This window comes from Lactuca serriola, chromosome 7 (genome assembly GCF_051521515.1).
Source record: "Lactuca serriola cultivar US96UC23 chromosome 7, Lser_US96UC23_V15, whole genome shotgun sequence".
In the NCBI taxonomy this organism is placed as follows: Eukaryota; Viridiplantae; Streptophyta; class Magnoliopsida; order Asterales; family Asteraceae; genus Lactuca; species Lactuca serriola.
This window is the reverse complement of record NC_136414.1, coordinates 147,677,334-147,749,422: the sequence shown is the minus strand read 5'-3', so window position 1 is coordinate 147,749,422 and position 72,089 is coordinate 147,677,334. Positions and strand designations below refer to the sequence as shown.

Sequence of the window (72,089 nt, the reverse complement as noted above, 5' to 3'; positions counted from 1 at the left end):
AGAGAAGTTACCATTGTTACCCCCGACAAGCTCAAAGGCGGGACGATTGACGAACATAAAACGATCTTTTAGTGAGGGGTTTAATGAAGATGTCTGCTAATTGGTCGATTGATGTCACACCCCGAAACCAGAACGGCAGAATCGTTCTGGGGTGGAGGACGTCATACGTAGTATCACAATAGTTGTATCATAGCAAGCATAGTAAACACAGCCAAACATTAAATACATATATGAATAAGGTTTACATTGTCTTAGTACATAGTTTTGTTCATGAAGAAAGTATGATCGAAAGACGTGACTCTAACGCGCCGACTTCTCCAAAATCCTGGAAGTACCTGTCTACTAAATCCCTAAGAGTACAAGCAGCTTTGAAAGAATATCAACATAAAGCTAGTGAGTTCATAAGCATTTAGTTTTGATGGAAAATGTTTCCTTGAATCTTTTTGAAAAGTGTTCCTCAAGAAAATCCTATATTTTCTTATGAAAGGCGTGTTTGAAAAACCATTCCTTCCAGATTCATACAAGGTATGTACAATCCAAGGAGCCGTGGAATGAATATGAATATCCGTTAGTTACATGTAAAAACAATCCGTTTATGAATAACCGAGTTATCCTGGGAAAATCCTATATTTTCCTTAAAAGTTGATGGTTGGTTATCCGTTCTAAACTGAGGTGTACAAGTATCTACCATACTTATATCGGTAAACGTAGTTTTCTTTTAAAAACCCTAGTTACTCCCAGTGAGGTATATTAGCCCTATTTTATAAATAAAACTAATAAAAGAAAAACGTGTTGAACTAAATCCTGAAGGTACTATTAATACCCTCCAATAATCAAATCGGTTATTACCTTGAGGTTAGTTTACTTGATTCAATATTACAAAAATAAATCTCTGCTATCTAGGTTGTGAGTGTCATGACCATAACTGACTGGATATGGCCCGCAACGGCTGGTATCCTTTATGACTTTGTCACCCGTAGACCTGTCGGTCCGACTGTAGCTAGCAGCAAGGTGCGGGATTGTCAGTCCCGTATAGATCTATACACAACAGTCACGCTCTCCCTACAAGAGACGTGTCTCCAACTTAGACTAACAAATTTACAAGTAATAATATAGAAAATCCTTTTTTTGATTAACATGAATCCTTTATAAAACGATACATTTTGCTACATGATTCATAAGTTCGTTGCTCTAGTTTTGAAAACTGTTTCTACAAGTTGATTTGTTAATCGTTTGGTAAAATTGTTTTCCATGTTAAAAGCATTCTGAAAATATAGTTATCTTTAAACAAAATAATATATTTTGAGCACAAGTTTCCTTGTATTTTTGCTTGTATTCCCCCCTGAAAACATGAAAAACTCGGAAAAGCGTAGGGGTATGAACTCACCTCGGGCGATTTGAATGAAAGATCGATATGGAATGCAGGATGTTCAAGTAAAGCCTTGAACACGATTTGATCCTAAATAACATATAATGACACATAAAGGAGTCAAATGAAGGTATTTATCTACTAACTGTGATGGAGAACCACTCTAAGAACTTGGGACTACTTGCACTAAGTGCTAGAACCTTAAAGGATTGCATGAAGGAGGTGTATAGCCACCTTAAAGGTGTGTACGACCCTATGGGTGTGCGGCCGTACACTCATGACATAAGGTGCTTTTGAGGTGTTTTCAAGGTCCATACTTGCATCCATGAAGTGTTCTAGGTCTATACGCGATTATAGTGCAAGTTAAGGGTCCTAGAAGTGGGTTGTGGTCCTAGGGTGTGTGTGTGGTCGCACATGGGAGTGTGCTGCCGCACAAGGGTGTGTGCGGTCGTACACCCTACATGATGATGTCCAAAAAGCAAATTCTAAGGTGTTGCAAGGCTATGGTCATGTCTAACTCGAAGAGGGAAGTCCAACTCTCACTTTGGAGGGTCTTTTAGGAGTGTGAGGCCACCTTGTGTGGGTGTGCGACTGCACTCCTTCAAAGAGATGAAGAACATGACGAGACTCAATGATTCTAGGCTTATTTTAAGTGGTTCTTCAAGCACAACAAGCTAAGGGATGGATTACTCACATTTTTGAAGTCTTGGGATGGTTTGTGGTTGAAGAAGCCTAAGAGAGAGAGAGAGAGAGGTGTGCGGTTGAGGAGAGGGGAAATGAAGTGAAAATGAGCCTCATCTATATATAGATAATGGGTGTGCGGCCACATAATCATGCGTGCGGCCATACACTCGGGTGTGCGGCCACACACCCATGTGTGCGGTCATACACTCGGGTGTGCGGCCTCACACTCATGTGTGTGGCCACACACTCCTTTTTATGGAGTGTTTGGCCTTTTTGCAACCCTAAATCTTAAACCAACCCATCCCTAATTCGAACTTTGGTTGTACAAGGCTTTAGATCATCCAAACAGGCTCAAAACGATGCTAAAAGATAGCTGAAACAAGTTTAACATTGATAGAATTGGCTAAGTGTACAAGATAAAAGTTTCGGGTTGTCACATCATCCCTCCGTTAGAGGGAATTTCGTCCTGAAATTCAAGAATAAAGTTGTAACTTGTGGACTTGGAAATGATGGGGTACTTTTATTTCCTTGGATTCTCGTGCTCCCAAGTGAATTCAAGTTCTCGTTTGGTATCCCAGTGAACCTTCACTATCTGGATACGACGTTCGTCTCGTGCACTGGACTTCCTGGTCCATGAGTTCAAATGATTCCTACATGAAGTGTAGACTCTTGTTTAACTCGATATTGTCGAGGGGAATCGCAAGTGTCTCATCGGACAGACACTTATTTAGGTTTGACACTTGAAAGACGGGATGTATGTTGCTAAGTTCTCGAGGTAAACTTGCTAACCCGGTCGGAGGCAATAAGTACAGGTATCCCATGAAAAGGGATTACTTCTCGAAGGTATACATAGGTAAGTCTCTCCTTTTTGTACTCAGGATCTTGCTAGATGTTTCAGCTGATCTTCACTGTCGTATCCGCTGGTTCTGATTCATACTCTTCACATGAATACCTTCGGGTTTTGAAGAGAGATGAATTTTCGAAGTTCGCATCTAATTGTCGTTATGAGTGACGGGAGTTTTTCGATCGAACGATTTTAGACAAAAGGGTTTGGTATAACATAGACCCAGTCGGACTAAAATGGATGACGTCGTAGAATCGCGCGTTTAAGTTCGTCCGGGAAGATCATTTTGTTAGCACATTGGTGCCTCTGGATGAATGTCTTTGGTGTTTGCTGTGTCTGATTCGAAATTGTAGGGTACCGCAAGTACGAGGCTTCTGATACTTCGAAATCATGAACGTTTATGAAATGATTCTTACTAGATCTTCCTATAATCGCTTGGTGTATACAAGTCATGTATAACTACACCTGACCTTAGAGTTTCCACTAAACTATCATAATTTGCTCATTAAGGCTTTAAACCTTATAAGGATTTCGTGATTTAATCCGCACGAGAAAGTAATCATAATTATAAACAATTATCGGGGTTTTCAAAAACGTACCAAAATATGGCAGGGTCCTTCGACGCTCCCTCATTTTCTTTGGTCAGACTCCTCCTGTTTCCTCATTGTTCTTCTCTGTTGGGCAGTCTATTTTGAAATGTCCTACACTTCCACAGAAGTAACAGGATGGACTTCTCCCAACATTGGTAGTCGGAGTGATGAACTTGACTAGGGTTCTACAACTACGGGCGGTGTGTCCCTTCCTGTTGCATCTAGTGCAATGCAGCACTCTGCAGACTCCATGATAATGGTAGTTGCATTTGCTGTAGTGTGGGAGATTTCCACAGTAAGGTATGGTTGGTGTTGGGACAACAAGGACAACTGGGGCACTGACTGTCCCAATTTGTTTCCTCTCAGTAGGTCTTTAGGTCAAACAACTTCCTTTGAAATTTTGTTTTAGGATGATAGGTTGGAGATCAGGTGTGTCCTTTCTAGTAGGAACTTGTTGTTGAAATTGGTTAACACCATGATTTGGATTGCCATTAACACTTCCGCCCACATTTGTGTTGTTAGCGTTAAGAACAGCTAGGGTGGCTGCTACGGCTGTTGTGACAGTCACTTGGAACGTAGTTGAGTCCATCTGGAGGATCGGCGTCTTACCGTTGGGTTGGTTATGTTTCTTCGGAGACATGATTTGCCACACCACATGTCAAGAAAAGAAGCTTGTGAGTAATGATGGTTGCCTCTGGATGTATCCTAAATGTTTATCTATGCATTAAGATTTCCCGTTTTTCTATCTGACTCTGATAGATTCGACCCACATCCCCATGATGTGGTCCTAGTAAGAATAGAAAAGATTTGAACACAATAAAGTTCACATGCAATAAACTTACGAACTTGTTGTTCAGCTTATTGCGTTGGTTGGATAACTCTCACATTTTCGTCAGCTCTAGACGCTATGGAGATTTAGCTATAAGGGTAGTTATGGGGATAAAGTTGATGCAGGATTCGACTTGACACTCGGAAGAAATTTCTAGAATGTCCTTGGGGAATACATCAGGAAAGTGACAGACTTTGGAGATGCTCTCGAGGCCTTTAACTTTTTGCATCTCAACGACGACATGAGCCAAGAATGCATGGCATCCCTTTCGCAGATACGTCTGGGCTTTGGCGCAGAAAATGACACTAAGGTTCGAACAAATTTTATCACTATAACTAGTGAGGACTTCGTTAAAGGGAAAGATTGAGACGAGTCACCCCTTTCGAGTGCAAAGGACATTAGCACAATTTGGGGCTCAATCATCTCATGATGATTATGACATCGAAGCTTTTCATGGAGATTGGTATGAAATCGATAGGAATGATGGTCTAAGTACATCCTAGGATACATGTTTCGAGGACAAAACAGTGATAGGACTTTGATAAAGTTGTTTAATTTGCATGCTACCGATCTAAGGTATACTTTTGACAATGATAGTCTTCAACTGATAACTGCTTGTTGCCACTAATACTGAAACTGAGATTACATATATTTCAGAAACCTCGACCTAAAAGAGGTCTAAATCATACTAATACAGAGGACATCTTGGCAACAAGAAAGACAGAGATGTTTACGGAAAAGAACTACTAAGAATATAGATATGAAAGTTATTCCTTAGACCAAAAAGGAAGGATGAGTGGAGTATTTCCTAATGGCGACGGGCACTTCTCGAACGGATCCTTATGTTAGCCAGTTGGCACTCCATGTCAAACAGGCGGCTCTCGTATACTAACTGGCATGCTCGGAGCTCTATGAACTCAGCTCTAGTGGTAGCTAGCTCTCATTGCAGAGCTTCATTGTCTCTCATAGTTCTCCCATGAGCAACTTCGAGATTGCGAATGCGGTTTGTGTTGGCATCCAAGTCTGCCTCAAGCTCCATAGTTCATTGAATGGCCGCCACGTTTTGTTCAACATTGCGGGCCACTCGGCGGACTATGATTGGAAGGGCTCTGTCTGCGGAACCTCCCTCGTTCACCTTGTAGAAGCGGCGATCCCCATCGTACAGGTGGGGTTGGCCTTGCTCGTGACTCCACCTATCCAAGCTTCCGACCCACATAGGCGTTGGACCTTCAAACTCAGGTTTGGGGTTAGGATTTGGTATCGAGGCTACTTGAGGTAGGTTCTTGACTTCGGGTTCTGAGTCAGACTCTTTAGGAAATGGTTCGGAGAAGTCATCATCCAAAGGAATCTCATGGTTCTCTTTTAGCGCTGGTTCGAGCCATCCATCATCTCCTTGGTTGGGAAAATACGGGTCGCCAGGGAGATGGAATCCGGCTATGCTATCTACACGAGATAAGGGGTAAATGGATAGTTAACAGGCATCGACTCTAATAATACTTCCAATGTATTATAGCTACATGATTGATTCTTGAAGAATGGATTCTTGGGTAAGTTTCCGGTTCGATCGTTATAGCATCCTAAAATACTCTTATAGTATTTTAACCCTTATCTTTGATTCTAGAATTCTTCTGGTATCTAGGTAAGTTTTAGGCTTGCTGCAACACCATAGTCACTCACAAGCACATGTTGTTCATGTCTAGAATGAATATAGTTGATCAGGCTATATTGATCCTAGACATGATTACATAACTACCCAGGTTTAACCGCGATGTCCAACATCCAAATACTTTTGTTTTGTTCTACTTATGACACTGATTCAGGTACTTAGGTATACTTGTATACTTTTTATAAAAATACTTATGTTTTGAAGGTATACTTTTAGTTTAGAGCACTTAGGCCCTTTAGTTTTTATAGTTGTATACCATGTAAGGTTCGGTATACTTAGTTCACTATAAACAAGAAGCCTGAGAGAGAGAGAGAGGTGTGTGCGGTTGAGGAGAGGGGAAAGGAAGTGAAAATGAGCCTCATCTATATATAGATAATGGGTGTGCGGCCATACACTCGGGTGTGCGGCCACACACTCGGGTGTGCAGCCACACACTCATGTGTGCGGCCATACACTCAGGTGTGCGGCCTCACACTCATGTGTGTGGCCACACACTCCTTTTGATAGAGTGTTTGGCCTTTTTGCAACCCTAAATCCTAAACCAACCCATCTCTAATTCAAAGTTTGGTTGTATAAGGCTTTAGATCATCCAAATAGGCTCAAAACAATGCTAAAAGATAGTTGAAACGAGTTTAACATTTATAGAATTGGCTAAGTGTACAAGATAAAAGTTTCGGGTTGTCACAATTGAAGACACAACACTTACATGAAGATCTTTTGAATCAACTTGTTCTCTTATAAAATGGAAATCTAATGCAATGTGTTTTGTAACATCCCAAAAATCGAGTCCAAAAATTTCCGTTTTAATTATATTGCTTATAAAATTTGTTTGAGGAAAACATTACTGATATCATATGAATTCATAAACCATAGTTACATGTCCCAAAACTATATCATCAAATAGTAATAATGTCAGAGTACAATGCCATAAATCTCAAATGTGGAATCATATGTGTGCGATGCGCTGCTACCCTGCCGACTCCTTCCCCTTCGACGAAGAGGTACCTGAAACCAAAACTGAAAACCGTAAGCACAAAGCTTAGTGAGTTCCCCTATCATACTACATACCATACAATCATACATACTATCGGGCAATTTTGGGGTGCCCGACCTACCCATGTCAAGCCATTCTGGGGTGCTGACCTACCCGTGTCAGACCATTCTAGGGTGCTTGCCTACTCACCGGTCTATCTCAACCGGCCACGGGGATTGTTTCACCTCCTACCACTATCACATAATAACATATTATAATCAAGCTATTAGACATATATGGGGTGTCCGACCTACCCTTCGGTTCTAATAACTGAATCGGGGGACTATTCCCCTTCCTACTACCAGTATCGCATATAACATATCATACTGGTACATAAGACACATCAGGTAGTAGCAAACCTAGACAATTATCACAAATACAATCATCTAAAGACAACTCCTGCTGGTGGGCCGGCATTATGGCCGTAGACCCACCTCTACTAGAAGGTAACTCACCTCGATCTCGTGTAGTGTCTGCACTGTCCTCGGTGTGAAAATCGACTATTCTCGACTCCTCAATCCCTACACAACATCTTTTCTCCATTACCATTTCATATTCATAACCCTTACAAGGGTCACTAAATTCCAAGTCTAAGTCAAGGTCAAAACCCTGGTCAAATTCAACATCTGGTTGACTAGACTTGCCGAGTTGGTTTAACAACTCGTCGAGTCCCCTCGTCCACGAAAAGTTACAACTCCATCCCTACTCGTCGAGTTTAGCAAGAGCTCGACGAATTCGCCTTCAACAACACATCAGACCTTCTTTAACCGACTCGCTGAGTTCATCCTTGAACTCGTCGAGTTCATCTTCATCCATATGAAGGAGTTCAGTCTATGACTTGCCGAGTTCCCCTTGAACTCGTCGAGTCCATCTTCATGTGGTTGGGACATTGCCTTGAACTCGTCGAGTCCGCTCATACACTTAATGAGTTCCATGATTTCCAAGTCCCCAGTGAGCCTAGAAAACTGAGTGTTCTTCTATCTTAGCATCTAGTCCATTAACATAAGAATTTGATGGGAAAATACGACCCGACTCACCGAGTCCTATGAACAACTCGTCGGGTCCCTCTTTGTCCAAAACTATGCAGTCGATTTCAGTGGGTCTCAAAGCACTTAAACCATAGATCTGACCTCCTAGGGTCCATAATACACGTAAATTTACAAACTTTACGTTCATACATGGGCCATTTAGCTCAAAAGACCCTAAAATGGAGTCTTCAAGATGCATGGGGCTCTCATGGCAGTAATGTTGGCACCTTTATGCCATGAGAACACTCCTAGGTTCCAGATCTGAAGTTATTTCTCTACACAATGACCCAAACCCGAAGGTAACTTGGAAATGCCCCAAAAATGCCAAGATTTAAGCCCTAAAGAGGATCTAACAAATGGAAAGTCAAGGTTGAAGCTTTTACCTCAAATGAGTTGGAAATGGAACACAACCTCTAGATCTACAAGCTTCAACATGAACTCCCAAACTCCTTCTTCCTTCTCAACCTTCACAACCACCAAAAAAAATGCACAAAATGGCTCAAGAATCACTCAAACAAGGTTAAGGTTTCAATTTAGGGTTTCTCTGAGTTGGGAGGGACGATGGGGGCTAGGTTGAGGCGGAATAAGTCGTTTAAATAGGGTGTAAGCCCTTGATATTAGGGTTTCATCCAGACAACTCCTACTCGTTGAGTCGGTCCCCTGACTCGTCGAGTAGGTTACTAAACTTCCCGGTCAAAATCGAGTCTACTCGACGAGTTGGGCCTCCAACTCGCCGAGTCCTAGAGCAAAACATTAAATTACTTGAATTTAAATACATACCAGGAACCGGGTGTTACATGTTTGGACCTGGTGCAGATAACAGGATTATTTGTCATGAAGACTGCACCAACATTGTCATATAGTAGAAGGGTATGATCATTTATAGGGACAACAAGATCATATAATAGTTGTTTAATCCAAATTAATTCAGTTGTTATGTATGCAAGAGATCTGAACTCAGCCTCCGTACTCGAATGAGCAACAACGTTCTGTTTTCTTGATGTCCAACTTATAAGATTGCAGCCATGAAAAATTGCAAACGCATATTGAGATTTGTTGTCATCCTTGTCTGAGATCCAACCGACATCAGAATAAGCAAGTAGAGAAGTGACATTAGTTGGTGAAAAATACAGACAATGATTGAGGGTGCCATTGAGATATCGTAGGATCCATTTAAACACTTGCCAATGATGAACATTTGGATAATGCATATATTGACATACTCGATTGGCAACGAATGTGATGTCAGCATGTGTGATCATAGCATACTGAAGTGAGCCCACCACTTTCTGTAGAGTTTTGGATCAGAGAATGGATCACTCTCAATTGTTAACTTCATTTAGGTATCATTGGGGTGGAAATAGACGCAACCTCTGACATGTGTGTTTTAGTTAAAATATCTCTAATGTAACCTTCTTGACTAAGAGTCACAACATAGGATTTTCGAGTAATTTGAATACCCAGAAGAAATGTAAATCCCCCAAATCTTTTAGTGAAAAAACCTTGTGTAGTTGATGAATGAAGTTTTGAATTATATTCACATTTGTACCTGTGATAATCAAATCATCAACATAGACAAGAATATAAATAATGGCTTTGTTGGATGTGTGAACAAACAATGATGTATCTGATTGACAAGCACGAAACCCTTGTTGGATCAGATAATTTTTGAGCTTATTGAACCAGGCTCGTGGTGCTTGTTTAAGGCCATAAATCGCCTTATTCAAGCAACAAACATGAGACGGATAGGTGGAGTCTTCAAATCCTCTTGGTTGCCTCATGTAGACATCTTCTAGTAAATCACCATTAAGAAATGCGTTATTGATGTCTAGTTGGCGAATACACCAGTGATTTGAAATTGCAATAGATAACACCAATCGAATCATTGTGGGTTTAATGACGGGACTGAATGTCTCAAAGTAATTGATACCCTCCTCTTGAATATATCCCTTCATAACTAAACGAGCCTTGTATCGTTCAATAGAGTCGTCTGACTTTCTTTTGACCCGATAAATCCATTTGCAACCTACAACATTCACATTAGTAGGACATGGAACCAGTGACCAGGTTCTATTCCTCATAAGAGCATCAAATTCATTATTCATTGCCTCTTTCCAACAAGGAGATTTAACAACTTGTTTAAAGGTCGAGGGTTCAATGGTGAGAGTGGAAGATAAAGAAGATGAAAAGACTTTTGGCTTGAGAGAATTTGTGCGGGCTTGAGTTACAATGTGGGGGTGATTGTTCGCAACAGGTCTGTAATGAGAAGAAATAGATGGTTGTTGGTGAGCACGAGAGTTAATGGTAGAGTTTTGATAACAAGGACTAGGACCGAGAGAATAGGAGGAGGATTAAGATGGGGTGTTGCTTATATTTTGTGTAGGTGTGGGTGTGTGAGATGGGGAATGTGGTGTTGTGATAGGTAAAGTAGCAGCTTGTTGTAGAAGGAGGGAAGTTACTGGAGAGGACAAGGAGTAGGAGTATGATTAGGCGTTGGTGATGTACATATGGAGTAAGGGAAGACATCTTCGTTAAAGACCACATGTCGAGTTATATAGATACGAGATGATGGCTGGTGGAAGCACAAGTATCCTTTGTGAGAAGCATTGTACCCAATAAACACACATGGTTTAGAAGTAAGTCAATTTTATGTAAGTTATAAGGACGAAGAAACGGAAAACATAGACACCCAAATGTTTTGAGAAACCCATAATCAGAAATTTTAGAGTACAACTTTTGATAAAGAGATTGAAAAGCAAGAAGAGGATTGATTGTACGGTTGTGTAAGTATGTTGCAGTCTTGAATGCATGTTCCCGTAAGGGATTAGGTAGAGAAGAATAAACAAGAAGTGTGAGGCCTTTCTCAACCATGTCACGATTGCATCTCTCAACAGCCCCATTATGTTCTTGGGTGTATTGGCATGAAACAATATGAGTGATTCCATGTGTGGTTAGATAGGAGGAGAAAGGGTGATATTCACCTCCCCAGTCGGATTGAATGCTTTTGATTTCAGTCAAAAATTATGTTTTAATCATTTGGTGAAATTGAACAAAGGTAGAAAAGGCTTGTGATTTATGGGACAAAAAGTAAATCCAAATAAATTTTGTACAATCATCAACAAATAATAAGAAACATATCTTTCCATTCATAGAAAAAAGGGAAGGGCCCCAAACACCTAAATAAATTAAATCAAAAGGTTTACTAGAAGCTACATGGGAAGTAGGTAAATAAAGTCGATGACTCTTCCCCAATTGACATGAGTTACAAACACTGGGAAAGTTATTGGACGATATTGGTTGCTTGAAGGAGGAAAGCAATCTTCTAAGGAGATGAGCATGTGGATGAGCTAAACGTTTGTACCAGCCATGGAGAGAAGTTCGAATACCCGTGAAAGCCATGGTATGGGCTGATTTATTTGGTGCTTTATTGAGTGAAGAAGGAAGACAATAAAGGCCATCATTAACGTCCTCGTTGAGGAGTGTTTGGCCTTGTAATGAATTAACAACACAACGTTTATGCCATAATTCCATGTAGATATTATTGTAACAGCCGGAGTTTGGGTATCTAATTTTATTATTTTGAATTATTATTATTTTTGGGGGAACTTGACGAGTTGGTGCCTCAACTCGTCGAGTAGAGTCTTATCTGTTGGCGCGGTTTTGCGACCGGACTTGACGAGTCAGGTAGCTGATTCGCCGAGTCGGTGCTGATTAGGAAAGCCCTAATCCCCGGGTTTGGGAGCCTATTTAAAGACCTTTATGGCCTTCATTTGCGGCCACCTTGTTCCAGAGAAACCATAGAGAGCAGAGATAGTAAGTTTGAGGGCAAGAGGAGACTATTTCTTCATCTTTTTGTGTAGTTTTTCTTGAAGGAAGAAAGGAGCACAAATCTAGAGTGTGAAGGGGACTAGATCTGAGCTAATCATCTAGTGATATCATCTTTGGAGATATAATCCTTTCCATTTCGTGTTATATTGATGGATTTCTTGATTTTAGGGTTTTTACCCTCATTTTATGAAAGATCTAGTGAGTATGAGGTCCTCTTTGGAATTATGACATCAGATCTGGACCACGTGAGGTCCCTAGAGTCATTATCTTCTAGCTTTTTGCAAGCAAATAAGCAATTGGAGACTAGGTTGCCATTTCTAGTGTTATTTCTCCATTTGATCCTTGAAATGGGTTGCATGCACGTAAAGGTTGCACCTTTACGTGACTTTTGAGTGTTTAAGGGTTAGATCTATGATTCGGTTAAGCAGATCTGATCTCAGGAGGTTGTTTGAGCAAGTCCATGGAGGAAACTCGCAAAGTCTATATGTAGACTCGATGAGTCGGACGGGGTTGCCCCGGGGTCTGACTCCAGTGGTGACCCGGTGAGTTGAGGGGTGACTCAGTGAGTCGAGTGAGGCTTAGAAAGGGAAGAGTCTGTGGGGACGAGGGGACTCGCCGAGTTGTCGTATGCACTCGGCGAGTCTGGTCAAAATGGACAGTTGACTTTTGGTTGACTTTTAGGGTTTGTCAACAAATGGGCCTTTGGGCCTGTAGAGGGGTAGAATGGTCTTTTACCCTTCTAGGAATTTGCATGAGAGAATATCCAAATTATGAAGAGACATTTATTTAGTGTAATTTATTATTGTGACTATGCGGAGGCTAGGGCAGTATTCTGATATCGAGATTTTACCAAGATTCCCGAGGTGAGTCTTCTCACTATACTTTATCTAGAGTGGTAATTAGAGCTATGTGACAGTGTATCTTGTATGCTATTTATGTGTTGTGATTTCTATGTGATATATGATATGCATGATTCAGAGTTTACAGAGTTAGGACCAGTGGGTCCACAGAGTTATGGGACCAAGAGGGTCCCACAGAGATATCCGACCAGAGGGTCATTAGAGTTACAGCCTAGAGTGGATGATAGGTGTTATGTGGTATTTTGGGGAGCTCACTAAGCATTTATGCTTACAGAGTTTTGTGTATGTGTTTCAGGTACCAATGATGATCGCGGGAAGGCGCCGACATGATTTGTACACACTCATGGAGCTTTTATTTATAGGATTATGGGTTATGTTTTACTATGATGACAGTGGATACATTATGTTTAATATTATTTTATGAATGAAAGTATGTTTTAAAATTGTGAAAAATTATTTGAAAATTTTGGGTGTTACAATTATTGTCATTGGTGAGTTTAGAAACACTAAGAAGACGTTTGGTATTGTGAGGAACAATTAAAACAATTGGCAATTTGATATTATGAATAGAAGTAGATGCAATATGAGAGATAGGTAGGTTTGTACCGTTCCCAACTTGAAGTTTGTTCGTGCCATGGTGTTCCTCAGCAACATTCATTTTCTGAAGACCAGAGCTACATGATATGTTGCACCGAAGTTGAAATAACATGACGGATCAGCAACTGTGGATGGAATGTGATATCGAGCCATATGAGCTTGAGGAGCCTGTGAAGTTCTTAGATTCGACTGACGAGATGGATAGTCGATTTGATTGGACCTTTGCCAACAATTTATCGCTTTATGACTCGGTTTGTTGCATAATTGGCATTGAGGACGTCGACGTTGTGAGTCAGAAGAGCAATTGCATGAAGATAAAGTAGATGAGACACCAGAACTGTTGGAGTTGTACATGTGTTGATTCCGATTCACATTGAGAGCTAAGGGGCGAAGGTATTGAATGAAGAAGGAATTGCAATTATTTAGCGAAGATGCTCCTGTTCGAGTCTTGCTTCTTCTTGAAGTAGTAATCCTATTAGGTTATCAACTGAAGGATTATATTCTCTCATCATGAACGTCGTAGTAAATAGGCCATAAGAGGAATCGAGTCCATTGAGGATGTATCCAATAAGGTCTTTTGCAGAAATCGGATTAAGGTTCTCAGCCAAGGAGTCGACAATAACACGTTTCTTTTCAAGATATTCAATCATGGGTAGCGAGCTTTTTGCCAATTTCTGAAGTTGGATCTTCATATCCATACGTGTAGCATTGGTTTGGGATTGGAAAGTTTATTTGAGAGTAGTCCAAGAAAGATTGGAATAGGTTGAACGAATGACAATCGCCAGGGCGCGTTCAGAGAGGGTGGATTTCAGCTATAGAAATACATAACGATCACATTTCTTCCATAATTGGTACTCTGGGTTAGCTTCAATGGTGGGTGCTGCATCTGCATGCTCAATCGTAAGAGTTTCAGCCGGTGGTTTGGGATCGAGAACAAATGATACAAGATCAAAGGTTTCTAAGGCTGATACAATGGTGGTACGCCATAAACAATAGTTGGAGGTTTCAAGCTTTATGCTGATTGTGGGGATTTGAAAAGACGAATTGGTAGTAGGGATGGCAAAAGAAACTGAACCTGATGGTGAAAACCGAAAACCGACATATTAAGGTCGGGTTTGGGGTCGGTTAATCGGGGCTGGGATCGGGGTTGGTATGCTTTTAGAAAATTTTCGCGTGTTTGGTTACGAGGATGGTAAACAAAATACCCGTCCCGATTACCTGAAACCGAAACCAAAACAGAAACCGAAACCCGTTAACTGAAACCGTTCATATGATTATATATCTTCTTTGTTGTGAAAGATTTAAAGATAATTTCTTAAGATAGCTTCCTGTTTATTTGTAGTGCTAGTGTTTTGATATTTTTTTTATTCATAGTAGTTAAAGTAATAGTGATATTATGATTTATGAATACTAGTGTCTTTATTGTTTTTTTTACACTAGTAACCACTTATGTATCAGAACAAATAAGTCTGTTCTTAATGGTTTTGTAAATTATCAAAATTATTTTAGATATGAATTTATGCTTGCATCACTAAGTCTAATGGTTTTGTATTCTCATTGCATCAAAAATATTCTAAATTTGAATGTTAAACGGGCCGGTTGCCCCGTTGGGATACCCGCAGACCCGATAGTGTTTGGTAAACGGGTACCAGTTGGAAATCGGGTCGGTGATGAGAAAGATTTTCATATTCGGGGATGGGGACGGGATTACCAAAACTCGCCCCGTTGGCATCCCTAGTAGCAAGCCCTAAAATATGTTGATTTGTCGCCATGGTGAAAGAGCACCGAGGAGGAGAAGAAAACAAATTATCTGGCATTGATGATATTTATCCAAAATGTAACAATGAATTAATTTAACAACACGATGGAAATAGAAAACTTTACAAATAATTTGTATAAATTAATAGGTACAAATTCAATCGATATTGTACAAAACACTGTAAAGCATATTAGCTCTGAAAATAGTCATTATTATTCTGGCAATAACATAATCTTGCATATCAGATCGAAATAATTCAACTTAAACGACCACGAGTGTGAACTAATCAGAGTTGAAACACTAGATTACATCTTTAGATCCTTAAAAGACATTAATACCCTTGCATATCCACTCCTTGTTGCTGCACTTCCCTTATAAAAGCCGAGTCCTTTTCCGTCAAAAAGAAAAATCTGCAACCCTTTTTTAACCCTCCACCACTCCCGACCACTCTCCACGGCCGCCATGGCTACTTTCCGATTGTGGTTTGATTTGTAGAGAGAAAGAGAAACGGTTATGGACCCCCATAGCTTCATAGCACGGGCGGAAGCGCAACGATGGCTCGGCATCGCCGAGAAGCTGCTCATGGGCCATGACCTCGTCGGCTCCAAGACATTTGCGATCCGAGCACGAGATTCCGATCCCAGACTCGAAGCTGCTGAACAGATCCTAGCAATTGCCGACACGCTCCTCGCCGCCGAAAAACGAGTCGTCGGAAACAACGGCGCTCAGCAGCCGGATTACTACGCGATTCTGCAGCTCGTCAGGTTCGTTCAGGATACAGACCACATCGCCTCGCAGTTCCGGCGGCTTGCCGTTACACTAAATCCTCACCAAAACAGGTTTCCTTACTCCGATCAAGCGTTTCAGCTTGTGAATGATGCTTGGGCTGTGTTATCGAACCCTATGCGGAAATCTATGTATGATTCGGAGCTTGATTTTCCGCCGCAACAACAGATGAACACTATAGGGTTTAACCTCGAACAACAGCACCACCACCAGCAACAACATCACCACCAGCAACAGCAGCAGAGTCATCAGCAGCATAATTTTTTTTCGATTAATCACATGGGGTCGAGTCATGAGCAGGATTTGCCTGAGCCACAACAGACATTTCAAACTAGGGTTCAACAGAGTCATCAACAGCAGCAATTGCAGCAGCATAATTTTCTGTCACAACCGAGTCCGGTAAGGCAAGAGCAACTATTTCAGCATCGTGAACAGGAACATCTGTTTCAGCCTCAAGCACAACCTTTTCAAGTTTCATCTCCACCGCATCAGCAAGCTAGACAACAACCACAACCTCCTCCGCCACAGGTACAGCCTTTTCAAGTTACATCTCCACCACATCAGCAAAGTAGACAGCAACTACAACCTCCTAAGCGTGAGCAGGAGCAACTGTTTCACCACCGGGAGCAAGAACAACTGTTTCAGTCTCAAGCACAACCTTTTCAAGTTGCATCTCCACCCCGGCAGCAAACTCGACAGCCATCACAACCTCCTCCGCCACAGGTACAACCTTTTCAAGTTGCATCTCCGCCCCGGCAGCAAACTCGACAACCATCACAACCTCCTCCGTCACAGGTACAACCTTTTCAAGTTGCATCTCCACCCCGGCAGCAAACTCGACAACCATCACAACCTCCTCCACCACAGGTACAACCTTTTCAAGTCACATCTCCGCCACACCAGCAAACTCGACAACCACAACAACCTCCTCAGCCGCAGGTACAACCTTTTCAAATTACATCTCCACCACATCACCAAACTAGACAACCACAACAGCCTCAGCCTCCTCAGCCACAGGTACAACCCTTTCAAGTTACATCACCGCATCAGCATCAGCAAATCCGACAACCAGCACAACCTCCTCAGCCACAGCCACAGCCACAGCCACGTATGCAATCACCAAGTCCCCCTCCGCCTGCAGCAGCACCACAACCCCCTTTTTCTTGGACGCAAGCACCACCACAGCAGCAGCAGCAGCAGCCTCCGCCTTCTCAGCCACAGCCTCAGCCACCCCCTCCTCAATCACGGCCTCAACCTCAACCTCAATCTATACATCAGCCTAAGCCTCAGCCACAGCCACCACCTCCCCAATCCCTTCCCCAGGCCCAATCACCACCTCCACCAGTCCAATCCCGTATCCAATCACAACCACCACCTCCCCAACCCCGGCCTCAGCCACCTCCAGAGCCACAAATGCAACAACAGCAACAGCATTTGCAGCCTCAACCACAGCAACAACCCCAGCAGAAGCAAGAACAGCTCCAACCCCCACCCCAACCCCCACCCCCACCCCCACCCCAACAACAAGAGCAAGAGTCTCAAGTACATAATTCTGCTCCTATGGAGCTTCCTTCTCAAGTCAACAGTGACAATGGTGTAATGGAAGAAGAAATAGAAACAGAAGCTGAAGAAGAACCTGATGAAACTGTAGACAATTCCCCCACCTTTTGGACTTCATGTCCTTTCTGTTACTACATGTATGAATACCCAAAAGTTTATGCCGAATGTACCCTCCGTTGTGACCACTGTCAAAGGGCATTTCAAGCTGTACGTATCCCCCACCCACCACCCATAACAGAAGGCCAAGAAGCATATTTCTGTTGTTGGGGTTACTTCCCATTAGGTGTTTCCATGTCACATCTAGATAAAAACAACACCCAAAGTAACAAAAAATCTTGGACACCCTTTTCACCTATGTATAATCCCTCAACTAATATCCAAAACCAAAAACAGAACCATTTAAATGGTAAAGCGGCCCCGAAGGAGAATACTTTTGTTAACAAAAGTTCGGGGCCGCGTATCCAACTTGATGCTATTGATGATATTACAGATGATGTGTTCATGGAAGTCTCTAAACAAAGTTCTGATTCCGATTCCGATTCCGGTTCTCGTTCTGGTTCTGATTCTGATTCCAATGCCAGGAAAAAGATGAAGAAAGATCCGGAATTGGAATTCGAAAACAGGGTGCAAGATGTTGGTATTAGTGCACGGGAAGCTAAAAATGAAATCTTGAAGAATCTTGGAAATGGGATGGGAGTTGAAGAGAGTGGGAATCCAAGAAGGGAATCAGGTAGGGTTGGAAAGGAATTGGGGAAGTTGGATTTGAATGTGGAATTCAACAATAATGAAGGGCATGGACATGGGCAAGGAGAGGATAATAATGTTGAAGGGAATGGATTCTTTGAAGGACTTGATGAGTTTTTAAGCAGTTTGCCAATACTTTCTGTTGTGAATGAAGAAAAGGTTAAAGCTGCTTAGTGATCAAATCAAGTAAGTTTTATCCTTTTCTTGTTGTAGTTTGTAGTTTGTAGTTTGTAGTTTGTAGTTGTTTTTTTTTAAATAATGGACTATGTAGTGTAGTGGTGTAGTTGCTTTGTCTTTGTTTATTGTTAGTCTCATTTTGTGTTGTATATCTGATTGCAAAATGTGTTTTTCAGCCTTTTTGCTATTTTGATAGTCGGAAATCGTCCACCTTTCTTTTTAGTTTTGAATTTCTACTTGTGATCTTTTATTTTTATGCAAGTCATGGAAATATTGGTGACATTGTTATATAATTGGATATATTGTTCAAAGTATAGAATAAGAAGAAATGAAAGTAGGATGCTATAATTAATCAATAAATGAAAGTATGTTGCTATTTCTTGCATTTAGGCTTTGTCTTAAGTCTTATCACCCAATTACGATCAACGTATAAATTAATCAAGCAACCAAACTTGGGTATTATTGATCAGAAACTATGTCGAGACATTCCAAAATGGAAAAACATGTTAAAAGTTTTCGGCAAAAATTAACTTAAAACCTTGGCCAACAAATTTACTCTCTTATCTTTCTTAAGCTCTCATCTAATTTGTTATTTTTTTAAGTATATTTAGTATTTATAAAATTAAATATATTTAATAACATCATTAATTAAAATCAGTATATTACAATACACCAAAACTGGAATTAACGGCTAGTTTAAGACTTTAAGAGTATAAAATCTTGCAACTATTTTTTAAGAACACATCTAATCTTCTATATAAATAGAAGCTACCGTTTCCAAGTTTCCAACTACGCAACACCCATCTGTCAGTTATGGTCTAGTTGTCTATATGTCAAACAACTCTATAGGACATATGACATTGGTATAAATTTGACCAATTTCATAAAGGAATGGGCATTGGGCAAGGAAGGGACAAGTACCACCATTCATCTCTCGTGTATGTGTCAAAACGTACGTTTAACCGTTATTTTTAAAAGTTAATTTGGATCGTTCCTGGGTTTGTTTTTTCTCGTATACTTAGTCCCTCCAGACATAAAAAAAAACTATTTTGCACTTAATTATTTATTTATTTATTTATCAGTTTTTAGATTTAAAAAAGAAAAAATTAATATCCCACCCCTCCCCCTTCCCCAACTTCCTTCTTTGTCTCCCTCGTTCACTTTCATTGTTGGGAAATACCTAACAACACTTCTCATACTTTCTCCGATGCTCCACCTTTTTTCGGTGAGACCAAAGTCAAACCCTCTTCAAGTTGTTGAAATCAGATCCACCGACTCCAAAGTCTAAACCCTCTTCAAGACGTTAAACAAAGAAATCAATACATCTCCCTCGAAATCTCCGGCTACAATTGCTTCTCACGATCGATTCTTCCATCTCAAACCAACAAACATTTTCGATCTACTCTCCGATTGATGTCCATGGTCTTTGAAACTCGTTGACCACTCGACGTTCTCCAAACCTGAGTCCATATCCGACAAAGAGGTTGAATAACGACGACCACCACCACCACAATCAATATAATTCTGATTTCAACTTCAACTCCTTGAACCATTTTTTATTTTGATTTTTGGAACCAATTTTGGTTTCTTTTTTATATTGGTTTGGTTTGGTGCGTAACACACTTTTTCGAGGAACCTCATGTCGAGGAGGAACCTCAGATCAATTTCCTATGTTGATCTTTTTTTGGTGCAAGAGAGATGGAGAAACCATCGTTGCTGGAACTGCAATAGAAGGTTGTAGATCAACACTCCTTCAAGAAACCCTAGCCATAAATCATCTTCCATCAAGGAACCTCAAATCGGTGGTGGTCGCTGATAGAGAAAGGAGAAACATAGTAGATAGTCGGGGGTGAAGTAGTGACATTTGCTTAAGAGTTGAGTCGGTGGTCACTAACGGTGGTGGTGGTGATGATGTTTTATCCTTTCAACTGATTTGAAAGGAAAAAAGGGAAAGAGGGAAGATAGTATACGACTGTAATTTTTTTAATATAAAATGAATTTTAAATAAATAAAAAACAAAATAGTAAGGGTAGTATAGTCATTTTAAATCTGATAAAAGATTAAGTGTGTAAATTTAAAACAAATATGGATAACATGTGCAAGTTTTAAACAAACAAGAAATGACCCAAGTTAATTTTTAAAAATAAGGACTAAACATACTTTTTGGCATATACACGAGAAACAATTGATGTAATTTACCCTAATGCTTTTATGTCATTATGTGTACATGTGTTTCCCACATATATTCGTATGCTATATGAGCGTGGATGTGAGTTCATTCAAGATAACCCTTTCTTAACCATCGAAGCTGGTAATGTATTTGTGACAACTCGATTGGGTTTTGGTTTAGTCGGGTTTTTACTAATTTTAAGAAATCATCCGAAACCAGATCCTATTAAGTTGCGGGTTAGTCGGGTTAATTTGGAAATCCATCACGTAATCTCATTTTCCTATTTTTATAATCTATTAGAGATAAATAAACATTACTTTTTTATCCAACTTGGTCGAAATTCTCATTCACGTTTCGAAGTAAGTTTATTTTTTGCAGCGGTTTGTTTCTTATTCACATTTTCTATATTTTACTGAATAATTCGTTGACGATAAATCATATGTGGTCCACAGAGTTGTGGGAGACAATGAGAGCAATCAATCATTATGGCAAGAACATCTTGTGTACATAGAATAATAAATCCATGCCAGGAAGAAACTAAGTGCACGTGTTTTTTAATTAAATATTTTGGTTGTTTCATTGAGGGAATAAGACTAATTAAGGTAATTAATTTTTCAGTTTGTTCACATGTAGGTAACTATCTTTATTTTATACATCTACGTAACAAAGTTTTTAGGACTGTTCACATATGACCATTACGACCTGTTGTAACAGGTTACATCCGACTATAGTAGGTCATAATGGTTACATGTGAACATTTTCAACAAGTTCGTTACCTAGATTTGTACAAAAAAAAAATAGTTACCCAAATATGAACAAAACCAAAAGTAAGAGTAAATTACACAAATGGTCCCTGTGGTTTGGGGGAATTTGTACTTTTGGTCCTTAACTTATTTTTTTTTAATTCGGATGGTCCCTACTATTATTTTTGTTGCGTTTGGTCCCTGTCTTACCTAAAAAGACTATTGTGTCCTTATTAATTTAATTTTTTTAATTAATTTTCTTATTTATGTATTTTTTTTATATGCTTAAAAAAACTAATAGACCTCACATATCTGTATCTCCTCACCATCCCGTCTCTCATCATCCTTAACTTTTATTTCTTTTCCATCTTTAATGACATCGACGTCTTCACCATTTATTTTTTTTCGGTCCTTCAACTCCAACGAACCAACACCATAACCCACTAAAGTGAAGAGACAGTGTGTTATGGTGTTTGTTCGCCAAAGTTGAAGGACCAAAAAAAAGGATGGTGAAGACTTCCATACCACTAAAGATGGAAATAAAATAGAAGTTGCAGATGATGAGATATGGGATGGTGACCGGTGCAACCCAGATTAAATTTCTCAAATGTGGTTTCATGTTTACGGTGAGGAGATACAGATATGCGGGGTCTATTAATTTTTTTAAACATATAAAAGCAAATACATAAATAAGAAAATTAACTAAAAAAATAAAGTAATAAGGCCACAATAGTCTTTTTAGGTAAGATAAAGACTAAGCGCGCAACAAAAATAAACAGTAGAGACCATCCGACTTAAAAAAATAAGTTAGGGACCAAACACACAAATTCTCCCAAACCATAGGGACCATTCGTGTAATTTACTCTTACTTTTGGTTTTGTTCATATTTGGGTAACTATTTTTTTTTGTACGCATCTAGGTAACGAACTTGTTGAAAGTGTTCACATATAACCATTATGACCTGCTGTAGCTGGATGTAACCTGCTACAACAGGTCATAATGGTCATATGTGAACAGTTCCAAAAAGTTTGTTACCTAGATGTGTACAAAAAAAATATAGTTACCTATATGTGAACAATTCGAAAAGTTAATTACCTTCATAAGTCATATTCCCTTTCAATTATCATATATCAATTTAAATAACAATCGAACTGAAAATATAATAAAATATTGATGCGTCGAAAGCCAACACTCTTATAAGATAAATGAGTATTATAATATGGATTGATTAGATAATTTAGATAAATCAATTAATAGTTTTTTTTAACGGTAAATATACTATAAACTACTTCTAAATTATTTCATATATGTCTACAGCGAGACTTGAACCCTCAATCTAATAAATTAATAATTAATGTAACGTCTCAAAAATAGTAGTAAAACTTTTATTTTTCAAACACCCGACAGATACAATTAATTGTTCCAACCCAATTATAGTATACACATATTCTCAACATCAGAGTGAATCCAAATAACATTGCAGAATAAAATCAAGGGGATGTTGTGTGATCATGTCGTGCTCTTCCCTTTGGAACTGGAAGTATATGAAAATGTTTAAACCACAAATCGTAGGCACAAAGCTTAGTGAGTTCCTCAAAATACCAGATAACATACAAAAGGGCACAACCCAATGTTCTAAAAGGCGCGTCATGACGCGCACCAAGGCGTTTCATGACGTGAGGCGTGGCTTCGCCGTTACAAAAAGTCTCATAACGTTGCTGTTAGGCGTGACGTGTGAAAATTTCTATATAGTAAATCCATTCAATTCAATCAAAAGTCAGACTAGTTTCTGCTATCTTTTAGCATTGTTAAGGGCCCGTTTGAGTGTTCTAAGCCTAGTACATTCAAGGATTGGGTGTTAGGAGTATCTACTAGAGTTCGTTGTGTAGCATTCAAGCCGGAAAACCCCATCACTTGGAGTTTACGGCCGTAAACTAGAGCTTACGGTCGTAAGCTCTTGTTTGGCCGTGAACCCCACATCATAAGTATAGAATTCCTTCATTTGTTCTTCATTCCTCACATCTTCAAGTCAAAAACACTCATTTCTCTCTCAAGTATCATCAAAAACACCAAGAACACCAATAACACACACTTGTTCTTGGTGGCCGTGAACTCCCAAAAGCTTCCAAATCGTAAGAATTCTTCCATATTCTTGTTATACACTAGAAACTCTTGAAGCCTCATGAAGCAAACACCCTTTTAGCATGAATCAAGGACCCAAAAATACAAGAACATCAAGAGTTTACGGCCGTAAACCCTAGCATGGCCGTAAACCCTTGAATGGTCGTGAACACATCTTCCTTTGGCCGTAAACTCCCTTTCATACAATCACATGTGATTCTAACACTTCATTTCAAGTGTTTCCTAGTTCCTAAGGTAATTTCCTTGCATATTAGTTGTCTTAAACACTAATTACATGCCTATCTATGCCATTATATGTCATTTAGGACTCGTTTGTGTCTCGAGAATTCATTCGTGGAACTTCTCATCCTTACACGAATCTTCAATTGAATCACCCACATAAGGTGAGTTCATACCCCTATAATCAATCTTTTAAATGTTTTAAATGCTTTTAAGAGGAGGAATACAAGTTGAACATAATGTTAATTGTGTAAATATTTATCTGTGATAACCATCACATTAAAGGATTTTCTTATGCTCTTAATAAGTGATCAAATCATTTCAAAAACTCTTTTAAAGTTATGATACTTTGTTGTTTATAAAACTCTATTTTTAAAGTACAATCATAACTCAGTAGATAATCGAGTCTTTTCTACAAATCAGAGACAATACAAAACAAACATACTAGTAAACTATAATAGGTATAGTTTAGGGGTTCAGAACATACAATAACAAGAACAGAAAGGAACATATAATAACAAGAACAAGATAACATTTATGTGAGACTACTTCACGGCTTAGCAATATACTTGTTAGGTCGCGTTTTGTAACCAGAGTCTCTTGGAGGGAGAACGGACATTGTGTGTATAGATCTATACGGGACTGACAAGCCCGCATCCTGACTGTTCACTACAGTTTGGCCGGCAGGACAAGGGGTGACAAATGTCACATCAGTTTCAACGCCAACAGATTGTCGTGTTAAACACTTGTCGATCAGTATGGTTATAACCACATCACATCTTGACCTTAATTAACAAAGTGGTTTTAAGGTAGTTAGTGCTTCAGTAGTTACTTTATACAATATTACTGAATACTTTCATTTTCCCATTACATTCATATAGTGATCTTCTCACATAAAAGGTAATGCAAACTATTTTCTAGTAAAAATAGTCTTAAACTTGGGAAAACTTACATCATCACAAAAGACAAAAAAAATAGTCGAGTCTTAGTATATTCAGTTAAAAGGGGGGCTATAATGCTAACTTTATGATTCCTCGGTAGATACATCAGGGATATATATTAATCGGGTCCGGTAGACAGTAGAATGTGTGCTTCCGCTTCATTTCTTGTTCCTTGTTTGGTTGTGGGCTTAGAGCAGATTCACCCAGTCTACTAGCTATTCAATCTTAGCTATATATATATATATATATATATATATATATATATATATATATATATTCCGTATACACCAATTAATCATAAGGAGTACCAGGTATGGGTCAGGTCATAGTATCCAAATTCAATATACTGTTTTCTAGTACAAAAACATACTTTTCAGATAGAACATTTAGTAGGTTAAACTAGTAACTTATCAGTAAAAGGGTTTAATTCATTTTATTAAACCAGTATAACTTTAAGGACCTTTAGTGGTTAATTATATAATACCTTAGTTTATACATCAGGGTTATATGTAATTAATATCTGATAGGCAGTTGGATGTGCGCTTTCTGCCCTACTTCCTGTCCATACACCTACTAGTAGTGAGATACGGGCCCTCGCCCACACCCACATCCTTCCTATCCCGGGCCTCGCCCCTACTCAACTAATATCGAGATATGGAAGCCCATCCATACTCAGCTAGTGATGAGATACGGGACCTCGCCCACCCCCACCTCCCTACCAGGCACATACAAGTATCATGTAGACACAAGTATAATCTAACATACAACATAAGAATCTTCCTCGGGATTTACCCGGCATCGGACTCCCGGTCCGGAAACACACTATCATCTAACATACTTCGGGCTTGCCCCGACATCAGACCCTCGGTCCGTAACCTAACATACTGACATATGTAAGAATCACAAAGACCTCTAGCATCCTAACATTCCTCGGGCCTCGCCCGACATCAAGTCGTAACCCGGAACATATAACAATAAGTGCCTAGGGCTAACCCCTGGGTCTTCCATCTATACATAAACGTAAACATAACATAATGGCTCGACATTGTGGTTGTAGACCCATGCACACAGTGAGGAGACTCACCTTGAACTGATAAAGACTAGCTGAACACTTCTGACTGCTAACTGGCAACTCCTGAACTGCTGACCCTTCGGCTTCCCGAACTAGCAATACCCAAAATAACATTTAGACCACAATAATCCAAAAGTCCACCCAGGTCAAACTTGGTCAAAGTCAACCTCCAGTTGGCTTGACTCGCCGAGTTGGTCTACCAACTCGTCGAGTCCATACTCCTCCAACCCAATACAACCCCGACTCTACTCGTCGAGTCTAGCAAGAACTCGACGGGTTCTACTTCAATCATACAATCGGGACCATCTTCAACCGAATCGCCGAGTTCATCCTTGAACTCGTCAAGTTCATCTCCTACACATGAATGTGTCCACTTTATGACTCGCCAAGTTGTATGAACAACTCGTCAAGTCCATCTTCATAAACTAAGGAGATTGCCTTGGACTCGCTGAGTTCCTCCTTCAAATCGTCGATTACGATGATCTTCATGTCTACTATGGACCCAAGTTGGTTGAGTCCCTAACCAACTCAACTCATACCCTTTACAGAAGGGTTTTGGGGCTAGAAACTGGCCTGACTCGCCGAGTCCCACAAGTGACTCGTCGAGTCCCTCAATGTCCAATTCTATTCAGACGATTTTAGTCAAGCACAAGGCATCTAGGACCCAGATCTAACTCCTAGGGTCGGAATAACACGCAAAGCTACTACCTTTGCATCCGTGCATGGCCCTTTTTTGCTAAAAAGGACATAACAACCTCTTAAACTTTGCATGGGGAGTTCTAATGGCATAAAGCTTCCACCCTTATGCCTTCACCACTCTAAATGCTCTCAGATCTGAAAGGATCTATGCTTGGGACGTCCAAATCCCACAAGTAATAACTATTGGTCCAAAAACTTCATAAAAAGGGCTATAAAGAGACCAAACAAACTAGAAGTCAAGATGAAGACTTGATTACAATAAGTGCAACAAATGGGGGTATCTTCTGGATCTACTCCTTCCTTCTTGAACCCCAACCTTCTTCTTGTTCTTCCAAGCTTCAAGAATGCTCAAAATCTCACAAAATGGCTGAAAAACTCAAGGGAGGCTCTAAGGTTTCGTTCTGGTCTTGAGAGAGCATTCAAGAAGCTGAGGAAATAGGAATGAGATGCTTAAATAGGGCACCATGTATCGAAATTAGGTTTTCCCAACCCATACTAGAATCGCCGAGTCAGACCGCCGACTCGCAGAGTCGGCCACTTAATTTGCGACATGGAACTCGCTTCCACTCGTCGACTTCTTCCTTGGACTCGACGAGTTGACTCCTTGACTTAGGGTTTCCCTTCCTTTATTGGTCTTCTGAATTCGGGGTGTTACAACTCTCCCCCACTTAAACTGGACTTCGTCCTTGAAGTCCGCCAAAGTCAACTACCTTACAACCCGCTTACAACCTTACCACTAGTTACGCACTTCGCCTATTCGGTCTAAACCTTGAAAATATCATCTTCAGAATAACCCGATCATTACTATCCTCAAGTACAACACTCTTACTCAACCGGTAACCCTACCGGTACCTCCCGAGCACTTCCACTTGACATACGAGGGGTTCACCCTTTTTCCCTGTGCTGACACTAGCCTTCCCAAGGTGACTAGCCATAAGCAACAAACCTTTCCAAACTTCATCAAGGACAAATCCTCTATGGAAGCTGCAATCCCGGCCACTTCTAATGCTGGTCACTTCAATGATATCCACTGAATGCTTCCTCCTACTATATCTTAGTGCTGAGCACCCAACCCAATAACTGGACCAGATAATCCTTCGAGTAAAAGATTCATCTCTGCAACGGTTAGACTCATACGAGAGCTGCGCAACAGGGTTAAACCCTTCCCTCTGAGATTATTTAACCCTGCTGTACGAGGCGTAGCACTTCTCGGTCAACTAGCTGCCCCACACCAAACTTCCCTTATCATTACTACCCCCGACTGATGATTCTGCTTTCTCTTATCCACCTTCCGGAAATACCGAGACCACCTTGGTCCCAACTAATCTGCCATTAACTTGGTGATCGGACTCCCACCGGCTACTGAACCCAATCTCAATCGCTCAGTCGCTCCCAACGACTCCCAAGGAAACTTCAGCTATCTAAAACTATTCTATCTACCTTGCCACTCTAACTCTATATGCTCTGGGATCCTCGATCCCCTTACCTGACCCTAAGGTCTCTACCTGGTCCCACCTGCACTGCTATAATCACACGGGCCTCGCCCACGGGTCTCACCCAAACTATATCTTGGAGTGACCTCTCCTACAGGTCTCACCTCTCTTGGGCAATACAGGCCTAGCTCCATCTTGAAACTCAACAAGTTACTCTCTCGATCTCTATCATGCTAATTAGGAGGTACGGGCCTTGCCCACACTCCGCTAACTAGGAGATACGGGCCTTCGCCCACACTTCTCTAACTGGCTACTAACAAATGCCGCAGCTATCCCGCAGTCTTACCACACTCTCCATGTTGTCTCTAGCACTGACTACTACTCCGAAAGCATCCCATGCCGGACGTTCACATAATCTTCATCCTGACTCACTCGAGTCCTGCTGACGATCCTCCAACCTGGTTTCCCAAACCAGACATGTCACAACTAGGAATTCTAATGCTTTTGTAAACGTTAACAATGATAACATTTGTGACTAAAACTTGAAAGTATGCATGATGTTTATTCAATAACACCAAAGTTCCATCAAACACCCTATGCAAACACTTCAAATAGTCAACAAAAGATTGGAAACCCTAAAAAGCCCGGTTTAAGTCCATTATAGACTAGGATTTCCTTATTGGGCCCAATGGACCAATAAGTTTCCAATTTGACTAGTTTGGACTTAGAACCCTTAATTGGGCTCTAATTCAACCCACCTTCATGAGATTTGACATTTCGGACCATATTGGGCCTAAAATTGAATAAACTACTCCAATAAGCCTTATTGGGCCATAACTAGCCTAATTAACCTTGTTGGGCCATAACTAATCTAATTAGACCTAATGGGCCACAAACCTAATCTTTTATGCTAATTGGGCCGTGAACCACCCTAAGGGCCCAATGGGCCGAAATTTTTTGCCTATAAAACGCATAATCTCGAACCAAGGATTGAAGTGGGCCAAATTAATTCATTCCTTCTTCCTTTGGCCCATTTCGGCCCAAGTTAAAAAAGGGGTTTATGGAGGATTAAGGGAAGTGACACCTCATTGTTGTTTAAGGGATAATGAGGCTTTTATACAACATGTATCCATACACTCTCATACTTCCATGCAAGGTCACTTCTCTCTTCCCCTCCCTATTTTTCTTCCTCTCGGCCGAGGATCACACACACACACACACCTCACTTGAATTTTCTCTCAAACACTCACCACAACAACCCATCATTTCCTCTAAAAAATTTCGAGATCTAGGGCATTTTAAGAAGGTTTTTCCATAAAAATCATCATCCTTGGTAAATTGTTACTTAGATCCATGGCTTAGTTTCTTTATTACATCAAAAATATCCTCCTAACTCATGCAAAATTCGTGATCTACTCCTTAGAATCCATCTAAACCAAAGTCCTCTCAAGAAGCTTACTAGGGCCGAAAATCACATCAACCTCTTCCATTTCTTCTTCAAAAACTGTGAGCAACTAAGCAAGGTGAGTCCATACCCCCATGTTTTCGGTTTTTACTTGTTTTTGGGGGGAGAATACAAGAGTTATGTGTTGATCTATGTGTGTTTGCATGTTATATGTGATTTCTTTGGTTTTGTTGTGATAATGTGTTAATACTTAAGATATTTCGAGATTTATAGCTAAAATGTGAAAGATTTATGAACAAATAACATAATAAACAACTTACTTCAAATATCTAAGGGTCTTTAGGCTCAAGAAGTGAAAACAAAGTCAAAATCCTTATAAGTGTCATTTTTGCAAAAATAACAAAGATTTGGGTAAAATATGACATTTTCGGTTCTATAAGGATAAAATGGTATTATTCACATAAAAATCTGACTTTTATGAAAATAACATTTTTCTAGGGGTCAAAAACATAAATTTTAGCTTATTGGGCTTTAATTTGGGCCTCACGAGTTTTTGGGCCCAAAGTTGCGAAAAAATGAAGTTTTGAGGGACTGAAATGGAAAACTTAACAAACGTTGAGTCTAATACGTGAATAAACTATTTTAGGGGCTGAAAATGACTTTGATGCAAAAATTGGACTAGAAATGCAAAGTTTTTGATTTTGGGGTCAAAATTGTAAAATTTACGGAATTTGAGCCAAAAGTGTAAACTTTTTACAACTAAGGGCTGGAAATGAGAAATACAATAGTTTTGGGCTGAAATTATTATTTAAATAAATTTGGGTCGAAAATGTCAAGAAAAATGGTTTAAGGACTAAAAATGTCAATTTTCATAAAAATGGACTAAAAGTGTCATTTTTATAGATAAATGGTTGAAATGGTCAAACTAAATGTTTTTGGGCGAATAGACAAATATAAATTTTTGGGTTAAAAATATAAAGTTATAACACATGGTTTTTTTAATATATATATATATATATATATATATATATATATGTATAACCAAATTTTCGTTATAAATCAAACGTCAAAGCATTTTAACACTTCGAATAAACATATAGCTGACAACAAATACCAACATTATGAACTTAGGATCGATAATTTATAATTGATTCAATGGTTGGGCTTAAATATCTTCTATTCGTGCTATTGGGCCTTTGTGGCCCAATATCATGATTATTGGGCCCAATATATTCACACATGTTTATTGGGCTTCTGGTGACCCAATTACGTAACCAATGGGCCTTTATCAGTTATAACATGCTATTGGGCCTTAATGGTCAATTCGCATTGCTAATAAGTGTTGGATTAATGTCTATGTCTATAACTATAATTGGTAAGACTTGACCCGACCCGGCATGGTCCATTTGGGTTGCATGGCATCATGCACTTGGATAAACTATAATGAGAGAAATAAGACACTAATGGTTATTAATATATTATAAGTTCTAGTATATTAATAATAAGAATAATAAGATTATTTAATTAGTATTGATCAAGAATTAATCTAGGATTAATTAAGTGATCAAAAGAAGACTAATTAAATATATGGGTTGATTGTGTAAATCATCCACACTTGTATAGTGGGCTAATGCTCCATGGATAATCAAGTTGGGCTAAAACCCATAGGATGGTCCATGGATGCCCCATGGTGTATTTGAACCCATGGATCCAAGGAAATGGAAAGTCATGACAATTAGGGTTTACCCTAATTGTAACACTATATAAAGATCTTATTCTTGACAAAATCGGCCACTAGAGAGAGTAAGAAAGGGCTAGCCGATTGTCATGAAGTGTAGAATTCTCTCAAGTTATTCCAAGTGTATTTGGTGTTGTGTGAACCATTTGAGGTGTCACACTTGGGGCACTAGGCACTCAAGCTTCATGAAGACTTTCTACATCAAAGAGGTATGTATTCTATCTTGTTACACTCATTGTGTTGTACGCTAGATTAGGATAATACCTTGGAAGTTCTTATTTGCATGTATAATAGAGAAAACATAAATCCAAGGTATTTAGGGTTGCATGTACACTTAGGAGTGTTAGAATGCTCAAAACCCAACAATGGTATCAGAGTCTAGGCTTGTTTTCTTGTTATACCTGCAAAAGAAGCTGGAAAATCGAGTTTTGATGCTGTCTGCCCAGCAGACTCGCCAAGTCCATGAATGGACTCGACGAGTTGGACCCCCAGACAGCATAAATTCGACTTTTTTGGCTGGAATTGGACTAGGAACATTACCCTAAGATGTTTTTGAACTTATAAACTTGTTTTTGATGTGGTAATGTTCATGCTAATCCGATTTCAAAGATAATTGTCAATAGATTCATGTTTTGTATTAGTTTAAGGTTTAGACTAATTACATGAAAAAGTTTGATTTGAATTATCTTGTTCTTATGAGTTGCTTAGATTAATAGAAAAGTTGAGTGAAATAGTTGTTTTCAATCCAAATTAATCTAAGAGTTGATTCTAAAAGGTGTTTTTGTAACTTGTCCTCAAGTTATATGAAAAGTCACATTTAAGTTTCATAAAACTCATAATAGTTGGCAAAGGTTACAAAAATGAAGAGTCTAGTTCTAATTAAATGGGTTTATGACTTCATAACTTGTCCTCAAGTTATGGAGGACCAAGAGTCTCTTCATTAAATAATAAATTAAAAAAAAGTGTAACCTTAATTAATTCCATAAGTTATAAAATAAAGAAAAGTTAATTCTTTTATTAGTTTAAAGTCTTCCATAACTTGTCCTCAAGTTATGGAACTTGAAGAGTTTTTGGATTAAAACTACTTTAAACACATAAGTTATGGAATTAATTAGTTTTGAATAGTTTCAAAACTTGCCCTCAAGTTTTGGAATTTGTAAAGTTTTCTCTTATGAATACTTTAATTCCAAGTTAGCCCTTAGAATTTTAAAAGTTAAAATTCAACCCTTATACTTTAAAATATTATAAGTTAATAATATATATGTATAAGAGTAAAGTCAGTCTTACCGCTAGTACACCTCATTCACGAAAGCCGGTCTATAAGGTGGGTATAAGGTTGTTGCCTATAAAATGGCAACTTAATGGGTGTCCACTCTCACCCACCGCTTGCTTGACTGGTGGAGGGTCGTTAGCCGAACGGGTTTGACAGGACTAGAATTCTCCCTTCATTAAAAGTATTAATGATAAATACTAAGTAACTAAACTCTTAATAATACCCAATCTTAGTTACTTAGGAAAATGTGAATAAGGTGCTAATCCATGAAATTACACTTTGCACTTTGTTTAAGTCGGTTAGTGGAGCGTGTGTGGTTAACCGGCACACTAACTCGTATTTAACAAGGTAGGAAAAGGGTAACTTAATGTTTATCTTAGTATCGATGGAGCGTGTGTGGTTAACCGGCACATTGATTGAGGGGTAAACACTTAAGGGTACCAAGTAATTTGCATGGTTACTTCACACCTTGTTTTGTGATCCTCGGCATCCCAGTCACAAAACCTGAAGGGCACACTCGAGATTGAAACATGCCATTGAACAGTTCAATGAATCTCAAAGATCTAGGAGTTTCAAAACCAATTAAAACCTAATAATACATTTCGTTTATCTTGGTGGAAATTGGTGAATCGTCATTCACCTACCTTCAAATATTTTATAGCTTGGATTACGGCATCCCTCTTCTAAGTTATAAAATAGTTTGTTGGGTCCTAGCCTTAATATTTCAGATTGGGTGTCATATTAAGGACTTTAGATCAACTATCTTGAATATCTCCCAAAAGATGTCTGGTTTAGACATTTATGATCTTCCCAAATCTCTTGAAACAAGCTTTCCTAAATGAAGATGATGTCCCATGGAAATCATACTTCATTCACCTCCTCCAATTATTCTCCCTAACCCACAAGTTCTTGAAAAGTTTAAGGTTACTCAAGCCCTATTGGCAAGGCAAGGTCTAGGTGTGGTCACATCTTGGAGATGTAGTCACATATTGACAAGCCGGGAGAGTTGGGTGTCAAAGTCTTGAGAAAGTTGGTGGTTCAATCACTTTCTAAGTCACATAGTGAGTTCCTTTGGGACACCTATGAAACAGACTATGACAAGACCCTTAATGATCTTATCTATTTGTTAAGATCAACTTCCTTAAAACTTGATGGACATTGACAATAGTGACACAGGAAATCCAGAAAAGCATTCTCTTCCCAATGGAAAGGGATCAGCCATAGTCAACTCGGTTGACCAAATGGTAAAGAGAAAAGCTAAGTCTGTGATAGTCCCGTGTACCATTATCAAAGGGTCCATATGTTTATATTGCCAAAGAAAGGGGCACTGGTTGCGAAGTTGCCAAATTTACCTAAGGATGTTAATGTCAATAAGTTTGACACTACTTTAGGTAAAGTCCACTATCTAACTCTGCTAAGTTTCTATTATGAGATTCTTGATGCATGATGTGACTGGGTCACATGGTGATGTTTTTAAGAATCAAAGAAAAGTGAAGAAACTTAAAGAAAGAATATGTTGAATCTGATCGCGTAAATGGATTTCTATCGCATAGTTTGAAGATTGGATTCTTGAGCCACTTCTTAGGAGTTATGATATATTGCTTAGGAATGGATAGCAACAAAGTTTTCATGTGCTTTTGCACTGTAAGGATAGTTTTTCCGCAAAGTTTTAAAATAAAAGGAAAATTTTGATTTTATTTATTTTAAAAATATCCTTACAATGGCATTTGTGGAAATTTTTGTTGCTTATAAGATTCCATTAATAGCAAGTGGAAATATGAAATTGATTCTTTCATTTGTGGTAATGTCTAAATTTACCAAATAAGGAAAGATTCTCATCACCCAAGTTTCAATTGGACCGGAACTTGGAATCATGCAAGTTGTAGAGCATGATGAATGAGAACTTTCAAGTATTGGAAAATTAAGACTAACTACTTGTTCACATGGATGTGTGAGTCAAGTAACGGACTAAGGGATCGAGTACACATTCTTGTGCACTGATTAAGTCCACCACAAAAGATCGATAAGATTATTTGTCATAATTTACTAAAGCTTAGTAAATATGGTTATACTTACAAGCTTAAATGTAATTCTTAGACATTGGAAAAGGTTCCAATGTATGACAGAGCGAATAAGAAGAATCAAATTAGGCAGAAGGATAAAAGTTTCTCAAATCTGAAAAGATGGGAGAGTACTTTAGTATCAGTTTTGTGATCATCTTAATGATTAAGAAACCATATCAAAATGAGTCCTCTAAGGAAAATCAAGAAGATGAGTCATACTTCGTTCCAATACAAGTCTTAGAGTCATACTCCAAGATTGTAACTTGAGTGACATGTCTCAAAGAAGGTTTAAAACACATGTCAAATGTAAGAGTAAAAGTTTTCTACTCTTGTACATTTGAAATTGGTAAGTTGTGATGTTTCAATTGAGAAAGAGTTGTTTTGCTATAATTAAGGGAGAGGAAAAAATGTATAAGCTTAGATCGTGAGGTTTTAATCATTTAGTCAAGGATATATATGAATTTCATGTTGGAATGGCTCAACATAAGGAAATTTTGTATATGAGTCCATTATTTGCGTTCTAAAATTCGATTATGATTATGACATCCCTTTTCATAATCTGAATTATGAGAACTTGGCAAATTGAAATGGAAATGTTATAGCAAAATACTGGTTTAGTCTTTATGTGAGACATCATGAATCGATTCCCATATGCTTCGGAAATAGGATCGATTACATGTGTTATATTCATCCTTTCTAAAATTTTCCAAATGCCTGGGGCATTAGGAAGGGAAAAGGTTTAGAAATGGATATGACTAAAAGGATTAATCAATTGTCGAGGACAATCTAAGGTATACCAAAGATTGGGTGCTCAAGGACAGTTGGAAGTATAGTGATAATTCTGGAAGGACCATATTGACATAATTTGTAAGGAGGCAACTCTTGTTTAGAAGTGATAGTCAAAATGGAATCTAGAAATGTTTCAAAGTTAGAAATTATTCAATCTGTGTAAGATTAGGAAACTTAATGCAAGAAGGATGTTTCCAAGGAGCTGATCTCCTTTGGAATACTTTGTAATGTTTGTTGTCAAGTCCTTGTGACTTTGTGCATAATCATTACAAGAGGATCAATGCATATAAGTTTAGAATCTAACAGATTTCAGTAAATGGCATGAATTTGGAATTCTTGCATTTGTAGTAAGGATTTGGGAGTGTGAAAAAGAGAATCATTGGAGTTATGTTCAATTGATTTATTTCACAAAGTAAAGATCATAGACAAACATAGTATTCATACTTGGTGTGTGGCATGACTGGTGTTTAGAAAACATAGTGTACATGCTTGGAGCATGAGACTACTATTGTTTTAAATTCAAGAATAAAGTTGATAGCTGAAACAGTATACATGAATAATGTGTAATCATATGGTGATAAATAAAAGGTGTTTTATTTATGTTCATAGGTTTTGATACCATATTGGATTCAATTATTCTTGTGTTTCATTTTGCATGTTTTGACTTCCCGAATAAACTAGGTTATTCTTCGAGAATGACTAAGTTATTCAAACCATCCACAGTCGGTCATATGTTGGAAGTAGATATGAATTAAGACTGTCATGGGTTGGCTTGTAGAGGTCTAAGGTGTTGGACAAAGGGCTACAACACTCATGAGTGCTCATAAGTTCTGAGTATTGGATTCAACCCGCGCTCATTGGAATCACTTCATGGATTTTATCACGAGTGATCATGAGACGATAATATCTTATATTCTTCAAACCTAGAGATATGAGTTGTTACTATGAGTTGATAGTACATTGATTGCACGAAAACGCATTTGGTAACTCGGTGCTATAAAACGTGTCTTTGTGTATGATTCAACAAGTAGTAGAACAAGCCATATGAGTCGAAGTTTATCCATTCCGCTTACCTTCGGGATAAAAGCGATATCTGTGGGCCCCTCGATGATTTGATGATGAAAAATGGAAGTGCTCGGCCGGGCCAGGACTGATTTGATTTGTTCAATTAGTCAGTCGTCATAAATCGGAAATCGGGAAACAACAAATGGACAGAGAGAATGATTATAATCCATGTCTCAGTCCATATGATATCTAGAATGGAGGAATATATGATCCCTTATCTAATGGACAAGTCACTGACAAAGGTCAGAGTTCATCTACAAGGTTAGAGTTCGACAGAAGCTTTTGAGAGCTACGATTGCCAGTTGGTTCCTGAAGTCATACGCAATAATAGTTTTAGACTTATCCAAGTGGGAGACTGTTGGATTAATGTCTAAGTCCATAACTATAATTGGTAAGACTTGACCCGACCCGGCATGGTCCATTTGGGTTGCATGGCATCATGCACTTGGATAGACTATAATGAGAGAAATAAGACACTTATGGTTATTAATATATTATAAGTTCTAGTATATTAATAATAAGAATAATAAGATTATTTAATTAGTATTGATCAAGAATTAATCTAGGATTAATTAAGTGATCAAAAGAAGACTAATTAAATATATGGGTTGATTGTGTAAATCATCCATACTTGTATAGTGGGCTAATGCTCCATGGATAATCAAGTTGGGCTAAAACCTATAGGATGGTCCATGGATGCCCCATGGTGTATTTGAACCCATGGATCCAAGGAAATGGAAAGTCATGACAATTAGGGTTTACCCTAATTGTAACACTATATAAAGATCTTATTCTTGACAAAATTGGCCACTAGAGAGAGTAAGAAAGGGCTAGCCGATTTTCATGAAGTGTAGAATTATCTCAAGTTATTCCAAGTGTATTTGGTGTTGTGTGAACCATTTGAGGTGTCACACTTGGGGCACTAGGCACTCAAGCTTCATGAAGACTTTCTACATCAAAGAGGTATGTATTCTATCGTGTTACACTCATTGTGTTGTATGCTAGATTAGGATAATACCTTGGAAGTTCTTATTTGCATGTATAATAGAGAAAACATAGATCCAAGGTATTTAGGGTTGCATGTACACTTAGGAGTGTTAGAATGCTCAAAACCCAACAATAAGACCCTAAACATCCATAATATGCTTAATGGGCTATAACGTGCTTGTAGCATACTCGAAAGCCTGTAATAACATACAAAGTTAGTGGGCCTCTGTTGCCCTCTTCTCTTCGCCTGTTAGGCTTACCTTTTATTCAAGTAAACATAAATCAGGTTGTTAAACAGGGTTATTTCAATTTTAGTGGGATTTAGTGAGAAATAACAGGTGACACAATAAGTGTCGGTTGTAGACTGTAGTTATAAAAAGAGTCTCCTGGAGGGAGAGCGAGAGTTTGTGTATAGATCTATACGGGGGTGAATCCCCCACACCTGAGCTGTTCGCTACAGTTAGACTCGGCCAGTCTAGGGTAACAAAATCTTGATCAAAACCGACATCCGATAAAATGCCAAGACAGACGAATTAGTCATTATTATGCATGGTTATAACGACTCACATAGAGATCCATTACCAGCTAAGTAATCATGGGAAATCATATTCATTCGTTGAGATGATACAATAATACAAAACTATCATATTATTTATATCGGAAAACATCGGGTTTTCTGGGGGAACAACATTATTCACTCCTACATACAATAACTATAATACAAGAATCAATTTTGTAACACCCGAAATCAGAAAGGTCAAGAAAGTTAAGGAAAAACCCTAAGTTAAAGAGGGTTGACTCATCGAGTCCAGGGAGGAACTCGGCGAGTCGGAGCAGGATCCGGGTGTAAAGTAAGTGACCGACTCGGCGAGTCGGCAAGTGGACTCGGCGAGTCTGGTCTGGGTTGGGAAACCCTAATTCCGACACTTGGTACCCTATTTAAGCATCTTATTCTCTTCCCTAGGGCTTATTTGCGGCCCTTATAGTCCAGAACCCGAAACCCTAAGCCTCCATTGTTGCTCATTCAAGATTTCTTGCCATTTTGGGTGATTTGAAGGAAGAAGGAAGAAGGCAACCATTAGGGATTCAAGGATTGGCAGTAGATCCAGGGTTTGTGGGATTTTCCAGAGCATTTGAAGGTAATGAGTCGCTACCTTCACTCTTTTGCATATAGATCAACCTTTATCATGAGATTTGGGGCTTTTAGGGCAAGTTTAAGAACCATTTCGAGTTAGAAGCCCAGATCTGAAGTTGCTACTTCAGATCTAAGTGTATCTTGGCCTAGAGAATCATAAAGCATCAGTCTATGGGTTGATTGTTAAGCCCCTTTGTCTTAAACCCTAGTTTATAGTGTTTTGATCCTAGATCTCCTTAGCTACACGTAAAGTTTGCCACTTTACGTAAGGAATAGGCTTTAGAAGAGTGGATCTACAATTTGGAGTCCATGCATGACTGAAAAGCCTCTGAATATATGAAGGATTGAATAGACTCGACGAGTCCTTCGAGTGGACTCGACGAGTAGTATGAAGATGGAGATGAACTCGACGAGTTGGATGAACAACTCGGCGAGTCTGTTGAAGATTTCCTTGGACTCGGCGAGTCAAGTCGCGAAACCCTAAACCCTTCGAGTTAAGACTTGGATCAGTGAGTTGAGTGGGGACTCAATGAGTTGGTCAGGTCAGGACTCGGAAATCGGTAGACTCGGCGAGTCAAGGGCTGACTCGGCGAGTCGAGTCGCGAATGAAAGGATTCTGAGCGTATGAACTAGGCGAGTCAGTAGGCAGACTCGACGAGTAGGGTTGACCTGGAAGGTTGACTTTGACCAGGACTTTGAATTTGAGCAGAGTGGACTTAGTTGACTTTCGAAGGACAGTTAGACTAAGTGTTATATTTGGTATTAGTAGATCGGGGAGTTTTTGGAGCAGCAGTTCGAGAGTGTCTGATTGCAGTCAGAAGGGTATCAACAAAAACTCTAGCAGTGCAGGTGAGTTTCCTTCCAGTAGGAACGGGTCTAAGGCCACAATGTCGGCCCGTTTAGTAGTAGTAGTTTCCGGACTTCGATCCGATGCAGTATTTAGTATGTTTGATGCCTTTGTGGCTCCGACAGGATTTATGTGTTATGTGTTCCGGGCTACGGCCCGATGCAGTATGCAATATATGTGTTCATGCTAGTTGATGTGTTTATGTCATGCTATGTTCAGTCAGTTCCGGACTTCGGTCCGATGCAGTTAGTTCCAGACTTCGGTCCGATGCAGGGGACAAGGTCCCAGACAAATCCGGACTTCGGTCCGATGCAGTAGTTCCGGACTTCGGTCCGATGCAGGGGACAAGGTCCTAGTCAGTTCCGGACTTCGGTCCGATGCAGAGGGCAAGGCCCTGGTCAGTTCCAGACTCCGGTCCGATGCAGTCTCCGGACTTCGGTCCGATGCAGTGGGCAAGGCCCAGTATGTGCTTTATATGTTTGCATGGTATGTGGTAGTTTGGGGGAGATCACTAAGCTTCGTGCTTACGGTTTCAGTTTTTGGTTTCAGGTACTCAGTTTTCAAAGGAGGAGCTCGGAGAGGTTGCAGTGCACACACCATAGTCAGTTAGCCTGGGATGTTTTACTCTGATAATAAGTTATGTTCGAAATTAATACTATGAAATTATGTTATGACTTATGATACAGTTTTTATAAATGTGGTTTAGTAATGTTTTAAAAGAAAATTTTTTAGTCGTGAAAATTGGGTCGTTACAAATTTTGAACAACAATCACTTTTAGATGTTTCGAAATCACATACATATGCACTTATGGGATCATCACATCTTTTTTCGCAAAGAGTTTTTGTACAGAAAATATCGGATTTTTTTGGGTTTTACAAGCAATACAAACTAGTTTATACCAAACATGCTTATGAACTCACCAACATTATATATGTTGACGTTTTCAAAATAACTTGTATTCTCAGGAAATCGTTAGACTGAAGAACCTCCAAGTGTGTTTCAGGAAATTTCTTTTGTGTAATGTTAAACATCAGACGATTCATGTTTTGGAACTATGTCATGTAAACAATGTACTTGATGTGAACAAGGTCAGTTGTAATGTATTAATTCATGGTGATGTTTATGTTATGTTTCATGAATATTCATTGTGATGATATTGCAATTTAAGTCACACAAACCCTCATACGTTTCCGCCGTCTGGTTCGGGGGTGTGACAAGACATCTTCAGTTGCGAAAATGCGAATTCAACGTTGTGAAGTTTCCTAAACTCCCAACTTATGCACTCCTTAACTCACACAGCCACTTGGGCTGTCTTTCTTCCTGATGAGAATGCAACTCATCCTAAATCCACGCACCCTTCTGCTCCTGAATTCTGGGAAAATCTCTCCCCCACTTTGGTTCAACTAACACTTTACAGTTCACTTGCTTGGAAAGGAGTCCCAATCCTTCCTATCATCCCATGACCAATCTGCTAGTAATCCAATGCTTACTACTGCTAGTAATCCAAAACTCATTGGTATTAAATCCGAACCGCTCTTGAAGATTATAGAACACTTCCTGAGTTCTAATCATCCTTGCTACAACAACTACGTCCCGAGAACCCGCTCTAATAGAAACATCTTCGAACTAGTACTCTATCATCCAAGGTATGCAGATGACATATGACTTAATCGAAAGCAGGTAATACAATACTCCAATATATACTTACTAACATTGATGCAATACCATAACAATATAATCATGAATAAAAGTTGACAGGAAAGCAAAAGATATGCACCTACAACATCCGGTGCTGCTCGCGGCTCCACTATAGATAATTGAAAAGCCTTGCTCCTCACCACAGGCGCCTCCGCTCGGCCCTGACGGCCATCAGCGATCCTAAAGGTCGTAGGGGCCGGTGCCATCACCCGTCCTACTAGAAGCAAACTCGAACACTGGGCCTTCTTGTGGCCCCTCTGACTGCAATGGAAACATATCAGGTCTGATCCCTGGGTGGTGGTAGCAGTACAATCCCTGCTGAAATGACCAGTCCGGCCGTACTTGAAGCAGCCAGAATCACCACCAGTACCACTCCTGTACGCACCCTCGTGCGTCCTGCCACACTTGCCATAACGACTGCATCCCTGATAATCCCTCGATCTCAAATCTGACCCCTTGGGCCTCTTGCCCGAAACCCCCCGTCGTCTGCTCAGTCTCAGCCTTCCTCTTCCCAATATGCTCCAAGTCGATCTCCCTCTCCCTGGCTCGAGCAATCATATCCTACAACGTCTTGCAGCTGGACCTGCTCACAAACTGCCTGATTTTATTCCTCAGCATCTCGTGATATCGGGCCTTCTTCATTTCCTCGTCCGCCACATACTGCGGAACAAGAAGAGCCCTCTCCCTGAACTTGGCGATGATCTCCGCCACAGTCTCGGTCGTCTGGCGTAAATCCTGAAACTCTCGTGCTAGCTGTTGCACCTCAATCACTGGTGCAAACTCGGCCCTGAAACTGGTTGAGAAATCACTCCATGTCATCACGTCCAACGTGGCATCATCCCCAATGGCATGAAAAACCTCCTCCCACCAATCCCGTGCTCTGTCCTTCAGAAGGCAAGAGGCCAGTCGGACCTTGTCCCCCTCAGGACATCGGCTCGAACGGAAAGCGTTGACAACATCGGCCAACCACATGCTGCTAGCGACGGGGTCCCGAGCCCCATGGTAATCGGGAGCCCCACAAGCCTTGAACTCTCGGAATGTCAAGGTACGCACTCCCACCAAATCCATCATCTCAGCGCAGAAGGCTCCTAGCCTCTCATCCAAAATCTCCTGTATCCCCTCCTTGACCGTACCGAAGATCACAGGATTCTGGTCTAGACATTGCGCGCAATCTCAGCTGATATAAACTCCCTCATCCGCTCCTCGAGCTGGTCGACTCCCGAACCAGAGCTTGATCCCTCTCTATCGCCTGATCCGCCCATTGGTCTCTCACGCAACGTCACCATGCTGAAAATATATCATAACCACCATCCGAATACTCATCACCAACGAGGGGTCACACACGCACTACAAGTTCCATGGTTTTATCTTAGCCCCTCTTGAATCAAGTACGGATCCTCTGCTTCTAGTAGTACATGCCCATACTACCTTCCACATCTATCCGTACTTTCCTCAAGAGCTGCCTCGACTCCACCAAGTCCCTTCTACTGCTACTGCTCTCTGCTACTCTCATCCTAGGCTTACCCTAGGGTAATCACCATCCCACTCTCCGCCATCAGCTGCATAAGAAGTACCTGCTTTCTTCCCCTAACTAGCTCGTGAATACTATTACATATTACTCAGACCAAATAATTCTTCGAATGAGAGATCCTGCCCTACAACAGTTGGACTCAGATGAGAGCTGCGAAATAGAGCTAGACCTAACCTTATGAAATTATTTAGTCCTTGCAATATGTAACTTAACATATTCGTTTACTAGTTAGTGAAAGACAACTAGAATTCCTAAAAGCACCAAGCAAGCAACATTCGGACATCGAGTACACATAATCAAGCATATACTACGCAGGCTATCATCCTGACTAATCTGTACTAGCATGCAGTTCTCATAAAGCTGAAACACATATAGCAGGCACATAAGGCATCCTCCCTAGATCCTTAATCTTAATCTAGCATGCAAATATCATAAATCATAACATATCATATCAAACTTGTATGGGTACTTTGGGGTACTTACTTGAGCTCGGCTAATTACATGTACCACACCCTTTTCTCTTTCTGAAAGTTCTTTTGTCTTTTCAAATTCTTTTCTCTTTTCCAAGTCACTTTCTCTTTTTCAAAATTCTTTTCCCTTTTTCAAAGTTCTTTTATAAAAATGATTTCCTTTTAAAAACTTTCATACCACGTCCTCAGTTTGAGTTCAGACACACCCGAGAGTGTATCTGAATCCCTCAAACCAAGGATCTGATACCAACTTGTAACATCCCAAAAATCATGACCAAAAATTTCTTTTTAAAACATTAATAAAATCCATAATTATAAAACATTTCATTTATAAGCAAAACTGTTATATCCAATCAGAGTATAATCACAAAACATATTCTTTTTATGCCAGAGTAAAACATCCCAGGCTAAACAAATAATGGTGTGTGCCATGTGATCACCTTGAGCTCCTCCCTCCGCTACCGAAAGTACCTGAAACCAAAACTGAAAACCGTAAGCACGAAGCTTAGTGATTTCCCCAACCTACCACATACCACATACACATAACTACATACATATAACCACGTACTGGGCCCCGCCCACTACATCAGGCCTTGCCCGACATTGGGCCCCGCCCAGCATCAGGCCCCGCCTGACATCAAGTCCCACCTGGCATCGAGCCCCGCTCGGTATACATATCTGTCTCCCTTAGGCCCCTCCTGTATCCGGGCCTCGCCCGCTACATGCATACATACAATCAAATAACATACATAGACATACTTTAACTGTACTCTGATCTAAGGCCTCGCCTAACTTTGCATGGGGAGTTCTAATGGCATAAAGCTTCCACCTTTATGCCTTAACCACTCTAAATGCTCTCAGATCTGAAAGGATCTATGCTTGGGACATCCAAATCCCACAAGTAATCATTCTTGGTCCAAAAACTTCATAAAAAGGGCTATAAAGAGATCAAACAAACTAGAAGTCAAGATGAAGACTTGATTACCAATAAGTGCATCAAATGGGGTGTATCTTCTGGATCTACTCCTTCCTTCTTGAACCTCCAACCTTTTTCTTGTTCTTCCAAGCTTCAAGAATGCTCAAAATCTCACAAAATGACTCACAAACTCAAGAGAGGCTCTAGGGTTTCGTTCTGGTCTTGAGAGAGCATTCAGGAGGCTGAGGAAATGGGAATGAGATGCTTAAATAGGGCACCAAGTCCCGAAATTAGGGTTTCCCAACCAGAGTAGACTCGCCGAGTCAGTCCCCCGACTCGTCGAGTCGGCCACTTAATTCGCGACATGGAACTCGCTCCCACTCGTCGACTTCTTCCTTGGACTCGATGAGTAGACTACTTGACTTAGGATTTTCCCTTCCTTTCTTGGTTTTCTGAATTCGGGGTGTTACAAAGAACCAAAAATGTCGTGCCTCTAATGGTTCACACCCAAACCCTAGCGACCAAGGAGCTTGAAGAGAGAGAGGAGAGAGGTAGAATTTCGGCCCTAGCTTCTCTAAGAATTATTGGACGAAAATATGAGGCTTAAGGGTCTTTATATAGTTTACCCAAAAACCCTAGATAACTCCCAAAACAATAAGATAACATTATCTTACTTTTGGTATTTATCTGGTTTCGTAATTATCCTATAAGGATAATTCTGGATATTCTAGATCCTCTAGAACCATAGAAATCCATCCAAGGCTACCCACTCATTATATATGCATCATAGGTAGCGATGTTTAGACTGCTGAAGACTTAAATAGGATACTGCGTGATTGAATAAAGGAGCTGCAATATTGTTCAGGACCATTGGGCATTTACGCTGTAACATATGTAATGTATCGATTTATGACATCCTTAGGATTTTATTTGAGACAATAATTGTACTGAAAAAAGTTTTTAAAATACTGAGATTTCCCGTAAATAAATTATTATGATTTTTAAAGCGTAAAAAGAGTTCTTTTTGGTTCTGAAAATTAGAGGATGTAACATTATGTTTTTATAAAAAACAAACATTTAATATTAAATAAAAAGGTTACAATAGAATAAAAATTAAAAGATGACTTCATAAATTAAAACACAATTTAATACCTAAAAACACGACTTAATACCTAAAAACATGACTTAATATCTAAAAAACATGACTTAATACCTAAAAATTAAAACACGACTCAATACTAAAACATAATTTAAATTTAGATTGAAGACATAAATCATACTACTTATCCCAATTATATTATTTTGCAATCTCCGCCTTTACATTTGCAACAATCCGATGATCCTTTTCAGACAATTTTTCTTCATTTTTGAAAAAAAGCTTTAGCACACAATGGCTTTCTCTTTTCTTTCCCAATTCAAAATATTTTTCGAGCTTACTGTGTAACACCCAAAAATTCAAACTAATTTAAACTTTTAAAAACATTTCAAACCATTAAAAATCATTACAACTTTGTTTTCAAAATGTATAATATCAGAGTTTTTCCCAGAAACATAGACAAAACATGAGGAGCTGTACGATCATGCCTTCGCCTTACTGCAATCCCCTGATGTACCTGAAACAATAAACTTGAAACTGTAAGCCCGAGAGCTTAGTGAGTCCTCCCAAAATACCCATACCCACATCCATACACATATAATCATAAACAATATACTATGGGTCCGGTCAACCATCGGGTTGGAATACCCCAGGCCCTCAACCATCCGGTTGGAATGCCAACGCACTGTGGGTCCAATCATCCTCGGGATGGAATACCACATGCCCATAACCAACAGGTTGGAATGCGCACACACTATGAGTCCAATCATCCTCGGGATGGAATGCTCACAGCCCACGACCTACAGGTTGGAATGCCCAGGTCTATTGGCCTTTGCACAGAGCAGATAAGCCTCAACCGCTAAACACACACGTGCACATATAACAGGTAATCACATACAATCTATAGACAATACTTGATCTAACAGATCATACCACACATCATACAATATTATCCTACCCTCTAGGATACCAATCTAACAAATCATACTAGCATAACATAACCATATAACAATCAAAGGGCTGACCTTGGTGCCTTAGACCCTTGAGTATAATGAGGAAAACTCACCTCGCTAATGACGTTTGAAACTAGAAAGCTCAACTTCCGGATTGCCAACACGAACTCCACCACCTATAGTTACCATAAAACCCTTTTTCATAAATCTCCAAATTACCAGAATACCCTTATAAGTCAACTGGTCAACTCTTGGTCAAAGTCAAAGTCCACAGTTAAAGTCAACATTCCATGTTGACTTGACTCGTCGAGTGTAGTTCACCGACTCGTCGAGTCCTTCCTAAACTCGAGAAGTCATGAAATCCTTGATTGGCTCGTCGAGTTCCCCTTTAACTCGCCGAGTTCATACGTGTCCAAGAATTTGGGAGAAAACCTAGCCGACTCGCCGAGTCTTCGAACGACTCGACGAGTTCAAGGCAATATTCAACGGACTCGTCGAGTTTGTTCATCAACTCGGCGAGTTCATGACCATCGTCATATGACTCGCCGAGTTGACTATGTAACTCGCCGAATCCTTGCAGACCTTCATCCATGCAGAGACTTTTTAAGCCATGCCAAGGTTCCAGATTACAGATCCAAGCTTCTAAGGCATGTTTATCACGTAAAGTTGCAAATTTACGCACATGCAAGGCCCTAAAGGCTCTAAATGACCAATCTAAGCTTCTAATGGAGCTTTACACCTTGGGAGAGTCTCATCCTTGCAAGAGCTGGAAACTTTATGGACTTAGGACTCAAAAGAGGTTCAGATCTGAAGTTTCAACTTCAGATCTAGCTCCCATACCAAAAATCCCTTCATGAATAACTAAAGAAATCCCTAGATTCCACATATGAATGATTCTAGAAAAGAGGTTAAGGTAACAGCTGGTTACCTCCAAAATGTGCCCACACTGAAGTAGAATCTGGATCAACATAGAAGTCTTGATGCTAGCCTCTTGATCTACAAATTTCCTTCCCAAAAGTCACTTCTCAAAGCCCCAAGACACTCTACAAGCTCTCACTCATGGAAATTAGGGTTTCTGGGTCTCAAGGGGTGATGGAGGGCAGTGGGAGGCGCTAATGGTCCAATATATATGGTGCAAAAACCCTGAAAATTAGGGTTTCCACTACCAACTCCTACTCGTCGAGTCCCCCATGCCGACTCGGCGAGTCACTTATTAATTAACGTGTCCCGTCCCACTGTTACTCGATGAGTCATAGCGTCAACTCGTCGAGTAGACTTTAGAACATAAAATTTAGATGGAGTGATAATAATACCTGACGGTTGGGATGTTACATACTGTCCAACCCATGGATCTCGTTGCTCATCTCCTCCACTTCATTCGATGAATTTTGAGCACCTTTAAACTTCCTTTTGGCTTTATCTCGTCCCATAGGACGAGTTGGCACTTCATATGGATCGTCGTTGTTGAGGTCAATCTCAATATGTGTATCAGAAGATTGACTATGAGTTGACTCGGAAGTTTTGATTCGTTTGGACATACCCATAAAATCATCAACACTTTTTAGAGCAAACGATTTGGTTTGTTCTTCACAACTTCCCAAAAATCCTCATTTTCAAAAGCTATACCAACTTTTACCTAATAAATGTGACGAGATTTTGCTATGACATCACCTCATTTGCACCGCTTTGCGAGTTGCGGGTCGCGTTCATGTAGATGACACTGAACTCCATTGAATTTCTATTCGGGGTTCTCTATTTCGAGTATACTTTGACTAGTGGAGCGGTCCTCCTTATTCATTTGGGTACAAAACCCTTTCCAAACTCTAAATTTAAAAGTTGGGCCACTTTGGTAGTCTCCCATCGCCGGATCCTCCCTTGCGTCTAGTCATGCTTGCGCCAATGCCTTCTTTTCTTTATCTGTCCATCCTTGGCATTTTGTCCTTGTTTTTTTTTTTCCTTTGGGTCAACTTCGGTTTCTTGAACATGTTGAAAAGCTCCTCCATCGAGACAATCGGTAGACTCATCGACTAGGCGGTGGGGTTCAGATTGGAAATTTGTGTGGGGTAAGGGTTGGGAAATGAATTGGGTTTTTTTTGTACCGAATCAAACATATCAAGTTCGAGATTTGGATCCGGTAAGGTTTGGGATTGAAAATTTGTTTGGGGCTGGGATTGGAAAAATAGTATGGGTTGAGATTGGAATCGAGAAGAGTATGAATGGAATGGATACAACCTTGAAGCGATAATTGAATAATAATAACTAGCGGGTAGTGGATGGTTTGATTGAGTGAATGTTGATAACAAGTCGGTGATGAAAGGTTTGGTGAAGATGTGTTGTTAAGGTTGAAGATTATTTATTTATTGTTTCTCCTTGGCGTTTTGGTTTGGCTAGGTCAAGACATTGATTTTGGTAAATTGAGAAGTTTTTTGACAGAAAAGAATGGTATTGTGTGTGGTGAAATGTTGAGGTTTAAGTGTCCATTTATAGTGGTTGGAAGAGATGCTCAAAATTTGAAATTTTGAAAAAACAACGGCTCTTTTTTTTTTTTCTAATACAAAATTGTTGATTATTATTATTATTATTATTAGTATGATTATTAAAGTTGGTCAAAATTGTGTTTATTCCTAGTCAAATGCCAACCACCAAACAAAAGCTCTCTCTCTCTCTCTCTCTCTCTCTCTCTCTCTCGGCCTGACGAGTTCAATCCGATGAGCTCCCTTGCACAAGCCAAGCCAGAGGGCGGTGTTTAGTTCCTCTGGTGTGCCTTGGCGATCTGGGTAGCGCGAGCCACTCCCCAAAGCTTGACAATCCACCTCTGCAATCAACATGTTGAAAATGTCATAATCGACTAAAATGAAAAAATTAACTGATTTCTTGAGTTTTTATATTAATAAAAAAGTAAAACTTAAACATTAACTTTTATTAAATTGAGTAAATTACTGAAATGGTCCCTATGGTTTGGTCAAAATTACACGTTTGGTCCCTAACTTTTTTTTTTGCACTCGGATCGTCCTTGTGGTTCGATTTTGTTGCGTTTTTCGTCCCTTACATACATAAAGTTAGGGACCAAACGTGCAATTTTGACCAAACCATAGGGACGAAAAACACAACAAAATCAAACCATATGGACGATTCGAGTGCAAAAAAAAAGTTAGAGACCAAACGTATAATTTTGACCAAACTATAGAGACCATTTCAGTAATTTACTAAATTAAATTTAAGTACTTTTATGAAAATTTCATAATATAATAATTGCAACCAATTTCTTAAATGAAATATCATATATCATATCTTTTATAAAAGAGATGCTACCCCACCCATTTGAGGCCACCCTTTACAACTTTTGTCTTACCCCCCACCAACGGCCTAAATGAGCACTTTCAGAGTGTGGTTTGATTTTTAGATAGACAAGCACTTTGATCCGGGTAGAAACTATGGATCCCCATATCTTCATAGCACGGGCGGAGGCGCAACGGTGGCTCGGTATCGCCGAGAAACTGCTTATGAGCCACGACCTAGTCGGCTCCAAGACATTTGCGATCCGAGCACGAGAGTCTGACCCCAGACTTGAAGCTGCTGATCAGATCCTAGCAGTTGTTGATACGCTCATCGCTGCCGAGAAACAGGTCGTCGGAAATAATGGCGTGCAGCAGCCGGATTTTTACGGGATCCTTCAACTGGTCCGGTTTGTTCAGGACACGGACCACATCGCCTCCCAGTACCAACGGCTCGCCTTCATCCTCAACCCTCATCAAAATCGGTTCCCTTACTCCGATCAAGCGTTTCAGATTGTTAACGAAGCTTGGTCCGTGTTGTCGAACCCTATGAGGAAATCTATGTATGATTCGGAGCTTGATTTTCCGCCGCAACTGCAGATGAACACTATAGGGTTTAACCTCGAGGAACAGCAGCAGCAGCAGCAAGAACAACACAATTTTTTTTCGATTGACTATATGGGGTCGGATCATCAGCAGAAATCGCCGGAGCAAGAGCAGACGTTTCAAACTAGGGTACAACGCACTCATCAACAGCAGGAATCGCAGCAGCATAATTTTCTGTCACGAAATCAATCTGCACCTGTTCATGAGGAGGATGAGCAATTGTTTCAGCATCATGAGCAGGAGCAATTGTTTCAGCCACAGGTTGAACCTTTAGAAGTCATGTCTACACCGTATCAACAAAATCCACCACAATCTCCTCAGCCGCAGCCATCTATGCAATCCACAACTCCGCCTCCTGCAGCACCACCACAACCTCCGTTATCTTGGCCACAAGCACCATCTCTGTCACAGCCACAGCAGCCACACCAGAAACAGCAACCTCCATTGCAGCCCCAACAACAAGAAGCATGGGTAGAACAAAATGCTGGTCCTGTTCAGTCTCCTAGTCAGGTTAATAGTGACAATGGTGTAAAGGAGAAAGAAACAGAAGCTGAGAATGTGGATGAGTCGCCTACATTTTGGACTGCATGTCCTTACTGTTTCTACATGTATGAGTATCAAAGGATCTATGCAGAGTGCACCATCCGTTGTGACAACTGTAAAAGGGCATTTCAGGCTGTAGGTATTTCCTCCCCACCATTAATGGCAGAAGGCCAGGAAGACTATTTCTATTGTTGGGGATACTACCCTTTAGGGGTTTCAATCTCACATCTTCCAAAAACAGCTAGAACGAACTCAAAGTGGACACCTTTTTCACCTCTCCATGATGCCTCAAGTAATATTCAGAACCATTTTAATAGTAGGGAAGCCCCAAAGAAGAATACTTTTGTGAAGAAGGATTTGGGGCCACGAATCTACATGGATGATATTACTGATGATATCTTTACAGGAATCTCTGAACCTAGTGATGATTCTGATGTTGAATGGAATATGACTAGGGACAAAAGTTGAATATGATGTTGTATTTGAAAAAAAAAAGTTGTGCAATGGGGAAGTTCTCTTATTTTGTCTACAAGAATGGGCAAGAAAGATCATATTTTGACCATCTTTTGCTGCATGTGCATCTGCTCAGACAAAAAAAAGGTATGCATCAGTAGTTTGTGCCATATTCTTCAATTATTATGATTTAGCATTGAGCTTTTGTTTGTTATGGTGAAATACTATGAAGCTTTCAATTCTATAACTCAGATTTCAATGTTTGATGATCAAAATACTCCATGTGCAAGGATTCTTTCAAGAATCATCACACCAGCTTCTCTAATGTACCACTCAGTAAAAGGTTTGAGCATTACTTCGGGAAATTTTGGGAAATCAGAATTCAACTCAACCATGTTGAAGTAAACCCCAAACTACTTTTAGGACACTACTTCCACCATTATCATCATATCCATCTGTAGTTGTAACTTGTAAGCTGTTCAACTCCTTTTTCCTGCTCTAAAATCTGAATGATTGAAGATTTCTCTATCAATGCTTGCAAGAATTTTAGAACCCCATACACATTCCATGCCTGAGTGCATTATAATTATGATAGTCATATCTAGCATAAATGATAATAAATAGAGCAAATTGCAATTATATGAAAGCATAAGAAAGATTACAACTTGTTGATATGGACTTGCTTACACTTGGTCAATCTCAAAGTAATGGAATAGTAGAATGAACACAAAAGGCAGCTTAAAGATTAATCATTTCAATCCTTTGGATACTCAACTTTTATGCCAACTCAGCAGACCATACCAAAAAGTGTGTTTCCCGCTACACACCTAAAAATGGGAGGAGCACAACCTTAAGGGTTTCTACCAATCACACACGACAAACTAAATTATTCATAGGGGCAATCTGGTCCAATCAGCAAAAAGAGAGATGGGCTCGGAAATAATTACTTTGTTGGGTCTTTCTTGGGCCTTCCAAACTTCCTCTTGTAGACATGAATAACTGGGGGTTTATCATTACCGGCGACCCAGACTTTCACCTTTTCCTCAAGGTGAAAAGTCGGGAATTGCAATCTCATTCTTTCCATCAGCTTCTGTTAGTCCTTGCCAACGTATCGATACTTCTTTTTCACCGAAGTTGCTCCCATTCTTTGGTCTTACTCCTTGTAGAGCCGCTGGTTGGACAAGTAATTCAAGGTTTATATTTAGTTGAGGGGGAAGATATGTGGGATTGTGACACGTGAAATGTAGGGTGGATGAGTTGTCAGGGGTAATTCAAGGGTGTAAGCTACCTTTCCAACTCTCTTGCTAATCCTATAGGGGCCATAGTAACGGGCGGCTAATTTCTCATATTTTCTTCGTCCCAAGCTTTGTTGTCGATACGGTTTCAATTTCACCTAAACAAAGTCCCTTTCTTGATACTCCACTTCCCTTGTCTTCTTTTAAGCTTGGTTTTGCATTATTTGTTGGGTCCACAACAAATGCACAACTCAATCCAAAATAGCATCCATGTCTTGTAGCAATTGATGAATTGCGTCCACCGAGGATATTGCCCTTCGTAACGGATGATGGGGGTGAATCCTACCGTAAAAGGCTCAAAGCAGGGTGCATTTGGTGGCCGTATGTAAGGATGAATTATACCAAAATTCTGCCCAAAAAAGTCAGCGAGCCCATTTTTTGGTTTCTTTGTAAAAAATACGTCGGTTCACCACTTCCAACCATCTGTTTGTGTGTGATAGGTCGTGCTTCTTTTGAGATGCACTCTATGTGATTTAAACAGCTCCACCCAAAAGTGACCAAAAATTACGATCTCAATCATTGATTATATAGAGGAAAACCGTAGAGGCGGGCGATTTCCTTGATGAAGCTGTTGGCAATTTTTTTGCTATGATACGTGGAACTTATAAAGTTGTCGTGAACAGTATAGATAGGCGCTTTATAATAAAGCATCTGTTCTACCACTTTCATAGCAATATGTGCATCCTTCTGATGGATGAAGTTGACGAAGGATGAGATCTCTGTCTTCCTGCGATCTCGTGTATCAGTAAGTAGCTACTCTCAGAGTTACTTGACGTCTTTTCTTATGCAATTTATCATAAACCCAGATATTGATTGGTTCCATCTTCATATAGTCTTGGATTGTTAGAATGTTCTCTACCTCATACAGTACTAGGCGATCACTAGCTGAGGCAACCCAACCTATACTACGGATCAAACGGATAAAACATTCCATGTTATGAAACCTATCTTTCCAGAACTCAAAGCACAGTTTTGCAATCTGAAAGCACTCCTTCGGTGTCAGGAATCTAGAGAGACTCTCCTTTATATCGTGAGCTGTGCTCATAACCGTCTTCCCATAGATTATAGGCATAAAGATCGATTTCACTATCTTTCTATCAAGTACCTTGATAAGGGTTTCGGAGAGATTTCTATCTTCTAGTTTTTGAACTATATAAATTTGCAGTTCATTTAGGATAGATATATAAATATCTTCTATTTCACCTTTAGGAGATTGAATTAGATTCGTCTTCCTCGCCATCCATTCATCCAGCAAGAAATAAGACATGATTTGATACGCACTGGCTGAAGCATCTTGGGTAATAGGCATGCGCATAATAGATTCTAAATTACAATAATAGACAGGTAGAAAACTAGATAAGAACTGAAAGGGAATTGTAGCCATAATTTTTGTCATGTTCTGAAGTTTCGTTAAGATAATGAGTTTGTTAGTTACAATAAAAAACTATAATCTAGAAAATCGTTAAGTTTTAAAGAACATGATTATATATAAACAATTACTTTTAATATTGCTTGTGTCATTGTCATAATAAAAGAGATTCATGTTTTACAATAATGATAGTTTAAGCGTGATTAAATACCTGCTACAGAGTACAAGCTCTATGAAAAAAAAAAGAAATTTTAAAATAATTCGGGTATACCCGAAACCCAACAAACGTACCCTTTACCCGACCTGAAAAAATCGGGTTACTCGATTATCCGAAAAAATTTACCCGATACCTGAAAAAATCAAGCGGGTAATTCGGGTATCGAGTATTTTCGACAGGGCTAATTTTGTCCAATGTTTGGGCCGAAAGAGGTATTGCTTAAAGCAACCCGATTGGAGTCGATGCGAGGGTTTTGTTTCTCTGACACGTTTCTGATATATTCGATGATGTCGACTTGCATTCTTGGCTAAGAAACCCAGACCGTTGTTATTTGGTAAGTCTTTTTCTTGCCCGTATGATCGGAGAATTGTGGACTATTTGGATAAAACTGAATTTTCCAATTTGATAATTTGGATTAGACTATTTGGTTCAGATATTCAGATTTGTTCAACAAAACCAAATTATTATTTTGGATTTTAGATTGATTTTGGTTTATAAAATAAGAACCGAATACTCCAAAAAAACCAAATAAAAATTTATTATTTATTTATTCTGAATATATATCTATAATTATTTATTATTTTTTTTACTTTTTTTTCAAGAAGTTTCACTTAATAAAAAATCTTAATATGTATTTTCTAAAAATAGTTTTTATTTATAAAATATTAAGCTTTAATATATTTTTAGTAGTTGTTCGTAACTTTAAACCACAAATAAGATATTTGTTTTTTTTTTTCTTTTATAAAGTTGGGTAGTATTCTAATTATATGTGCTTTTAAAAAAATTATTCCAATTTTTGAAAACCGAATTATAAAAATCGATCAAATCGAATTGTAATTCGATTGGATCAGCTTGGATTTGAATTTAGTTTGGACTATTTGGATCTATGTTTTAAAAACCGAAATTAATTTGGATTCACTTGATTGGATCGGATTGAACCGATCCATGCAAACGAACACCCCTAGTAGCTCCGGATCGATATTAAATTTCAAAAGTAAACCCTATTAGCTTCAACACACCCATTTTTGATAATTTTGACCTATAACACGTGTACTTGAGACTAAGTTGATCCGTTCGAACGATGAATCTTCTTCCCATTATGTAATGCCTCCACTTCAATACGGCTTTAACAATGGCTATAAACTCTTTTTCATAAATAGGTTTTGATCGGCCTATGGTTCCCAAAGTGCAACTATAATAAGCTATTATTGGATTAGAACCGCCCCAAGTTCGTACCTCGACGTGTCAGTTTCAACCACGAAGGGTTTCTCCGTCTCCGACATTGCGAAAAACAACATGATTGTCATGCTGTCTTCGGTTGCTGAAGGCTTTTTCGACAACCTTGTTCCATCCAAATTTGTATTTTTTTTTAAGTTGCTCCGTGAGAGGTGTGGCTATGCTAGCATAACATCTGATGGTACCCCGTTAGTCCAAAAAAAAACCTCATAAGCTCTTGATGTTTCGTGGTACGGGCCAATCTAACACGGCTTGAATCTTGATGGTCTCCGTCGAGACCCCATTATTTGAAATCTCATGACGAAGGTATGATAGACATGATTGTCCAAATTCACACTTCTTTAATTTGAGATAGGGTTGATTTTATGGTAACCATTCTTACGCCATTGTGAGATGTCTTTGATGCATTTCTTTACTAGCATCATAGACCAATATGTCATCAAAGAAAACAAGGACGAGCTCCCGCAAATATGGCCGAAATATTTCATTGAATAAGGCTTGGAAAGTAGCAGGGGCGTTGGTAGGGCCAAAGGGAATCACCTTGAACTCGTAATATCAAAAAGTCGTATTGGGTATGTCTTCCGCCTTAACCCATATTTGATGTAATTCTCTCTCCAAGTTTTTTAAGGATACCAGGGACTTGCCCAAAGTCGGGTCTCCTTTCAAAACGAGTCTCCTTTCAATTTGACTCGCCTTCCTCCAATGTCGAACTCCATTGTCTGATCCTTCCAATTGGTTTGAGTGGTACCTAAGGTCCCGTTCGTCCCTGATTATGTTGGAGCTTCTGAATCGGAGGGGTAAGAACTCTTCGATAATGTCGATTTGTTTTATTTACAATAACACCCCCTTACATACTCCCCTCCTTGCTTTATTGTCCCCATTACCCATTCGAACCCCATACCAAACTTCTAGCAATAAAATTATGGGTGGCCTCGAGATCAATCATGGCCACCACTAGTTGATTTGATTCACGATGTTTTCTTGCAGTTTCATCGTTTGTAGGGACGAGAGCCCTGCTACAGAGTTTAGAGATACCTCAATTGGGTGGTCAATTTCTAAAGTTTCCAATGTAACTCCTTCATTGGGTGTAAAGTCTTGCTTCTGCTCCTCACAAAGTTTCATCTCCTCTTTATTAACAAAAATCACATTGACTTGTGTTTTACAGTGATGACCTGGTTGCCATTTTCATAACATTTGAAGCAAAGACCTCGAGTTTTCTTTTCTGCTATTTGTGCTTCAGTCAATCAACGATCAACGCTCGTCTTTCGCTGGAAGGCGAGATTCGATTTCATTGGAAATGGCATAACATCAGAAGTAGGCAACGAATTACCCCCATGATGATTTTGAATTGGTGCTCCAATTCGGAACCCTAGCCAATATCTATTTGTACGTATTTATAGATTTGAGACATGCATAACTATTAGATGTCGGTTTGACACTAAATATCATGTTGTTTTTTCAGACTAATCTAATATTTTGTTACGATAGTTTCAATCTCCCCTATAGATATCCATTACACTCACATGGTAGATACATATTCATCCCGTTCAAGATACCATTTTTTTTCTTGGTATCTTTTAACAAATCCGTTAAATTTAAGAAAAAAAAAACTATAACGGATATATAAATATTTCAATTATCCCTATAAAATTCCTTTTGGGATTGTAACATATTTGAAAACTCAAAAAGACTGATGATAACAGTAAGGGTAAATTACACCATTGGTCCCTCGTGCACATGCCAGAAAGCATGTTTAGTCCCTATTTTCAAAAATTAACTCGGACCATCCCTTGGTTTGTTTTTTCTTGCATTTTTAGTCCCTATTGACATGAAATGACGATTTTACCCTTAATAATTTTATTTTTCATTTTATTTTATTCATTTATCAGTTTTAGATTATAAAAAAATTTAAAAAAATCAAATATCCCCACCCTTCCCCTCCCATTCTCTTTCCATTTTCCTTCTACATTTCTTAGAAATCAGCACCACCAGAACCACTGTCTACCACCACCGAACACCACCGGAAACTGCCCGTCCTCCTTTCTCCGGCGAAACTAACTAGCCAAAAATCTTTTGTTTTCCCCTCTTTCATATCACCATCGTTAATCTCAAATACCCTCCAGAAACCACAAACAATTACAACTAATATCCACCACCTCCAATTATCGTCAATCTCCACCATTGATAAACCATACCTCACTGTCAAACATCAAATATTCAACCCAAAACATGCCTTCTAATCTGAAAATCAAACCCCTCATGAATCTCGAATTGATTCAGATCTACATTTAGATCTGAAACTCAAACCCAAATCGGAAATTCGAACATCAGAAACCACGTCCCCTCCCTCTCTACATTTAGGTCTAAAACTCAAACCCAGATCTACATTTAGGGTTTCATATGGCGATGTTAGGGTTTCTACACAAATCTATGGGTGCGGGCGGCTCACAACAAGTGATGGTGAAGAAAGCTCCAAGAAGATATGCACATGCGCACCAAACCCTAGCCGCCTCTCATTTTTTCCAATGAGAGGGTATCAGGTCTTCACTCTGGTTTGAGTATAATAGATCTGCACTCCTCCCTAACCTTCTCCTTACCGTTTAGATCGACACTTCTGTTTGGATCCTTCGTCGGAGGAAACGTAGGAAGCAAAACAAGTTCTTGAAAAGCTTGAGAAGATTAAATTGGAGCTTAGTCAAACTTCTGTTGATGTTGTTGTGGAGGTCACCGAAGCTTTACAAAAAGTGAATGAAAGATTGATTGAGGTGGTGGTTGGTGGTTATTTTCAATGGAAAAGATGAGCTTTGAATCGGGGAGTGGGTGGGGTAAGTTGAGGGGTGGCAGCAGTGCTCCATTTTCAAGCGATGGCATAGATTACCGGTGGTGGTGGTGAGGATTACCGATGGTCGTGGTGGTCAAGTATTCCTTAGAAACATAGAAAAATAATTATAATACTTTTTAATAATTAAAAATAATTGAAATTGATAAAAACAAATGAAAAAGGAAATAAAAAGGGCATTATAGTCCTTTCATGTCTCACAAGGGATAAAACATGCAAAATTAAACTAACGAGGGATGAAGCGTGCAACTTTTAACGACATAAGGGACTATTCGAGTTAATTTTTGAAAATAGGGACTAAACACGCTTTCTGGCATGTGTGCGAGGGACGATTGATGTAATTTACCCTAACAGTAAATTTCTTAGTTACCCTCTTTAAGGAGCGTCTTCGTCCTCAAACGTCATCTTCAATTTCACACCTACAGTAAATTGTATTCACAACATCTATGTACTTGTTCAAGCCTATGATGAATTTACTTGCCCCACCAAATTTCAAGAACTCAATCAAGATCCCAACTTTTTCTTTATATGACAACTTTTAATTAACGTTAAGAATGTGATTGTTAAGAAATATAATTGTACATAATATAATACTGGATAGAGTAATGAACCAAGAATAAATAATCTCGAAAAATAGATTATAGGTCTTCTTCCCATATTTCTTTCTTCAATGTACATAGAGTTGAGTTTGATCCATTTCTTATAAATCTCCTATTCCGTACAAGTGATGCTTTCATTTAAAGGGGAAACCATGGAGGGAGAGGGAAACCAAAAATTTAGATAAAATGGACGAATTTGGTAATGAAACTAAATGAAAAGGAAGATGTTTGGGGTATTTGCATTTAGTTTTATCATCAATATAACACCAAAATGGGTAAAAAGTTGTTAATTTAGCGAGATTTCATATATGTTTGTTGACGAGATTGTTAGTTGAGGAGTCTTTCCTTTTGACCTCATTGTCGCCATAGAGACAAAGCATGAGCTCCTTGTTGCAGAGTGGCTACAAGGAAAGACTTCACGATAACTTCAGGTGTAAGTTGTACTAAAAATATAAAAAAGTACTATTTATGTTAAAATTAAAGTTTGGAATTTTAAGTTTGTTACGGAAGATGCAAGCAAAAATGAAAACATAAACACAATATAATAATTGCATATTGGGCTCAAATACACTTCAACATATAAGTGTTAACACCGAAATAGGTAAGAAGTTGCTAATTTAGCAAGATTTCATACATGTTTGTTAATGATCTGTATTAACTCGTTAATCAATTGGTAGGCCATTGTTGATGGTTCCCTTTACCGATGGATACGTAGTCAATATATATATATATATATATATATATATATATATATATATATATATATATATATATATATATATATATATATATATATATCAAACTTAACATTTTTATATATAATTTCTGGTTAGTTTGGTCTATTTTTATATTGATGTTATTGTGCAGGGGTTGTGTAAATTTCTTATTGCAAATGTGGGTTCATCGATCGAGTCATTTTCATGACCCGGGTATATATGCTTGTTGGTCTTCGTCTCAATCATTAGATACATTTTGTAGATTGCTCTCTCTTTTCTCTCTAACTCTTGATTAGGGTTTTCTGTATTATCTAGGGTTTGTTCTGCCGTTTCCCTTTATAGTAAAATCATTTTGTGTATACATTAGAGTGTGAGTGTTATGTAGCGAGGATTTCTTTTGTAAGTATTGATGTACAAACGAACTAAATAAACTATTCATGTTGGGAAGTTCTTGAGTTTTTACTTTTCTTAGATGGTATTAGATTAATTGTTGCTCCGATTGAAGTCTACAATGACCTACGAAGAGTTTCGTTTCAAGTTTGTGTTCGTGTTCTTGTCTTGTTTTCGCTTCTTATTTATCCATTCCTTATAGATTTGACACTTGTAGTGTCAGATCTTGGGTTTCGCTGTTGATCTCTGTTGATCATCCTTTTGTGTCGATCGGTTTTCACGAGATCACTTCTTGTTAAGTTTGGTTTCGTTTCCAGTTCTTTGGTACTATGATTTTTTTTGTGTTTTGATTTGCAGATCGGTGCAGATCCTTCACATCCTAGTGTTCTCGTCGTATCTTCTTTATATCCAAAAATCGCTCAATCTCTTATTAGATGTTGATTAATCCTCTAAGAGAACGGATCTAGGTTTTGATTAACTCATTGTTGAGAACATATCGACCTTGTATATGAAATAACTCTATTGGGATGAAACCTTAGGAGAGGCGATTTGTCATCTCTACACATCAAAAGTAACTTCTGGACCTCTATGAGGTTTTCTTGTTCTCTTTTATTCTTTTTCTGAGTTTGGTTGTAGGAGTTTATGGTTGTCTTGAATACACCAATTAATTGCAATCTCTTCTTGTTATATGTTTGCCTTCTTGCTATCGTTTGTTCTTGTTTTGACTGTGACAACTATCTTGGGCCCTAACATACCGTGGTGACCTTCTGGACTTTGGTTGTCATAGTTGTATGTGTTTGTTGTTTGTGTCTTATCTATTTCTATGGATGACCCTACTTATACTCATGGAGGAAATGGAAAGGATATTTCAACTAATTTTGATAATCCTCTCTACATTCATCCTTCAGATAATATTGTCATAACTATTGTTACATTAAAGTTGACTAATATTGTCACAACTATTGTTACAATAAAGTTGACTGGAAATGAGAACTTTAGGTTGTGGAGAAGGTCTATGTCTAGAGCTCTTAAGGCTAGGAATAAGTTAGGATTTGTTGATGAAACTCTTAAAAAAGGTAACGTTGAACAACCTAGACAATTAAAATGGGAAAGGGCTAATGTTGTTGTATGTTCTTGGCTTCTTTCCCCCATTTATGATTCCGTCTATGCTAGTCATGTTTATTCAGAAGTGGCTGAGGACATTTGGAAAAACCTTTTTGAAACTTATAATAAATCTAATGGGTCTGTTGTTTTCAACATTCATCAGCAAATTAATTCACTCAAACTTATAATAAATCTAATGGCTGAGGACATTTGGAAAAACCTTTTTGAAACTTATAATAAATCTAAGTGGTCTTGATGAGTCTTATAGTTAAGTTAAGAGTCATATTCTTCTTATGGATCCTTTACCCAATGTGAAAACTGCCTTATCTATAGTATCTAGGGAAAAGTCTCTTCAAAAGAATGGTTCTTTATCTACTCCTCAATCTTCTTAGTCTTTGTGTAAATCTCAATCTTCTTCTTTTACTAGCAGATTTAATAATAAGTTTAATTCCACTAATTCTAATAAGAGTAAGAATCAAGTTGGTCAATGTAAAAATTGTGGTCTTAAAGGACATCCAATTGAAAATTGGTATAAAATAATTGTATATCCTAAGGATTTTAAACCAAGACATGAATCTAATAACAATTCAAATAGAAATTATTCTGTGAATTCTTCTACTACCTCTTTTGAATGTCTGGTTCTTCTAGTTTGCCTGTGTCTCTAGAGATTTTGAATATCATCATCTCACTAAGGATTAGTATGTTAGATTTTTGCAACTTATTAATGATAAACAAACTAATGAGGAAGCATATGCTAGTGCTAATATAATACTTGCTTAGTTAAGGCTTTTAATTCCTCTGAATCTCTTCTTCATGATACTGTGGATGTATCTAAACTAGATCTTCTTGTTAGTCATCCTAATAGAACTTCTACTAAAATTGAAAAAATTGGATATTTGAAAGTATCTAATTCCTTGACCTTATTTAATGTCTTCGATGTTCCTGATTTTAATGTCAACTTGTTATATGTCCATAAGGTCTGCAATTATAGTAATTATGAGGTTGTCTTTAATGAACATACATGTAAAATTTAGGATTTACAGTCCAAGGATATGGTAGGGACTGGTAGATAGTCTGGAGGTCCCTATTATATGGATAATGTACCTCTAGGTAACAATTCTAAAGCGTCCAATTTTTCTGTTTGTTGTGTCTCTAAACTTACCTGACATAATAGGCTTGGTCATCCCTGTGATCAAGCTTTAATTTCTTTAATAAACAAACTTAAGTTTGGGAATGATGTTCTTCATCGTGACATATGTCACAAAGCCAAACAAACTAGGGAGTCATTTCCCACCAGTCAACATGTCACTACTAAACTTGGTTAGTTAATCCACCGTGATGTATGGAGTCCTTATAGAGTTACTATGTGAGAAGGATTTAGATATTTTTTTTGCCTATTGTGGATGACTTAACAAGGGCTACTTGGGTTTATGTGTTAAAGTCTAAGGATGAAATTTATGATTGTATTTGTGTCTTCTTTAATATTCTTTTTAATCAATTTGAAGTAAAAATTAAAACGGTAAGATCTGATAATAGGACATAATTTTTAAATAATAAAATGAGATCTTTGTTTGAAACTAAAGAAATTCTTCATCAAACATCCTGTGTTCACACTTCACAATAGAATGGTGTTGTGGATAGAAAACATAGGCATATTTTAAATGTTGCTAGATTGTAACACCGTAAATTTTCAAACAAAATTTTCATTTCAAAATATAGTATTTTCATTCAAAACAAGGCATAAACATTTCAAGTGTCATGTCAAAATACAAATCATCTAAATCCCAAGATCACAAAACATCTTTCAGTGTGTACAGATCACGCCGGCGCCTTCCCACGGTCCTCGCTAGTACCTGAAACACATACATAACAACTGTAAGCATAAATGCTTAGTGAGTTCCCCAATATACAACTTACGCACATACGTCTTTCCAGGCCCTGACCTTCCGGTCCATGTGTCTCAGGGGACTTCCGTCCCTGCTGGGTAAACCTTCCGGTCCTACCCACGCCGACCTTCCGGTCCACAACACAACGCCTTCCGGCCCATAACATAATCGCCTTCCGGCCCATAACATAATGCCTTCCGGCCCATAACATAATGCCTTCCGGCCCACATAACATACATAGCACGTATAACAATTAACTTATCACATATAGCACATATATCTCATATCATATCCGGCCTTCCGGTCACACAGTCAAACCCTTCCGGGTACAGTATAGTGAGAAGACTCACCTCGTGAATGTCGAAAGCTAGCAAATCCCGAAGTCACTCGTACTCGATCCACCGAGCTACAATCTCCCTATAACATCATACATCTCTTATTAACACTTTTATCTTCTAAGTTTGACTATCCCTAAGAGGTCAAACATAGGTCAACTCTGGTCAACGGTCAACGGTCAACTTGACCTGACTCGGCGAGTGCTAGGGCAACTCGGCGAGTCTAGACGTCCTCACCAATTCTCTAAGATTCCCTTTCTACTCGTCGAGTATCCTCCTTGACTCGACGAGTTTCTCCTGGAAGAATCGCGGGGCCACCCCGACTCAACTCGCCGAGTCTGAAGAACAACTCGACGAGTCCCAGTTAATCTTCAAGCTACTCGCCGAGTCTGTTCATCGGACTCGGCGAGTCCATGCCATGCAACCGCTCAAACTACTTTCTAAGGTCAGAACTGCTCCGACCATTCATAGGTCTGGCCTTCCTAGACTGATTCATCACGTAAGGTCCTCATTTCGGTGCTCATAATACACCCCATGACTCATAATTTACATTTTGACCTAAGGCATAAGGATTCCAATCCAAAACCTCCATTGATTCACGAAATGCTCAGGCATGGGACATTCTGGACTTCCAAAGATCCCAATACAGGGTTCCAATCGTTTGGGGGACTAAGGTAACATTCAATCTAGCCACAAAAGGGTTCAATAAACCCTAAATCCATATACACATCAACATAGAAGAATGCAACTCGAAATATTACCTGAATAACGTGCTCTCTGTGTCCCCAATCCTCAGAACGTGGCTTCCCTTGTTGTTCCCTTAACCAAGCCTCCTCTTCCTTGCAAAACAACACTTCCAAAATCAACAATGGTCTTCTACCTTGCTCCAGATGTTCACAATCGAATTAGGGTTTCTCTCAGAGGACTAGGGTGAACAATGACGGCCATAAGGTCCCTCATATACGTCCCAAACCTGAACGGTTAGGGTTTTCGCTAAACAGCGCAGACTCGCCGAGTCCATATCCGGACTTGTCGAGTCCAGTCGCGAACCCGCGACCAGATCCGCAATCCTACTCGGCGAGTCTGGGCTCCAACTCGCCGAGTCCCCTCTTAAAACACCCAAAATCATAAATATAACAATACCTGAAATTACGGGCTGTTACATAGATCCTTGATCTTTCAATCTAGTTTACCTCTTAAATTTTGGGGGAGAAGCTATCTTATCTTTGTTACCTTTTATAGGTTACAAAAAAAAAAAAGATGTGGCAGAAAAAACTTAGCCCTAAGTTCACAAGTAACCTAATTGATCTATGTTTTCACTATTGATTTGCAACAAACAATTGAACATCAAGAACCCTAGGAGTGATCTACTCTTTTCAAAATTCATAAAGAGTTTTAGGGTTTACATACCTAAGAAATAATCAACAATTCCTTCTTTAACAAACTTCAGAAAACCAGCCCCAGAAATATTGTGCCTCAAATGGTATGTACCCAAACCAATAGAAGACTTTAGAGGAGAAAGGAGAGGGGCATCAATTTTGGCTCTAAGGCTCTTAGAGATGGAGTGCCGAAAATATGAATCCCATGAGGGGTTTATATGTGCGAGTAAGGAGTCAGAATAAGACAGATTTCCTTGGATAACCCTTATCCTTTTTTTGCTCGCTAAGGCTTCCTAAGGCTTCCAAGAAGCCCAAGGAACCTCCTCCAAAACCATCCCCTCTTTGGGAAGGTTCTGGAATTATTCAATGCATAACTTTTGAATATTGTCACATTTAATCCCTATACTTTTAATTAATCAAATTAATCCCAAAATTAATTCCAATTAATTTTTGATTAATTATTAATTAAATAATACTATTTATAATTAATATAGTAACCTCATAATACATTAATAAATTATTTATTTCAAGCGTGGATGATAGTTGTCGGGGGTAATTCAAGGGTGTAAGCTACCTTTCCAACCCTCTTGCTAATCCTATAGGGGCCATAGTAACGGGCGACTAATTTCTCATATTTTCTTCGTCCCAAGCTTTGTTGTCGATACGGTTTCAATTTCACCTAAACCAAGTCCCTTTCTTGATACTCCACTTACCTTGTCTTCTTTTAAGCTTGGTTTTGCATTTTTTTGTTGGGTCCACAACAAATGCACAACTCAATCCAAAATAGCATCCATGTCTTATAGCAATTGATCAATTGCGTCCACCGAGGATATTGCCCTTCGTAACGGATGATGGGGGTGAATCCTACCGTAAAAGGCTCAAAGCGGGGTGCATTTGGTGGCCGTATGTAAGGATGAATTATACCAAAATTCTGCCCAAAAAAGTCAGCGAGCCCATTTTTTGGTTTCTTCATAAAAAATACGTCGGTTCACCACTTCTAACCATCTGTTTGTGTGTGATAGGTCGTGCTTCTTTTGAGATGCACTCTATGTGATTTAAACAGCTCCACTTAACAGTGACAAAAAATTACGATCTCAATCATTGATTATATATAGAGGAAAACCGTAGAGGCGGGCGATTTCCTTGATGAAGCTTTTGGCAACTGTGGATGCTGAGAAAGGATGCTTGAGGGGAATAAAATGAGTATACTTACCAAGTCGGTCAACCACAACCCAAATGGTATCATATCCATCGAACTTGAGTAACCCCTGGATAAAGTCCATGGTTATTTTGTCTAGGGGTGTTGATCGGGTAATTTTTTCGGGCTTCGGGTAATTTGGGTCGGGTAATTCAGGTTTTTCATGTTAAAAAAATACCCGTTACCCGACCCAAATTAAATTCAGGTATCGGGTCGGGTTTGCATGTCGTAAATGCGCGTCGTAAGGTTACGACACATAAATGCGTGTCGTCTTCCTTCATGATAGGCCCTTCATTGACACGCATTTGCGTGTCATATGTATCCTTCTATGATATGCAATTCTTGTCATTAAAGGATATTTTTCTGTTAGTGTATTTATCTAAAAATTAAGGTCTGGAATTTTAACTTTGTTACAAAAGATGCAAGCACAAATGAAAACTTAATAAAAATACAATAATTGCATATTAGGCTCAAATAGACTGCAACATATAAGTTTTAACACCAAAATGGATAAAAATGTGCTAAATCAAGAAGATTTCATATATATTTGTCGATGATTTGTATTAAATCCTTAATGAACCGGAAGCCAACGTTGAATAGCTAACATATGCTTGTATGTATTTATACATTTGAGACATGCATAACTATTAGATGTCAGTTTGAAACAAAATATCATGTTGTTTTTAGACTAATCTAATGTTTTGTTACCATAGTTTCAATCTCTCTAGTAAATATCCATTATGTTCACATGGTAGATATATGTTCATCCCATTCATGATACCATTTTTTTTTCTTGGTTTCTTTCAATAAATCCGTTAAATAAGAAAAAAACTATAACAAATATAAATATTCAGTTATCACCATTAAATGGTAATTTTTTATGTGGCCTCTTTGAAGAGGTTCCTCGTCCTCAAACAACATCTTCAATTTCACACCTACAGTAAATTGCAGTCACAACATCAATCCTATGAGGAATTTACTTTCCCTTCCAAATTTCAAGAGCTCAATCAAGATCCCAACATTTTCTTTTTATGATAACCTTTAATTAACATTAAGAATGTGATTGCTAAAAATATAATTGTACATAATATAATAATGGATAAAGTATAATGAATTTAGAATAAATAATCTCGAAAAACAAATTGTAGGTTTCCTTCCTATATTTCTTTCTTCAATACAAGTAGAGTTGCGTTTGATCCATTTCTTATAAATCTCTTATTCGTACAAGTGATGCTTTCATTTAAAGGGAAAACCGAGGAAGGAGAGGGAAATCACAATTTTAGATTAATTGGTTGAATTTAGAAATGAAACTTAATGAAAAAGAAGATGTTTGGGGAAAATTGCATATGGTTTTATCATCATTAAGTGTTACCACCGAAATAGGTAAAAAAGTTGGAAATTTACTGAGATTTCATATGTGTTTGTCGATGAGATTGTTACTTGAGGTGTCTGGTGTTCCTTTCGACTTCATGGTCGCTATAGAGACAAAGCATGGACTCGTGTTGCGGAGTGGCTACAAGGAAAAACTTCACACTAACTTTAGGTGTAAGTTGTACTAAAAAGCTAAACAAGTACTATTTGTGTTAAAACTATAGTCTAGAATTTTAACTTTGTTACAGAAGATGCGAGCAAATATGAACACTAAAACAAAATACAATAATTGCATATTGGGCTCAAATAGACATCAACATATAAGTGTTAACACCTAAACAGGTACAAATTTGCTATATTAGCGAGATTTTATATATCTTTGTTTACGATCTTTACTAAATCGTTGATCAATTAGGAGTCTATCATTATTGGTTCCCTTCACCGATGGATATATAGGTATATATTTATAGATACCAGACATATGTAACTACTAGATGTCGGTTTGACACTAAATATCATGCTGTTTTCAGACTAATGTAATGTTTTGTTACGATAATTTCAATCCTCGTGTATATATCCATTATGTTCGCATGGTAGATAAATGTTCATCCCATTCATGATACCATTTTTTTCTTGATTTCTTTCAATGAATCCATTAAATTTAAGAAAAAAAAATCAATAAAATATATAAATATTCAATTATCAACATTACAAGGTTATGACTAAGACAAATTGTTTTAGCTGCTCTTATTTCCCTGTAAACATGCATTTTAGATTGCAACACATTTGAGAACTCAAAAAAACAAATAATGGTAAATTTCTTAGTTACCCTCTTTAAGAAGTGTGGTCGACCTCAAATGTCATCTTCGGTTTCACACCTACAGTAAATTATAACATCTATGTACCTGTTCAAGCTTATCACGAATTTACTTTCCTTCTAAAAATTGAAGAACTCAACCAAGATCTCAACCTTTCTAAAGAAATCAATATATGACGACTTTTAATAAAGTTTAAGAATGTGATACTTAAGAAATATAATTGTACATAATATAATAATAGAGAGTGTTGCATGCCCTAAAATTAATGTCACAAAAAAAATTGAGGGTACCTATCAAGAAAATCATGTCGTATAAGCATGTCATTTTGTAAGTTTTCATGAGGAATGACACACGTTTCCAATCCTTTAATAACTTGCGGGGTGAGGGGGGGGGGGGATGAAATCCCCAAAATATTAAAAAACCTCGGCGCCTTGTTCTCTAATCATCTCCCATTCGTCATTTGGATGTCTATGATGCGTCTCCTCCTTCTTCTATAAAATCATCTATTGAAGAAAACCTAATGGCATTTCGCAGTTGTGCATCTCCCTTTCCTCTTTTTGCAGCTCTGCAGCCATGGTATCCACTCCAACCTTCCTATTAACACAATACATATCCGTGCTTAGGTTTCTAGGGTTCATTAAATCTCGTCGTTTACACACATCATTTCTTATTCTCTCTTTCTTATTCATTAACACTCGTTCTCTCATGACTCCTCTGACTTAATTGGCCGCCTAAAATCTTCCCTCCATTGTGCAGTTGTCTTTGCCGGAGTACATGTCGTTACTGGAGACTAGAGTGAGCATTGATGTCGCCTAAGCCTGAGTGAGTCTACAATGTACCTGATCTCTCTCTCTCTCTCTCTCTCTAACATGGTAATAACTTATTCGCTTTATAATTATATTATTTTTTTAAATACTTTTTAGGTTTGAAATATTGATTATGATTGGAAATTGTTTTCATTTGTTACAAAATCCGATTGTTACTTTTTAATTAGTTTGACGAGGTTTTTTTTTTTTTTTTTTTTTTGATGTTTTAGTGGTAACGTTCTTAATTTTCCATTAGGTTTGTGCTTTCTAATACGAAAAAGACTATAGACAGTTTATTTTCATGGAATGTTTGCTTTTGCTTGCTAAATTTTCTATAGGGGAGTTTGTAAATGTATGGTATTACTATGCATTTAGCAAATCGATTCTCGATTTTATTACCATCTTGAAATAGAAGATAAAACTATGTAGGTTGTTATACATGTTCTTTGTATTAATAACAGTTGTGATAACTTAGAAGATGAATCCATGAAATCTAAAATGGTGACTTTTATGTAACCCATTAAAGAAATAAGAAACCTTTTTTTTAATAATCTTGTTTTACTTAATTTGCAACCATTTGGATTCTTGGTAAATTAAATGAAAGTGGAAAAGAATCTTGGAGCAATGAAGGAGAAACAAACGTGACTGTCATTGATGGAATCTCTAGTCGAATCAAACATTTAGTCATTTAATATTATATCACTTGCTATTAGTTTTTTAGTATTGTTTTTATAGAGACGAGGCACCTGGGGTAACTGGATGTCTTGCAATAGGTGTAGCATACTTTGGTGTCATAGAATCGACCAAAAAATGGATTGAAGAAACACATCTGAATCTTAGAGGTCATTGGGCTAATATGGAAAGATAAAGGACCAAAGGGACTATATAAAGGATCGGTTGGGTCTCATGTTTCAATTGTTGCATTTGTGGTAGGTAAATTGGTCTGAATACATGTCTTAATTGGAGATGGTGTATTCTTAGGGGAATTGATAAGATATGATGAAATAGTTTTTGTATTACATTATTTAAGCATTGGAATGATTATTATTATTTGACATACTATATATTTTTAAATGGATTGTCTTTTTTTTTGAAGTATATGCTATTTTATGTTATGAGACATTAGGTGTCATCTAATTTGAAAATTATTAAATCCATTCAAAAGAATATTTTTTTGAAACCTTTAAAATTATCTTTCTTTATGACAGGGGATTTAATGATACACATTGCATGTCGTAAATGCACGTCGTATGGTTACGACACATAAATGCGTGTCATCTTCCTTTATGATAGGCCCTTCATTGACACGCATTTGCGTGTCATATGTATCCTTCTATGACATGCAATTCTTGTCATTAATGATACACATTGCATGTCGTAAATGCGCGTCGTATGGTTACGACACATAAATGCGTGTCGTCTTCCTTTATGATAGGCCCTTCATTTACACGCATTTGCGTGTCATATGTGTCCTTCTATGACATGCAATTCTTGTCATTAAAGGATATTTTTCTATTAGTGTATTTATCTAAAAATTAAGGTCCGAAATTTTAACTTTGTTACAAAAGATGCAAGCACAAATGAAAACTTAATAAAAATACAATAATTGCATATTAGGCTCAAATAGACTGCAACATATAAGTTTTAACACCAAAATGGGTAAAAATGTGCTAAATCAAGAAGATTTCATATATATTTGTCGATGATTTGTATTAAATCCTTAATGAACTGGAAGCCAACGTTGAATAGCTAATATATGCTTGTATGTATTTATACATTTGAGACATGCATAACTATTAGATGTCAGTTTGAAACTAAATATCATGTTGTTTTCAGACTGATCTAATGTTTTGTTACCATAGTTTCAATCTCTCTAGTAAATATCCATTATGTTCACATGGTAGATACATGTTCATCCCATTCATGATACCATTTTTTTTTCTTGGTTTCTTTCAACAAATCCGTTAAATAAGAAAAAAACTATAACAAATATAAATATTCAGTTATCACCATTAAATGGTAATTTTTTATGTGGCCTCTTTGAAGAGGTTCCTCGTCCTCAAACAACATCTTCAATTTCACACCTACAGTAAATTGCAGTCACAACATCAATCCTATGAGGAATTTACTTTCCCTTCCAAATTTCAAGAGCTCAATCATGATCCCAACATTTTCTTGTTATGATAACCTTTAATTAACATTAAGAATGTGATTGCTAAAAATATAATTGTACATAATATAATAATGGATAAAGTATAATGAATTTAGAATAAATAATCTCGAAAAACAAATTGTAGGTTTCCTTCCTATATTTCTTTCTTCAATACAAGTAGAGTTGCGTTTGATCCATTTCTTATAAATCTCTTATTTGTACAAGTGATGCTTTCATTTAAAGGGAAAACCGAGGAAGGAGAGGGAAATCACCATTTTAGATTAATTGGTTGAATTTAGTAATGAAACTTAATGAAAAAGAAGATGTTTGGGGAAATTTGCATACGGTTTTATCATCATTAAGTGTTACCACCGAAATAGGTAAAAAAGTTGGAAATTTACTGAGATTTCATATGTGTTTGTCGATGAGATTGTTACTTGAGGTGTCTGGTGTTCCTTTCGACTTCATGGTCGCTATAGAGATAAAGCATGGACTCGTGTTGTGGAGTGGATACAAGGAAAAACTTCACAATAACTTTAGGTGTAAGTTGTACTAAAAAGCTAAACAAGTACTATTTGTGTTAAAACTATAGTCTAGAATTTTAACTTTGTTACAGAAGATGCGAGCAAATATGAACACTAAAACAAAATACAATAATTGCATATTGGGCTCAAATAGACATCAACATATAAGTGTTAACACCTAAACAGGTACAAATTTGCTATATTAGCGAGATTTTATATATCTTTGTTTACGATCTTTACTAAATCGTTGATCAATTAGGAGTCTATCATTATTGGTTCCCTTCACCGATGGATATATAGGTATATATTTATAGATACCAGACATATGTAACTACTAGATGTCGGTTTGACACTATATATCATGTTGTTTTCAGACTAATGTAATGTTTTGTTACGATAATTTCAATCCTCGTGTAGATATCCATTATGTTCGCATGGTAGATAAATGTTCATCCCATTCATGATACCATTTTTTTCTTGATTTCTTTCAATGAATCCATTAAATTTAAGAAAAAAAAATCTATAAAATATATAAATATTCAATTATGGACTCGTGTTGCGGAGTGGCTACAAGGAAAAACTTCACAATAACTTTAGGTGTAAGTTGTACTAAAAAGCTAAACAAGTACTATTTGTGTTAAAACTATAGTCCAGAATTTTAACTTTGTTACAGAAGATGCGAGCAAATATGAAAACTAAAACAAAATACAATAATTGCATATTGGGCTCAAATGCATAACTATTAGATGTCAGTTTGAAACTAAATATCATGTTGTTTTCAGACTGATCTAATGCTTTGTTACTATAGTTTCAATCTCTCCGGTAAATATCCATTATGTTCACATGGTAGATACATGTTCATCCAATTCATGATACCATTCTTTTTCTTCGTTTCTTTCAATAAATCCGTTAAATAAGAAAAAAACTATAACAAATATAAATATTCAGTTATCACCATTAAATGGTAATTTTTTATGTGGCCTCTTTGAAGAGGTTCCTCGTCCTCAAACAACATCTTCAATTTCACACCTACAGTAAATTGCAGTCACAACATCAATCCTATGAGGAATTTACTTTCCCTTCCAAATTTCAAGAGCTCAATCAAGATCCCAACCTTTTCTTTTTATGATAACCTTTAATTAACATTAAGCATGTGATTGCTAAAAATATAATTGTCCATAATATAATAATGGATAAAGTATAATGAATTAAGAATAAATAATCTCGAAAAACAAATT

General features: G+C 38.4%; 2 protein-coding genes across 4 annotated transcripts; both read left to right on the top strand.

Annotated features, from left to right (window-relative positions):
* Positions 1-15,474: 15,474 nt before the first annotated feature.
* LOC145060987 (uncharacterized) lies at positions 15,475-18,576 on the top strand. Its single transcript, XM_079008331.1, has one exon. The coding sequence runs from the start codon at positions 15,601-15,603 to the stop codon at positions 18,349-18,351; it is 2,751 nt and encodes a 916-aa protein (XP_078864457.1). The 5' UTR covers positions 15,475-15,600; the 3' UTR covers positions 18,352-18,576.
* A 30,491-nt stretch (positions 18,577-49,067) lies between these two features.
* Positions 49,068-59,366, top strand: LOC145063104 (uncharacterized). Of its 3 annotated transcripts, none has more exons than XM_079010700.1 (2): positions 49,068-50,764; positions 59,040-59,366. In XM_079010700.1, the coding sequence occupies exon 1, from the start codon at positions 49,175-49,177 to the stop codon at positions 50,630-50,632; it is 1,458 nt and encodes a 485-aa protein (XP_078866826.1). In that variant the 5' UTR covers positions 49,068-49,174; the 3' UTR covers positions 50,633-50,764; positions 59,040-59,366. The 3 variants fall into 3 exon arrangements, with proteins under 3 accessions (XP_078866826.1, XP_078866825.1, XP_078866824.1); XM_079010699.1 differs by lacking the exon at positions 59,040-59,366 and adding an exon at positions 50,908-51,145; XM_079010698.1 differs by lacking the exon at positions 59,040-59,366 and adding an exon at positions 50,870-51,145.
* Positions 59,367-72,089: the final 12,723 nt, after the last annotated feature.

What these genes read in the sequence shown, in the direction of transcription:
- LOC145060987 (XM_079008331.1), top strand. Translation starts at nt 15,601, where the DNA reads ATGGACCCCCATAGCTTCATAGCACGGGCGGAAGCGCAACGATGGCTC.
- LOC145063104 (XM_079010700.1), top strand. Translation starts at nt 49,175, where the DNA reads ATGGATCCCCATATCTTCATAGCACGGGCGGAGGCGCAACGGTGGCTC.